At 41.4% G+C, this 72,089-nt stretch overlaps 2 protein-coding genes across 5 annotated transcripts in view; one reads left to right on the top strand and one right to left on the bottom strand.

The window, feature by feature from the left end:
• The window catches only part of LOC114658479 (signal-regulatory protein beta-1-like), a 239,528-nt gene extending 209,414 nt beyond the window's left edge, over window positions 1–30,114 (top strand). Inside the window, exons 6-10 of the mRNA XM_051932652.1 lie at window positions 16,648–16,686; window positions 21,133–21,231; window positions 24,689–24,713; window positions 29,037–29,067; window positions 29,156–30,114. Of these exons, the coding sequence (XP_051788612.1) occupies window positions 16,648–16,686; window positions 21,133–21,231; window positions 24,689–24,713; window positions 29,037–29,067; window positions 29,156–29,365 (404 nt within the window). The 3' untranslated portion in view covers window positions 29,366–30,114. The remainder of the gene's footprint in view (window positions 1–16,647; window positions 16,687–21,132; window positions 21,232–24,688; window positions 24,714–29,036; window positions 29,068–29,155) is intronic.
• Window positions 30,115–34,587: 4,473 nt separating this feature from the next.
• LOC114659713 (tyrosine-protein phosphatase non-receptor type substrate 1-like) lies at window positions 34,588–60,626 on the bottom strand. Of its 4 annotated transcripts, none has more exons than XM_028812335.2 (7): window positions 60,497–60,626; window positions 49,113–49,451; window positions 44,851–44,913; window positions 41,403–41,519; window positions 39,232–39,256; window positions 38,046–38,076; window positions 34,588–35,776 (listed from the first exon to the last, which is right to left on the bottom strand). In XM_028812335.2, the coding sequence occupies exons 1-7, from the start codon at window positions 60,552–60,554 to the stop codon at window positions 35,576–35,578; spliced, it is 834 nt and encodes a 277-aa protein (XP_028668168.2). In that variant the 5' UTR covers window positions 60,555–60,626; the 3' UTR covers window positions 34,588–35,575. The 4 variants fall into 4 exon arrangements, with proteins under 4 accessions (XP_028668168.2, XP_028668169.2, XP_028668170.2 ...); XM_028812336.2 differs by having other exon boundaries at window positions 41,403–41,495; XM_028812337.2 differs by lacking the exon at window positions 44,851–44,913.
• Between the last annotated feature and the right edge of the window lie 11,463 nt (window positions 60,627–72,089).

Here is a 72,089-nt window from a genome sequence, read left to right as displayed (position 1 = left end):
TGACAGAATTCTCCTCAGGGGCGCCGGAAGTGGACTGATTCTGGTAGACATTGACAAGGCAGGAATGACTGTGTTAAGGCGTGTTGTTCTCTAGCCTTAGAAATTCACTTTACGCCGAGGTTTTCAGGAATGGATGAGCTCCTTCTTAAAGCCTCTAAGCCTCTTCAATTAGCGCCTAGCCCACTGAACTAGGATGCCATCAATACATTAAGATGTCTGCTGGTGCCGAATATCACTGAGACACTGCAGTCACTTGACTCGGAATTTTAACACAAATCAGATGTAAAACGGAGGAGTTTGTGAGAACTAAATATAAAAAATGGATGGAGGTGGAAGCCTGACTCAGTAGTAGCACTGGCAAGGCCATCTTAACGTATAGGCACAATGGGCACTGGCTGGGGGCCACAGGAGCATAGGTGGTCTGTTTCTGATGCCTATGTTTTGATATCAAAACAGAGACCCTGGTGTCCTTTTTTGCCCAGGGGCCTATGATGCTGGTAAATTCAAAGTCAAGTCAAAGTCAAAGTGAACTTTATTGTCATCTCAACCATATACAAGTATACAGATAGACAAAATTGTGAAGATCAGGGTCCACAGTGTAACCACATGAAGTGCAAATAAAAAATTAAAAATAGAATTAAAATTAAAATTTAAAATTAAAACACAAACAAGACAAGACATTGTGCAAAGATAAGACAAAGAAGTAGCAGCAATATTGACGTGTACTAAGCAATATGAACATTGATGCAATGTACGGTATTTGCAATCTAGATACATAAATATAGTCAAGAGATATGTAATATAATAAATAAATAATAAATAATCTGTATTACTAACCGAGAATGGTAAACCGGATGGCATGGACGCAGGTACATGGCGATGGGACCATGAGACATATTGCGCAGGCGTGTACAGCGCACGTCTCATAGACCGGATCCACCGCGAACAAAGGAGTCACGGCCCAAAAACGAAAGAGCTCAACTGACGTGAATGAGAAATGAAGCAACAACACGCCCATAGCTAACAACTAACGACGCAGCCATACAAAAAAGAGGATTCTGCGCTGCAAACCAGAGTCAAACGGAAGAGGCTACGGCGGCCCCACAGGTCCACAATGATACTACGGAAGGCGCAGGCGTCACCGCCATATTGTGAGTGGCACTACTACGGAAGGCGCAGGCGTCACCGCCATATTGTGAGTGGCACTACTGCGGGGTGAAGTTAGGAGTAATGTGCTGCTTGGGATTGTACAAACTGCTGAACGCTTTACACTGAATTCAAACACAATACAGCTCAACGATACAAACACGAGCCCACCTAGATAGGATCAATGAACGCAGGCGCCTATAACACGTGTCTGAAGCAGGCACGGGTTCAAAACGAACGAGCTTGACTGACGGATATACAAACACGAGCCCGGCTGCATAAAATCAATGAACGCAGGCGCCTACAACGCGCGTCTGAAATGCCGCAAGCAGAGCGGGCACGGCTCCAAGACGAACGAGCTCGACTAATGTATTTCAGGATACCCAACGCTGGGGGTAGGCGAGCGAAGCGAGCAGGGGGCGGAGCCCCCCTTGTAGATATAGATAATACAGAAATGATCAGTGTATGATAATTGTTCTCAAACTGTGGGGTGCGTCCGAAGTAACAAAAAAGGGGGTGCGAATGTTGCCATATGTGGCGTAATTTCTCTATTCGTAGGACTAGGGTGTTGTACCGTGTTAGCCATTATGAATGTAGAGAAAAGCCAAGCAAAATGACACCTTTTATTGGCTAACTAAAAAGATTACAATATGCAAGCTTTCGAGGCAACTCAGGGCCCTTCTTCAGGCAAGATGTAATACAGAAACTGGAGTTTCTTATGTTTATATACACACTCTAGGACAAGAAACAACATTGGTAAATATTTAAATGAGAAATTTTAAATGTAAAAAATTAATAGATTCATTCAGGGTAGGGTTAGGGTTAGGGTTAGGGGTTTAAGTCACAGTGTTTATGGGCAACTTGAAAACACAGCAAGAGAGAAAAGAATGGGAAGTTAAACTCATGCTAAAATTTAATACTTTACAACATGGATTGAATAAAGACAAGAGTTTTATGGCCAGATATGAGGATTGTTTACATCTCTCAGAATGACAGACAACCTGTCTACAGACCTACATTGTTTTAAAAAACTCATTACAAACTTCAAAAGACTTTGTTGGACAGTTATCTTATCCAGAGAGCTTGACAATACATTGTTCTTTTCTCTTTTGTTAAATTAACCCTACCCTGAATGAATCTATTAATTTTTTACATTTAAAATTTCTCATTTAAACATTTACCAATGTTGTTTCTTGTCCTAGAGTGTGTATATAAACATAGGGAACTTCAGTTTCTGTATTACATCTTGCCTGAAGAAGGGGCCTGAGTTGCCTCGAAAGCTTGCATATTGTAATCTTTTTAGTTAGCCAATAAAAGGTGTCATTTTGCTTGGCTTTTCTCTCTATTCGTAGGAAAATTTTAAACTTGTAGCGGTGTATCGGCAGCAAAAAATATAGGAACAAATTTTATTAGGGTTTCAAAAAAAACATTAGGGTGGTGCAATTAAAACTGTTATGAAAACTTGGGTTGCAAATACTTAAAGGTTGAGAAACGCTGGTTTAAGACACGTGTAGACAATGACAGGTCAGAATGTTTCACAACTGAAGGATATCAAGAGTGTCAAAATCCTTAAAGGTCACAATGAGATTTTCAGTTCTTTTCTACCTGCACACTCGTCTTTACAGGACAGTGGCTCGCATGTATAAAAGTTCTGGTGGTTGAGGACGTGTGGAAGATCCCAGGGGGCATCATGGTGTTAAGGAGTCTGACAGCTTGGGGGTAAAAACTCTCCTGCAGCCTGGCAGATCTGGCTTTGATGCTGCAGTATCTTCTCTTGGATGGCAGAAGTGTGAAAAATCCATGTGAGGGGTGTAAGGGGGGTCCGGCACAATGCTGCAGGCCTTGCGGACACTGCGTTTGTGAAATATGTCCTGCAGTGAAGGGAGAGGCACCCCAATAATGTTCTCTGCTGTCTTCACTATCCTTTGTAGGCGCTTGCGGTCGGATATGTTGCAGTTGCCATACCAGACAGTGATGCAGCTGGTCAGAACACTCTCAATGGTGTCTCTGTAGAACATGGTGAGGATGGAAGGGGGAAGACTTGCTCACTTCAGCCACCTCAGAAAGTGTAGTCTCTGATGGGCTTTCTTTATTAGTGATTCAAGTCCCAGGAGACTCAAAGTCCCAGGTGCTTCCTTTTCCTCCGAGTGCTCTGATTTCCCCCAAAAGTCCAAGGACAGGTGGATTAGGTAGACTGGTGATGCTAAACTGGCACCCATTGTGTGGACTTGCTCATCCAGCGATAGGCTGGCACCCTGCTCAGGGGTTATTACAGCCACGTGCTAATGCTTTTCTGGGACAGGCTCCAACTTCCCCATGACCCTGCTCCAGATAAGTAAGTTTCAAAAATAGATGGATGAATATAAAACGGGGAGAGATGCTTCTACTTACCAGTTTCTTCTACTTGATGGGTAAATTCCACTTTTTCTTGGGGAACTTTACAGAGAGGTGTCGCTGCTTTTACTCAAGTATGTCTGTTGAGTACTTTATACAACAGGTCAGGTCAGGTTAGGGAGCATGCGCTGGAAACAGTGCGTCACTGCACCCAACACATGACGAGACAGCTCAGGATCCTGGTTGACAACCTCCCATGCAGACACGCGATCCAGTCCCACCTTCTAGAAATGACCATCTATCTGGCACAGCCAGGTGTTAGGTGGACGTCCCCTTGGCCTGGTCCAGCTACTTGGGTCCTCAACAACGTGAATCACTCCCGGGGGACGTAGTGCCATTACTGATGCTCCCTCACAATGCAGGTAATGTGCCTCATTTCGGACTCCATGAGCAACCACTCATTCGACACAAAGTCAAACCAACGGTACCCAAGGATTCTCTGAAGAGACACAGTACTGAAGGAGTCCAGTCTTCATCTCAGGTCACTGCATAGCGTCCATGTTTCACAAACAGGGAGCACCAGGACTCTAAAGACTTGGACCTTTGCCGTTTTGCAGAGATATAGGGAGCATCACACACCCCTTTCCAGCGACCACATGACCCCCATGCTTTCCCAATCTGTCTGCTAACTTAATAATAATAATAATAATACATTTTATTTATATAGCGCCTTTCCCATGCTCAAGGCACTTACAGAATATAATAAGAACGGCAGCGTATACAGTATATAGCATTGTACAAACCAGATAAATAAATAAAGAAGATTAAGACAGTGAATTCTGAAAAAAAAAAGAAACAGACAACATCATTGATGGTCTGCACACACACACACACACAGGTTACATGAGCATCTTGACAGAGAAGTAAACTGAGAGAAAGGTAATAGAGTCAAATAGAGCTAAAAGCCGTCCTGAACAGATGAGTTTTGAGTTGTTTTTTAAAAGAATTCATGGAGTCAGCTGACCTGATTAATTTCGGTAGGTCATTCCAGAGTCTGGGCGCTATACAGCTGAAGGCCCTGCTGTCACCCATGGAGTGTAGATTAGTGAGGGGCACAACAAGGTTGCCAGAATCAGAGGACCTTAGTGGGCGGGCAGGCACATAGTGATGGAGAAGGTCACTGATGTAGTTTGGCGCGAGGTTATTTAAGGCTTTGTAGGTTATTAGTAGGATTTTATATTCGATTCTGTAGGACACAGGGAGCCAGTGAAGACGGAGCAGGATGGGTGTGATGTGCTCGCCGCTGCTGGTTCGAGTCAGGACTCTTGCAGCTGAGTTTTGAATAAGCTGGAGCTGTGATATAAGATTAGAAGGGGCACCTGCCAGTAGGGAATTACAATAATCGATGCAGGATGTGATAAAAGCATGGACAAGTTTCTCAGCATTAGAGAAGGAGAGGAAGGAGTGAACACGGGATATGTTACGGAGGTGAAAGTAAGAAAGTTTCTTAATGTGGTTTATGTGGGCGGAATAAGAGAGGGAGGAATCAAAAATGACACCAAGATTTTTTACAGTAGAGGCAGGTCTGATGAGATCACCGCCAAGATGGACTGGGAAGGAGCTCATTTTATTAAGTTGCATTTTAGTCCCAATTTGCAGGAGTTCAGTTTTATTGCAATTTAATTTTAAAGAGTTCTGCTCCATCCAGGTTTTAATTTCACTAAGGCAGGTTGTGAGCTGAGAAAGCTCTGATGAAGTTCCACTTTTAACATTGAAATAGAGTTGAGTATCATCTGCATAAAAATGATAACCCAGTCCATAACTACAGATAATATGGCCAAGGGGAAGCATGTCAATACAGAAAAGCAGAGGACCGAGGACAGAGCCCTGAGGGGCTCCTTGTGTGACTGGCACGGAGTTGGATCTGCTGTTGCCAAGACTAACAAACTCTTGCCTATCAGTCAGATAGGACTTGAACCACTGGAGTGCCAGAGATACCCAGCATGTTCTCCATTCTGGACAGTAGAATGTCAGAAAAGTCATGAATGTCGCTGCCGAGGTAAGTAAACCTCTCGATGAGGTCGACACTCTCTCTGCAGATAGACACACTGCTGATGGCCGTGCCCAAGAGTTCATATATAAATGTAATGAATTATTATTATTATTATTATTAAAGGCCTGGCTCTTGGTTTTTATCAGGACACCCGCAAGCCCAGACACTCAGATATACAACGCTGTCAGATTATTATAACTCCTCAGGGCTTTAACGACTCTTTTTAAGAATGAAAGCAAATATTGGGGAAAGTCTGATGATTTGCCTAGAGAATATAACAAGAACATCCTGGGGGAGAGCAGAGTTTGCTTCACACTCGAAGCAAGAAGTGAACTGAAGTGACCTCTCCTGTGTCTCCTATGTATGTGCTGACTGGAGTCATGAGGTCCGAGTTAGTCAGACAAGCTTGAGGTCAGAGTTGGTCAGACATACCTGTGAGGTTTGCTGTTAGCACTCATGTACATGGGATTTCTCAGTTTTTTTATTTTTAATAAATTTACAAAAACCTCAAGTAAACTTTTTTCATGCTGTCGTTATGGGGTGTTGTGTGTAGAATTGTGAGGAAAAAAATGAATTTAATCCATTTTGGAATAAGGCTGTAACATAACAAAATGTGGAAAAAGTGATGCGCTGTGAATACTTTCCGGATGCACTGTATATAAAAAAATCACACAAATTTCATTATTATATATGGAGAAACGGAAATTCTAAGAAGACTTTCTACACAATATGTGTGATAACAAATGGATCGAGAAGTTGGTCAGACAAACGTTACACCCAGTTAGTAGCTCGTCCATGTCCACGACTGACGACAACACTGAGGCAGTGTGTACCGCGATTCTGCCAAGCCGATGAAGGTTTCAGGCCCTGGCACACCTTCAGCCCCATAAAAGTGGACCACTGCTCTTCTTTGAAACAAGCAGATGGTGGAGCAGCCATGTTCACTCACTAGAAACCAACTGATGGAGGTCAACACTTGACCACCGTGACCACAGGCACAGCACGTTTCCACAATTTGACTGGGGAAAGCAGTGCAGCCAGTCCAAAGACGTTTATCACAAATGTGTGGATAATTATTGATGTCCTCTTGTATGTTATGCGTGAGACTCCCCGTCCTTTATCGCACCTTTGCTATATGAGGAAACATAAATCATGAAGGAAATGCTACCACCGTTTGAGCAACCTAATACGCCAGCTGGGTATCGGGTTAAGGAAATGGTTAAGAACCGCTAGTGTACAGTTAAAGGCTTTCAACTTCTACATTTACTGTAAGGCTCATGAGTTTCTCGCCTTAAAGAGACTAATTATTTATTTTTGATTGAGCGATGTTGGCATGAGAGAGCAAAGCCTGCCCCGGCCTCCACTACCCACCACCCGCAGAATTTAATAATCATAGAAAACAAGCGTTTTGAAAGGAAAGGACGTGTTTAGGGCTGAAACACCGAATGGAGGCCTCTCGTGAGTTGTGTGCGAAGAGTCAACCGATGTTAGTGCGGCGGTGGACTGTTTGATGGTTAGCAACACCAGGCTGACTCAGTGGCCTGATAAGAATCGCTGTGTGATTTGGGGACTTGCCGCTCTCCATTTCCCCTTTTCTTAAGCAGTGCAGTTGCACAAAAGCAGCTGGCATTTTGCTAAAACATCTCAACTCAGCCATCTGAACGTATTTTTCGAACCCATTTATTCAGCATTGCATCACTGAACAGGAGGCAAGAACTAGTGCTGGGTGTGACATCTCATAGCTGAGTCGCCCACAAACCACACATCTCGGCAAACAATCTCCTGTGTATTTGTGGAAGAGGAAGAGCTTAGAGCAGGGGTGTCAAACTCCGGTCCTAGTGGGCCGCGGTAGCTGCAGGTTTTCATTCTAACTCTTCTCCTAATTAGCTGGCAGTTTTCACTGCTCATTAACTCCTTTTACGTTCTTTATAATAGCCCTGCTTTTAAGGATGCAGTCTTCTGAATTGACTTGTTTCTTCATTAAATGGCAGCCAAAACAGAAATGAGATGTGAAACGAGCCGACAGATGACCAGTTAAACTGGGATTTCAAACTCCAACCAGTTTCACCACAACCAGTTTCTTAATGAGAAGTCGATTCCTGCTGGTTGTTAAACCCATTTTTTAAGGGAGCTGCTGCTCTCACTCTGCCACAGCAGACATTTCCAAAAACTGTTGATTTTCTGTTTATTTGAAAGAACGCCGTCAAAAAGTTTTGGTCACCTGAGAGATCAGCCTTACCGAGACCATCACCTTTCTTTATATTTTCAGATATTGTGTGATGGGCACTGGTGAGCTGGTCGTGTGTTTTGTGTCTCATTATTGTCAGTCAGTCAGTCAGTCAGTCAGTCAGTCAGTCAGTCAGTCAGTCATTATCCAACCTGCTGTATCCTAACACAGGGTCACGGATGGTCTGCTTGAGCCAATCCCAGCCAACACAGGCAGGAGCAAATCCTGGGCAGGGCGCCAGCCCATCACAGGGCACACACACACACCAAGCACACAATAGGGACAATTTAGGATCACCAATGCACCTAACCTACATGTCTTTGGATTGTGGGAGGAAATCCACGCAGACACGGGGAGAACATGCAAACTCCATGCTGGTCTCCTTACTGCGAGGCAGCAGCGCTACCCACTGCGCCACTATGCCATCTCTCATTATTGTTTGGCTGCTGATTAAGGAAAAAGAGACAACTAAGGGGGCCTGAATCAAGTTAATTAAAACTAAAGCAAAAGAAGTTAATTAGCAACAAAAACTGGCCACTAATGAAGAAGATAGTTAGAATGAAAGACCTAATTGTCTTAAGGGGGTTGATGGTAGGTTAGTTAAGGTGGGGTTTGGAAAGTGTTGGTCATAAAGTCTTCTTTATTATTTAGATGTTCTTCTTTTCAAGCCTGCCATATGCTGGGTTCAAGTCCAAGTGTCTGTTAATGGCGTTTTCATTAGACAGCCAGCTCTCTGGCACTCTTAGCGCTGGCCCTGAATTTTACTTTCACCCTGTCCCAGTGAAACGCGTGTCCGGTGGAACTTGTATGTGTGTATAAATCAGAGACCCTGTGACCTGAGAGATTAAAACTAAAACTAAGGCAAAAGAAGTTAATTAGTAGCAAAAAACTGGCCACTAATTGAGGAGATGGTTAGAATGAAAACCTGCAGCCACTGCGGCCCTCCAGGAGCAGAGTTTGACAAAACCAGGCTCAGAGTTTTCTCCAATGATTCTGTTTTAGAGATCTCTGTAGGTTTGAGGTGCTACCACACAATTTAAAGCTGCTCTGTTCTTTAAGTCCAGACAACACGATGTTGAAAAATTGGACCAGAAAGGTTCTAAAATGCACCAGATGGTCAGCGGCAGCTCTTCTTCATATGTAAGCTACGGGCTTTGAAGATTTGGCCCCCAAACCTGACTGCCCACACGTGCCGGCAAGGCAATGCATGGACGACTGACCGCCTGGCACCTGCTCCCACTCCCCAGCGTGAGCGAGCTCATTATTTATTTATTATTTAAACGGGCAGTTTTTCTGAGCTGCATATACCATTTTTTGTCATTCCAACAGATGGTGCATCACAAACACAAACAATCCTTTTATGACTCCAGAACCAAATGTCTTACAGCACAGACATATACATTGCCTTTGTCATTCCAACAGATGACACATTGCAAACATTAACATTCCTTTAATAAATGCAATGCCAAATGGCTTATAACAGAGACATATGCATTGCTTTTGTCATTTCCAACAGATGGTGCATCACAAACATTTGTAGTAATGCATTTTATTACTGCAAATGTTTGTAATATGTCATCTGTTGGAATGACAAATGCAATTCATTTGATTACTACATGCATTACAAAAGATGGTGCATTACATATGTTAAGGCTGAGGTCTACATTGATTATTGAGATTTCAAGTCATCTTAGACGCGTCACAGCCCAGCTAGTACTTTTTAATTGGGTTGTCTGTATTTCATATAACCTGGAACAACTTATGTTATATGTTAGTGTGTGCAAGGTTTATATGTGATAGTTTTGATTATTCAAGATGTATTGTACTAAGAAAAAAGAGTACCTGATAAAAACCTACGCTAACATAAGGAGATGCAGGACTCAGAAGTTGAAGAATCCATTTTGGATGGTAAACGGCGCAGGAGAGCTATTTTCGAAATAAATGCCAAGATCAATTTTATAAAGCTGAATATCAAATTTATTGTTATGTACCTTTACTCCAATACATGTCCTCTAGTCCTCTAGTCTCCTATAAACTACATAACAGAAATGTCTGACAAAGGAAAATCAGATTAAGAGGAATTTGAGTAAAAGAGGAACAGACTGTGAAGTGGAAGGCAGCAGAGGTGCTGGCCGAGTCCTCATCTACAGTAAGTGTTAAGTGTGAATTCATGAAGAAGGCTCGGCCCCAAACCAAATCAATAAAGTGAAATCACAAACTGGAATCAAGGCCAAAATAAACACGGCAAACAAGATGTGACAGGCACTTTATAACCCAATTATGGGGCCATAAATTGTGCACAATTTTGTTGGATGCATAAATAAATCACCCATCACAAAACAATCCATTATTTTATGGCAGGAAAAATTCTCTTCTCTGCAGAAACTTACCATGCAAAGTATAAAAATTAAAACTGTGTGAGTTGTGTATTGGAAAAATAACTGTACTATTTTTGTTTGACATAAAAGGTGCTCTATAAATAAAAGATATTGCCATGCTGTTCCATTAACCTTGGGTAAAAAACTAGTCTACAACAAAGATTTTGCAAGTACATATACATTGACATTAGCAAAATAGATTCTTGTTATATATTATAAATAAATATTTACTGAGACGAATATCTCTAAATAAAAATAAGGCTCGTTAATTTTCAGTACTGCAACGTATACAACCAAAATAACGACGGAGAAAAAACAGCCTGCAGAAATTAAACATCAAGAGAAAAACAGCACCATCTAGTGGCATGAACTAATGCTGGGCAATACTTTACAAAGCTGCTTAATTGGTCGTTGCTCTATGGGAGGTATTCTATGAGGTTCTTGTGCGTAGACTTTGAAAATGAAATTGCGAAAAAGAGATTGCATTTTCATTTTATAATGTGAACGCTCATTTCCTTTCTTGCAGAAAATACTTCCAATAGGAAGACCGGCGCCACCATTAAGGCGAATTAGGCATAAGTGGAGGGAAAACCCAGTAGCACGGGTTAGCTACCTAACAGTCGGTTGGCGCACTAATAACCTTGGACTAGGGTGTAAAATGACCTGGCACTGGCACTGTCCATAGATGGCTCTGTTTCAGAGTACGGAGCGCCTTTAACGCGCTTTCACGTAGCAAGCCTGTGCGCGTTCAACTGAGCCGCGCTTCTACTGCGCATGACAACTACAGTAGCCGAGCCACGAGGAAAAGTCACTCTGAATATCAGAGGAGTACAACACCAAACTCTGAACTTTACTGGTCACTACAGTATCATCAGTTGCGAATAAAATTAGCATACGGTACAAGAATAAATAAATAAATGGGCGGATTATGGCAACAATCGCTCTATAACTGTTTAAAGGAATGAACAAGCGAATACAAGCGGCTGAAATGAGTTTCCTCCGCAGGGTGTCTGGGCTCTTCCTTAATGATAGGGTGAGAAGCTCAATCATCCGGGAGGGGCTCCTCCGCATCGAGAGGAGTCAGATGAGGTGGCTCGGGCATCTGATCAGGATGCCTCCTGGACGCCTCCCTGGTGAGGTGTTCCGGGCACGTCCAACCGGGAGGAGGCCCCGGGGAAGACCCAGGACACGCTGGAGGGACTATGTCTCCCGGCTGGCCTGGGAACGCCTCGGGATTCTCCCGGAAGAGCTAGTAGAAGTGGCCAGGGAGAGGGAAGTCTGGGCATCTCTGCTCAAGCTGCTGCCCCCGCGACCCGACCTCGGATAAGCGGGAGAGGATGGATGGATGGAATGAACATCAATTGAATGAGTTAATGCGACTCTCGAGAAATGAAAGTGAACCTCATTAGAAAAATCTACGTAAAGGCTGTAAATGTTATCACTTTTGAATTAAATAATAGAAAATGATTATAAGAAAAAAAAAAACAACCTTAATTTCCTTAGTGCGTCCCAGTCATCCTGTGCTGGCGATGGGTGAATAAACCTCACCACAGCTGCATAGCGGGGAGCGCTGACTGCCGGCGTGCCACCTGTGAATGAAGGTGTCACACTGGCCTTCATGTATGAGATCCGAAAAATAATAATAATAATAATAATAATAATAATAATAATAATAATAATAATGTAATTTGTTTATATAGCGCTCGAGGCGCTTCAAGAAGGAAGTCATCTAACTGAATCCTTTATCCAGGCTTCCGCCCGTCTGTGACCACAGTGTAGAAAAGGCGAGTTTAATAACCGAAAAGGAACGATGAAAGGCCGCTTGAATTATTTTTATTTTTATTTTATTTGAAATTAAAATTAGATCGCCCTTAGTGTTAGATCCAAGTGTCATCTTATAGCATGTCATTTTCTAACCCTCCTAAACCAGATTAGGGTCTAGGGGGAGTGGTTTTGGGGGGTTGGAGCCTATCCCAGTGTATATTCAAACGTTTTTGCTAAACACTATCGAAAGGATTAGGTGGCATGTGAACATTCCCACAACCCAAACAATATTGCATAATGTCGGGCAGCACGTAGCACCCATTTAGGTTTTTGATAATACTGTATTTCGATTCTTAAGAGCTTTTAAATTAAATTTACGGCTTTAAGAGCAGCCCTCTTCACGTCAGCTGTTTCTGGCTACTTTACAAGTATGCAGAGTCCGCGCAAGCGCACAAAAGTCATTCAGTCGCGCTCCAGTCATTTCTGCTTCCAGATGCCCCCTGCTGGTGAAAGCGTTTGCGGCACCTTACAACAAAACGGTTGAGTTATTTCTTGGTTGCCCGAAATTAAGCGTTAAGTGTGTTAACGTGTATTTTAAAATAAAGTGCAGTTTCGTTTTTAGGGGCTTTTTTTCATTTTGAAAAAGGTCCCAGAGACATCAGAATAATTGATTGTAGTTGCTACGAATCCTTGAGAAGAACCTACCAATTTTTTCCCGATCCCACTCTGGAACACACGGTAGCTGGCCGTATGAACAGCGCGGTTCTTTGAGGTAAACTTCGGTAACTTTAAGTGATCGTACTTGCGTTTTATTTATGGACATCGCAAATGCAAGGAAATTGAAGTCGTTTGAATTCGAAAGGGAAATCAGAGGTACGCGTGGAATGAAAACGTCCTCCTCCTTTCTGATTCCAGTTAGGACAGCAGATGTGTCGATGACGAGACAGTGTTGCCGTATTTATCACAACCTTGATATATGATTTTTGTCCGAATTAAATTTACTGCTTAATGTTTCGGATCATGTTCACGCATTTAGATTATTTATTTATTTATTTTATCAATCACCGAAACTGTAGCTTTTGGATATTTACTCTTCATCTCACTTTCTGGTTGCGTTGTGGCAAACATCGGGACAGACAAACTTTCTTGCTTATTTATTAGATTATTATCATCATTATTGTTGTTACTGTTTTAATTTTTTTTGCAGTAAATGTTCGTTCTAATTTAAGTTCTTTTGTATTCTCTGTCTTGTTATTAGCAGCTTATGATTATTGGTATGTTTGGTTTGAATTGAAGCAGATATAGAGGAGTGTGAACGCTTCTACATAGTTATTCCCTTACAATAAATTAATGAAAGGAGAGGATTCATTTAGATTCGGTTTAAATCAGCTACATGCAGGAGAAGACACTCGGGGCATTCTCTCAGATTACCATCAGGCGTCAATCACAAGATGCTTAGGAGGGAAGAGTGCGTTACATTAATTGTATGTTGTTGACTGGATCAACGTGGGCCGCTTGTGAACAATAAAAGTAAACTAAAAGAATGGAAACACTTTTGAAAGTGTGGAAACCTCTGTTGTATTTTATACAAATGTCCCTTGTTTTACTTTTATTTCTTTCCCATTGTACAGGAGTCAATGTCTCTCAGCCACAGGGTTCCGTGGAAGCCAGAGAGGGGAATAATGTCACTTTAATCTGCATTGTGTCCAGTGAGACTCCACCGGGACCAATGAGGTGGTACAAAGGTGCTGGCAGCGAGCGCACACACTTATACTCAGCAGCCCCCAAAGGAGGAGATAAGAATGACCCTCGAGTGACTTGGACAATGGAGAACACGACTGTCAACTACAGCATCACAATAAGAGACGTCAGAGTCAGCGACACGGGAAAGTATTACTGTGAGAAATACACAAAGGTAGATGAGAACAACCCGTACGCCTCAGGACCGGGGGTCAACCTGACGGTGACAGGTAAGACTGTTCTTTATGTGCATTACGTTTATTTGCCTTGAAGTCATTCTTTTTTCAGTGCTTTATCATCTACTGATGTTGAAGCGAGACTTTACTGTTCTCCACTTCTTTCTGTGTCTTCATGTATGTCTCCTCAGTTCTGGGTGCCTGATTTTGTTTTTCTGATTTCTTTCCACATTCTATAATCCTCATTACAAAAAATGGGGGAAAAAATAGAAGAAAATAATGCCAGCAGCTTAACTTCATGAATTAGCTCAATAGTTATTGTATTTTAATAGTAGGTGTAAGTCTGATTTATATAATAACAGATGTGTACAAATGTTTATTCATTACACTAAAACTTAAAATGTTTATTTCAAATGGCCATCTTCTGTAGCCTCCGAGCTAAACAATCTGGATTCACTAGTTTTGGTGTGGACATCACACAGTGAGTTCTTATGTGATATTAGGTATGGGATTCATAAAAGCAGTGTTAATGTCTGTGATGCACCATCTATCTATCTATCTATCTATCTATCTATCTATCTATCTATCTATCTATCTATCTATCTATCTATCTATCTATCTATCTATCTATCTATCTATCTATCTATCTATCTATCTATCTGTTGGAATGACAAATGCAATGCATTCTCTTATAACAAATATTTGTGATGCACCATCTGTTGGAATGACAGAGACATAGCAACCAAAATGACAGAGAGTTTGGAGCGAGCACCGATACAGCACATTGCTGCACCAACCACACGATGAACCACCTCAGGATCCCAAATTATGACCTGACTACAGCCGTGCAATGGGTTACACTTCAGCACCACACTAGTTTGAATGGATGGAACAGTGTGTGTTTTTTTTTTTTCTTTACGGTGACTGGAGTGCCAATTCTGCCACTATCCTCCAAGTTCTACCTTGCAAATTGGAGGACTTGCTTGCAGGGCTGGATTCAGGTTAACATCAAACCCAGGATGGAGCAATTGCAGGTTAAGGGTGTGGCAGGTGGCCGGGTCCCATGCCTGGCCGGGACGCCCCTTCTATATATGTTCCAGGGGAGCAACCATGGGCTCCTCAGTACCTCCCCCGGGACGCTTAGTGGCAGCCTCCCTGGCTGACGATGGTGCCTCAGTTTCCATGGGTGATGAGTTCTCCACAGCCCTGTTGGGATATGGGGTGGCCACCAGGGGGTGCTGCATGCATCCCTGAGCCGGCTCAGACAACTATACAGCCCGCCTGGAAGTGCAATTAGAAACAGGTGATCAAGCACTTCCAGGTGGGCTATAAAAAGGGGCAGCAACCACCACTCAGGAGCCATAATCGGGAGGAAGAGGACGAGGTTGCCAAGGAGGAGTGGTGGTGCCAAAGAGGGAGTCTTTTGTTGTTTGAATTAAGTGCTTTTTGGGACTGTGTTATGCTTGTGGGATTCACAGGGAAGACGTACCTCACAGGTGAAGAAAAATAAAAGTCTCTGTGTTTTTCCATGTGCCTCTGTGTCAGTCTGTGCAGGGTCGGGCGCTATACAGCGTCCAATTCACAAGGGCCTTACCCAAGGGACCAACGGAGCAGAATTAATTCTGGCATTTATGGGATTTGAACCGGTAACTGTCCGATTGCTGACGCAGATCCCTAGCGTCAGAGCCACCACTCTGCCCACACACAGACACGTATCCTTTAAATAAGATGGATATAAACAGAAGGGTCATCTTTAATAATTAAGTTTACTGTAAATTGTTATTTGGTCTGCAGAGTTTTAATGTGTTGTGCAGCATATGGGTGTCTGCTGAATATATTTATTATGTATTTTATTGTGGTAAGTGTCCACATTATGTAGGGTAAAGTGGGTAAAATGGAAAAAAAAATGAGAGTGAGAAGAATAATACAGTAATAGTTTGGTTGATTAACTAGATGCATTCTGGGATTTTAGTTCACTGTAATCTACTTCATTATCGGCAGTAGATTTAACATGGGAGAGGTATGGGTACATATTACAATGCCTACAGGAGATTTTGGGTGGGTTTGCTGCCGGGCTCATTCCGTCTGCTATTACCATCCTTGGCTCTCCTATAGTGCCACCCCGTGTGGCTCCACGAGGTCTCATTCACTGCCAAGGCATTCACACCACCAGCTCCACGTCCCACCTCAAATGTGCTCAGTGGTAACATAATCCGCCTCGACACTTTGAGCTGATCCAAGCCTGGATCTTTAAGGAGATTCGGACTCACACCCAAACCAATAGAGGAGAGACATCTCTGAAGTACTTGAAGGTAAGCGCTCTCCATTCGTGACCTCTCTTTCATGATCGGGACCGGTTAGCTATTGCTCTCTGCTTTAGGAACATACTGCACAAATTTTATTATCTTATACTAATACGAATGTAACGACAGTATATGTGAAATAGCTAAGTACTCGTGTATAATAAGTTTGTGTTCTGCAGCGCACACACGCTATCGACAGCCTGAAAGGTCTCCTCTTCTTTGTTTAACGTCTCACGAGTGTTTAAGGGTGTCATTGAGAATGTGCTGATCGGGGGGCTTTTAAAATTAATTCTCCTTCATCATTTTACTATTAATGTTGCTTTTTCCATAAAGGCCCTCAGGAAATGAAGACATTCTCACTGTACAGCCTCTAAACCTAAATAAAAATGTTACAATATGTTGTTGTAGGTTTTTGAAGAACATGTGAGTTGACAATGTTCTACCTGAAAACAATGGAAGAAACAACTAAAAAAAAATCCAAACCTTTCAATTAAACAAACAATAAAGTAATTGTTGTTTGTTGCAGGTACAGGCCCTTCTAACTCTACAAACCAGAACACTGATGGTAAGTAGAAGAACATGCCGAGTACCTGCAAGTACAATTGGAGCAAACAAGATAGGCATGGCGGCATTCCAGTTTTGGTGAATATCTAAGAAAAGCAACAAACTGGCATACATTGATTACACTATGTAACAAATTTTTATTTTTATTTTGTTCCTGGGTACAAAGTGTGTTTTCCTAACCCATTATGCCTAAAAAAAATAGAAAATAGCTGATGTTCCACAAAAACTTTGCTTTTGAGATCAGGACAATGATATTTTGAAATTTGTCTGTTTTTGAGAAAACTCTCGATTCACATTCAATACTGAGTAGTCTTCTAGAATATTCTTGAACTGTTAGAATTGTCCAGATGTTTCTAGAATTTTCCAGAATCATCTAGAACTTTCAAGAAACTTTTAGAACTTTCTAGAACGTTCTCGGACTGTCCAATAGCAGTCATACAAGTATAGAAGCACAGGTGACTCGAACCAACAATTCAGTTTATGATATGTTCTTGATTTGATTTAGATGGCATCAAGAGGTTGCTTGCACCCAGCAGATGCATTTTGCTATGTCTGTGGACAATTTATAAAGACAAGAGTGAGAAAGTATTCCGTGAAAGCATGTCGTAAGATGTGCGAGGCCTACAAGGCATACTTCGGCATGCCTGTCGGGGATCAAGACAAGCCCTGGCCACCTCATTTCACATGCGAATATTGCAAGAAAACTCTTGAAGGTTGGTACAGGGGAGAAAAGAGAGCCATGAAGTTTGCTATCACGCGAATTTGGCGGCAACCGACTGACCACTCAAGCAACTGCTACTTCTGCATGGTGGATCCTACCAAATGTCGCAATGGCAAGAATGCACCTCAGATCGTTTATCCAGACATTCCTTCTTCCATTGCCCCAGCACCACACTGCCACGAGCTGCCCGTTCCCACTCCTCCGAAGAGGGATCAGCCATCTTCAGGAGACAGCAGCAAGTCAGACAGCAAGGAAGATATTGCAGATATCCTGGACACTCATCTTGACAAATTCAAGGATAACATGGGAGCTTACTCAGAGGTTCAAGGCGAGCGCTTTCATCAGGATATACTGGACTTTGAACGTCGTTACCAAGGACAGTATAACGAAAACATGATGGGGGACTACATTTGGAGGCTTCTTCGAGAAAGCAATTTGCAGTACAGTCGCAAATCTAGAACACCTACTCATTTCTGAACCTTTTTGAGTGGTTTTGACTGTCTTTGTCTATTTACTATGCAAGTGTTGTTCTTTATCAGACCGCATGAACGAAAAGATAAAAATTCTCTTGTTTTGTCACTATAAATACGAAATTTTCTGGGCTGTGGTCATAAAATCAAAGTTTGTGCTGAATGTAGTCGTTTCTCCATAGGCTTTAGACATAAGCAGTTGAAATATGCCAGGAACAAAAATTGTGTTACATAGTGTTATCTGTACTTAACACTGGCTTCTGTTGTATCCTCAAAACGCTGGACTAGGAGCAGCATAGCATCTGGAAGATATTCCAAGTCCCCTGCCGATACTCATGAATCTTCTTATTGAATTTTTGATCGTCATATTTTCCAAGTGTTTCTTTGTAAGTGCTCCGGTGGTCTGCACAGGTCTGTACACACATAGGCAGTGGGGTCTGATGCAGCAACCCTAACCCACACCCTCACCCTAGGACGCCATCATCTGAGCGGAACCATTTATGATATTCGAATGGTCCGTGTTCCGGACACTGAGGATGACGGGTCATAGAAAATATGATAGTAATGTCTGTGGTATGTACACAGAGGGGCTCCGTTTGGTAAATTGAGCACATTTGTCACATTAGTTCCCCCTTTGTGAGTGAAACAAGATCACCAGAGTTGGGGTGGGGGGGGAAGATTTGGGGGTTGGTTATCCCCCTTAGTAGGGTGGGCTTCCATCTTGGTAAAATTGAGCATAATCATCAGAGCAAGTCCCCCTTTGTGAGTTAAGCGTGATCATCTGAGCTTGGCGTCCCTTGGTAAATTGAACACAACTGTCAGAGCAGTTTCCCTTTCATAAGCCAATTGTGATTAGAGTGGGGGAAGGTGGTTGTCCCACTTGCAAAGGTGGGGGCACCCCCCTTGGTAAATTGAGCATAATCATTGGATCAGTTCCCCCTTCAAGAGTTAAGTGCAATCATCTGAGTGTAGGGTCCCCTGGTAAATTGAACACCATCATCAGAGCAGTTCTCCCTTCATGAGTCAAGCGCAGTCACCAGTGTGGGAGATAGGCACCCCCCACCCCCCCACTTCACCAACATTGGTAAACTGAGCATGTTCATCAGAGCAGTTCTGCCTTCATGAGTTAAGCGGGATCATCTGAGCTTGGGGTCCTTTGATGAATTGAACATGACTGTCAAAGCAGTTCCCCTTTCATAAGTCAATTGCCATTATCAGAGTCGGGGAGGTGGTTGTCCCGCTTGATAGGGTGGACACCCCCCTTGGTAAATAGAGCATGTTCATCAGAGCAGTTCTGTTTTCGTGTAATAAGTGCGATCACCAGTGTAGGGAAATGGAGTCCCGCTTGGTGAATACCGGGGCTAATGAAACGTAACCATTGGAGTGGCAACCCTCTGTGAGCCACCAAAGACTTGGTGCCATTCTAAACATTAGCAACTCATAAGCCACCGGGGGGCAGCCTGTGAGCCAGTAGCAATGAAACACTGCTCTAGAGAATGGATGCCTGCCTGGCCCGTACACAGTTGTGCCATGTCAGTCTCTGCCTCCCCTCTGACCCTATAACTGGATTTGGAATAAGCAGCTTCAGTGGATGGACCACTATTCTCATAGAGTAGACACCCAAAATTGTTAAGTGACGTCGACTGAAGTCGCTTCTGGGGCCCCTCAGGGATTAGGATCCTTGAAGGTTAAGCTTCATTAGTGTCATAGTAGATCCACCCCTGCTCTGATGATGCAAAACTTGAACTCTTTGGGCACTGATCATCTCCTGCTTAATACAATCCCTATGATGGTGATGGCAGCATCATGCTGTTGGGGGAATTAACAGTTAGATTGGTCTGAATTGAGGGAAGGATGAATGCGGCCAAATAAGGAGTTCCTTGAAGAGAACCTGGGTCAAGAGTGTACACCACCTCAGACTGGGATGACAGTTCATCTTTCAGCATGATAATGACCCAAAGCGTACAGCCAGGACAAGACTGGAGTGGTTTCAAGACAAGTCTATGATTGTTCAAGGTCTGGACTTAAACCCCAAACAACATCTGTGGAGAGACCTGAAGATAGCAGTTGCAAAGCTGATTCCCATCCAATCTAACAGAGGATCTGCCAGGAAGAATGGGATAAACTGCTCAAGGTGTGCAAAGCGTGTAGAGCTTCACCCAAGAAGACTTACAGCTGTGATTGCTGCCAAAGGATCCGAATACTTTTAGGAATGAGAGATTTCTGTTTTTAATTGTTAATAAATTGGCAAACTTTTAATAATAATAATTCATTACATTTATATAGCGCTTTTCTCAGTACTCAAAGCGCTATCCACACAGGGAGGAACCGGGAAGCGAACCCACAGGCTTCCACAGTCTCCTTACTGCAAAGCAGCAGCACTACCACTGTGCAAACTGTGAGGACAGACTTTTCTGAAAATATGTTGTCAGTTTGTCATTTTGGGTTGTCGAGTGTAGATTGAGAAGGAAAAATGGCAAATGTAACAATTTAAATTTACAACACAATAAAGTTTGCAGAAAGCAAAGGAGTCTGAAAACTTTATGAAGGCACTGGCAAAAAAACAAAAAAAAAAACAAATCCTGTCTGAGACTTTGCTATGTGAGCTCCATTTAGTATCTCCATTAGGAGTAATCTCAAAATGATAAATCAATCAAATTGTCTTTCACTGAATGCATCTCTGGCTAACATTATTTGCAATTCTTTAGTGCTGACATCATTTATCTATTTCTGGGCTGTAGAGAGCAAAAACCTTTTGCCACTTTTTTGGCCGATCAAATGAGCCAAATTCATATTAAAATGCACACGCTGGATTTCGGGACATGTGACATTGCACATATTTGATTGGCTGTCTTGTCCTGAAGATGCATTGCTCAAAGTGTTTTAAGTATCTCCGCACACTTCTTCCTTCCTCAGGCTGTGAACTAATTCTGTAATCCCTAGTCCTAAGGCAGCCATCCGTTCTCAGGTAATAAATTAATTCAAATAGTTTCTGCAGTATGTGCTTATTTCCCATTCCCAAGTCATAAACTTAATTAAAGAAGAAACCAACTCGAACAAAGTCATAAATTACTGACACACTACAAAAGAATGCTTGCAATATCTGTAATTAAAGTCCTGTAAATGCAGTCCATCTTGGTTCATTTGAGCAAAACAATTCAAATTTAATATAATGATGAGTCTGCAGTTCTGCTCCGGGACGATCATGAACTTTACAATTGATTTGTTGTTATTTCTTTTGCTTTTTACCTCCCAGGTCACAGTGGCAAAATCGCGGCAGGAGTGTTGAGCGCGATCATCATCATCGTCTGCATCGTCGGAGTCACCATATGGTATTTCCGCAAGAAAGCTAAGGGTGAGCCAAGCATTCATTTTTAATAGTACTGAATCTTTACAATGAAGTCTTCCTCCTTACACAATATCGAATGTGGCCATAGGTAACTATTTAATAAACATTGCAGCATCGGGTACTTACATTTACAACAGTCTCTGCTATCTAGAGCATAATTTGTGAAACATTCAACAACATGTCAGACACATATAGTTGTCGAGGATGTTGTCATCTCCATGCTCCGCAGAGTCTTCTCCCACTTGGATATGATCAGGGTCTTTGATGTTTCCAGTGCCTTTAACAACATTCTGCCTCATTGACTGAGGAAAAAGCTCAAGGCCATGAATCTTGATGCCCCCATGACCTTCTGGATGACAGACTACCTGACCAACAGACAGCAGTTTGTGAGTCTGAGGGACTGTGTGTCAGAAATGGTGGTGTGTAATACTGGAAACGACTCAGGGAGCTGTCCTGTCTGCCTTCCTGTTGACCCCTCCAAATAACGGACTTCCAGCACAATACCAGCGCTTACTGTCTACAGAAAATTTCAGATGACTCCTCCATCATAGGCTGCAATAATAATGGAGACGAGTCAGAGTACAGGAAGGCTGTTTGTCTCGTGGTGAAGGAACAACGACCTGCGACTCAACATCAGGAAGACAAAAGAGCGGGTGGTGGACTTCCAATATGCCAAGAAGACTCTGAGACCACCAGTCACCTTTCAGGGGGAGGACGTGGAAGTGGTGCAGGGCTACAAGTACCAGCAAAGTGAACTGGTCTGACAGCACAAGAAGGGCTGGAGCAGACTGGACTTCCTAAGGAGACTCTCAGGTCTTTTGATGCATTCAGTAAGCTGTTCTACCAGTCCATAGTAGCCTGTGTGGTGCTCTATGCTGTGGTCTCCTGGGGAAGCAACCTGAGCTCAAAAGAAGCCCAGTGCCTGAACAGACATATCTGGAGACCAATGAACCCTGGACACACCGGAGGCTGTTATGGAAAAGAGGATGATGGCAACATTAGACTCCATAATGAAAATTTCCCCCCATCTCCTCCAGGAGGCTCTCTCTCTCTTGAAGCACTTTTAGCCAAAAGCTCATTCCACCACAGTGTGCTAAGAATCTATCTATCGATTTTCTGCCTGGTGTTATCAGGTAATTCAGTGCTTCCACCTGATGTTCTTGTTCAGTTTAATTTATTTATTTACTTATCGATTGATTGATTGATTGATTAATTGGCTGTATCATTTGTCCTGTGAGTCTGTATCCTTGAATTTCCCCATGGGAGTCTCTAATCTAATAACAATATCTCATTGCCTGACTTTACAGTGAAGACATCTGAATGTTAGTCTACACCAGAAGAATGTGATTCTTCAAGTGACTGCCACCTTCCTGTCTGCATTTTGCGGTGTTTCATATCACAATGAATTCACATTGCATTGGCTCCGTGGTTCTGAATCAGGATGTAAAAAAATGGATGAAGGAGTAAATGCCCTTTGACCTTTGACTAGACAGGATAAGTAACCCAAGGAAGAGGCCTATCATATTGGGACACAAACAATCATTAAAGGAGGTGGTGTAGCTACAGAAGCATGGGGACAACCCACAAATTGTTGACTTCAGGTGTTTTGCTGTTGTCAAACCAAGCACATAGCCATGCAATCTCCATTGACCAGCATTAGGTCATGCTGAAAAGCTCACTGACTTTAAATGTGACACCATCATAGGATGCCACCTTTTGTTACACGTCCGTTTGTGAAATTTCTTCTCTGCTAGATCTGCCAACCATGAAGTGAAAGTGTCGAGGAGCATCAGCAGCTCAACCATGAAGTGATGGACCGTACAAACTCACAGAAGTTTGTTAAAAACGCCCATCTTCTGTGGCATCACTTACAACAGAGTTCCCAGCTGCCTGTGGAAGCAACATCTACACCAGAACTGTGCGTTGGGAACTTCATGAATGAGTTTCCATGGCCAAGTAGCTGCACGCAAGCCTAAGATCAGAATGCACACAATGCCAAGGGTTTATCTGGAGTGGTGTAAATCACACCACCTTGGGACTCTGGAGGAGGTGAAGAGTGTTCTCTGGAGTGATGAATCACGCTTCACTATCTGACCTGGGTTTGGCCGATGACGAGATAAATGCTACCTTCCGGACTGCTAGTGTCTACTGTATAAAGTTTTGATGCAGAAGGATATTATAACAAGGTCCTGTGGTGGTTCCTGTGAGGGGTCCTCTCAGTTCTACAGCATACAAAGATATACAAGTGGCCCTTTTCTGTTCTAGCTTGACTGTGGTCCTCTGGTCCATAAAGACATGTAGGATGTTAGGGGGACCCTGGTCATCAACCCTACTAAACACTTTTGGGAAACACAATTCACTTGGAGTCGGGTCTTCTCGTCCAACATCAGTACTTGATGTCATCAATGCTGTTCTGGTTGAAGATGTCTCTCTAAGCCTTGTGGAAAGAAGAGTGCAGGGCATTATGGATGAAAAGCGGGGCCAACTTCACCCTATAGTTTTGGAATGGGACATCCAACCAGCTCATATAGGTGCGATGGTCAGGAGTTCACAAACCTTTGGCCTTTTAGTGTATGAGGAAAGAGTTAGCAAATAGAGGTTAAGAGGAGACCTGATAGAATTCTTCAAAATTATGAGGGGAATTAGCGTGATGGTCTCCAACTGTTACTTTAAAACAGGGGTGTCCAACTCCTGTCCTGGTGGGCCGCAGTGGCTGCAAGTTTTCATTCTAACTCTTTTTCCTAATCAGCAAACAGTTTTCACTGCTAATTAACTCCTTTTCCATTCTTTTTAATAGCCCTGTTTTTAAGGATTTTGGCCTCTGAATTGACTCATTTCTTCATTAAATGGCAGCCAAACAGAAATGAGATGTGAAACGAGCCGACAGATGATCAGTTAAACTGGGATTTCAAACTCCAGCCAATTTCACTCAATTTCTTAATGAGAAGCCAGTTCTTACAGTTAATTAAAGCCGTTATTGAATATCATGACTTGTTGCTGCTCTCATTCTACCACAGCAGAGTGTTGATTTTCTGTTTTTCCTAAGACCACCATCAAGATGTTTTGCTGACCTGAGCAGACCACCATGACTGAGGCCATCACCTTTCTTTATTTTCTGGTTAGCTGGTTATGCTTGTTTTGTTGTCTCATTATTGTTTGGCTGTTCATTAAGGGGAAAGGAACAACTAAGGGGTCCGAGTCACGTCAATTAAAACTAAGGCAAAACAAGTTAATCCTAGTTAAACCTGCAGCCACTGCGGACCACCAGGACCAGAGTTGGAAACCCCTGCTTTAAAATGAGTTCCCTAGTAACAACATGGGGACACACTGGTTTTTTGAGTTTGAGACCCACTGCCATAAAGGTGGAGTAGATGTGTTTGTTTTCTGTAATTCTCTACGTCTCCTCTAGAGTAGCAAGAATAGATTTCCACTAACAATTTTTTCCACTTTTCTGTTTTTTTAGGAAACAGCACCATCTCCAAAAGCAGGTAAACGTTGACTTTGATTTGTTTTCCAAGCTTGTCACTTCACCGTGTCTGTGATGTTTATACATTTGCTTGGCTGTCCATGTTGGATTGTCCAATTTACACCTACATGTTATGATTTTTCCCTTTTCTATGGAGTAAATTTGCTTCTATTTTTGTGCATCTCCATTTGTAATTTCCCTGGATGCTTGCTATTCTGTCGATCAAGGGATTACAGTTTATTTGGTCTTTCTTAAGCACGAGTCTTGTGTGCAGTTGTGTGAAAACGTAAGTACAACCCATGGAAAGTGTTGACTTTCTCAACATATTTGAACAGGCAAATGGTAGATCTTCATGGAGACAGTGCCTACATATATCTGAACAAATAATACATCAAACTGACATGGTGAAACCATTCTCCTTATCCAAATTAACAACAATTTAGATTTGTCACATGGAAAAGTAAGCCAACCCTACATTTATGTCCACATCAGATCCATCATATTAGAAGCAGATGTTCCAGATGAGGTTCTCAATGATGAGAACCTCCTTATGGAGTATGCTGGTCTTACTTAAACTGTAGATATTGAGGGTCTGGTGTTCTCTTTGCTAATGACGTGTGTGGTGAAATCAAGCCAAGATCAAAAGAGGTCTCTTAAGGGCCTCAGAAAAAAAGGTTGTGGATGCCAAGGTGTCTATCAAGGGGTTATCAAAGATCCCCAATCATTCCACTGTAACGAAAGTCTTCTACAAGTGGCATAGATTTCAAAAGACTGCTAATTTGTCCAGGACTGGCCAGTCCAGCAAATTCAGCCCAAGAGCTGAATACCTTCATACTAAGAGAAGTCCAAGAACCCCAAACTTTAATTGTGGGATTAGCAGGTAATGTTGGTTTCAAAGTGCAGGCATCTCTAACCAGAAGGAGATTCTACAAATATGACCAGCATGTGAGGTGTACCAGGAGAAAGTCTCTGCTGTCCAAAAAAAGAAAGGTTAAAGTTTGCTGTTGAACATCTAGAACAAAGACCAGACCTTCTGGACCAATGTGTTCTGGACAGAGGAATCAAAGATAGAGTTGTTTGGCCACAGCAACAGTAGAAATGTTTGGTGCAAACTGAAGACAGCATTCCAGCTATGAAGCACAGTGGTGGACATGTTCTGGTTTGGGTTTGCTTTGCTGCCCTGAGGGCCTGGGCTTAAGAAGAATGAAAGGCCAACTGTCTGAAACCTGAATCTGAACCAGAAATGGACCTTTCAACATGATAATGATTGAACGCACAACAGCAAATCCAACGAGGAATGGCTCAAAAAGAAGAAAAGGAGGGTTGCGGACCCGTCTAGTCAATGCCGTGTTTTAAATCCACCCCACTAAACTGTGGTAGGAGGACTTGAAACAGGCAGGACGTGCAAGAAAACCCACAAACATCTTGCAACTGAAGACATTTTGCATGGAGAAGTGGTCAAGAATGTCAGTGTCAAGAGTCTGGTGGGCATTTATGCAAAACACTTACAAGAAGTTATTTCTGCTAAAGGCGGAAATACCAGCTTCTGAGGCCAAAGGTGGACTTACTGCTTCCCCCTGCAGACCTTTATATCGATTGATATTTTTGTTGCATAAAATTTCCTTGTGTTTTTATTAAAGTATATCACCTTTATCTGTAGGCACTGTTTACTGTTTGAATTTTGAAATATGTTGATAAAGTCAACAAGTTCCATGGGATGTACTTACTTTTTCTCCATGACTGTGAGTGTTGTCTTATGTTGGGACGCCGCTGGTGTAAATTATGGCAGCTGGCATCCAAGTGTTTGGGTAGTTTCCATTATTCCCCTTGTGATTTATGTGCTTTCTGCCTTTTTGCTAAGGTCTATTGTGATTACTCACAAGAAATGGCCAGTGTTGTGAGGCCTCCAGAACTAAGCTAGGAAGCAGGCTGGAACGTCTACTAGCCTGGCCAGAAAAGGTGCACACAGAGGCAGCCAAAGCTACAACTATAGTAGCTGGTTTCGGCCTACAACTGTGCAAAATGTGCTTTAGCTTCAAAAACTCAGAATTATGCTTCAAAATCTCAATAATGTAAATTTTATCAAGCGGGGAAAAGGGTAAAAACCATGAAAAAAAAACTTGTAGCTTGCACTTGAAACAGTCCACAGGAATCTTTATAAATAAAAATACTTATAAAACAAGAAAAAAGAATTCCAAAGCTCAAGAAGGGGAGGCAAAAGGAGTTACTAACAAGTCCAAAATCACAATCCTGAAATGAGTAGGAAAATAGATGGAATCTCACCAAAAATACAAATAAGAAAGCAATACTCACACTAGAAATGGACCTTTCAACATGATAATGATTGGACGCATACCAGCAAATCCAACAAGGAATGGCTCAAAAAGAAGAAAAAGAGGGTTACGGACCGGTCTAGTCAATGCCGTGATTTAAATCCACCCCATTAAACTGTGGTAGGAGGACAGGCAGGACGTGCAAGAAAACCCACAAACATCTTGCAACTGAAGACATTTTGCATGGAGAAGTGGTCAAGAATGTCTGTGTCAAGAGTCTGGTGGGCATTTATGCAAAACACTTACAAGAAGTAAGTGTAAGTAAGTAAGTGTAAGTAAGTAAGTGTAAGTAAGGGCGAGCACATTCAAATGAAATGCCAAGGGACATCACTTCCCAGCCAGCCTTTATAGAGCTGGGGGGCGGTGCCTTAACAGTGATGAAAACATGGCTCCGCCCTTTGGGGATCCACCCACAAATATATGTGGAACATCAGAGAACAGGATAGAAACTACACAATAACTAGCGTATATACTCACATTTAAGTTCTCCGGCGGAAAAGTCAGGACTTGATTTTACCGTATAATTTCTGACATTTTATAATGTTGGTCGTATAAATTGAATGCAGAAAACGCACGCTAGTGGTCCAAGAGATTACGATATGCTAATGCCCACCTGAGAGAGTAACCACGGAGCACACGCCCTTTTTTTTCTATGTATTATGCCAAAGTGACCACACGGTAATACCCAAACTATTCCGAAGTGACGTTTGCACTGATTTGTGTTTTTTTGTATCTCACACCCTCATACACCTTTATCATAAGAGCATCCCTTATCTACGATAGAGCGTTCAATCAGCAACCTCAAAATAGCAAAAACAACACTCCACATTCCTATATTTCCGATTCCTATGTTTTTAGAAGTTTTGTGAAAAGAAGTAACTTTGACCCCTCGTGTCCCATTAGGAGGTGAACTTCAGAGGTCGGTTGATGTGGCCTACACAACTTGAAGTCCTTCCGATCATATTTGCTACAGACACCTATTGGTTTACTCTTAATCACAAGGGAACAATTTCCTTCAGAAGATATGGTCCAAAATTGTCTACAAAATTGTATCTAGAGGGGCAAAAAGAGGGAGGAAAAGGTGCACTGATGGGCACAATTCATATTGAGACACGGGTTTGGGTTGGAGGTTCCCCTTGGAAGTGAAAATGGACTTATTGGTGTTATGAATAGAAGTCCTCAAATGTGATCCAAATGGACGATATGCAAATATAAGCTACCAGTATTCATATGGCAAGAATGGGTCCCGGCCCGCTTCAAGTATTAACTTTACCCCAAATGTTAGCATAAAACCAATCCTGTCCAAACAGAGCTTACAAATTACTGAGGTCCTTTGGTAATAATTACTTTACATCACCTCCTGGTGTAAACTAATCCCGTTCAAAAATTGTGAAAACGTGCAATAGTCCATCTTGTTCTTGGTCACTTCTTATTACAAGGTCCTTCTCCGTATTTGCTTAGTTTGGCTGGTCAGGCACTTCCAAATAATAAATAATTATGGAGGCACCTGGGCTTTTGGGAACCTTCAATGCTGTAGGATGTTTGTGCAGCCCACCCCAGATCTGAGTCTTGACACCTTCCTGCCTCTAAGCTCAAAAACTATCATCTTCATGGCTTGGTTTTTGCTCAGCTATGGGGCCTTCTATAGACTGGGGAGCTGCCTTTTCAACTGATGGTCTCCACAGGTGGTCTCCAAACAAGGTGTAGAAACATCTCTATGATGATCAGTAGGATAGGATCCACCTGCGTCAAGTGTCTTAGCAAAGGGTCTGAATACTTGTATCAATGGGGTGTTTCAGCTTTTTATTTTTAATAAAATTACATAAGGCTGCAGCATAAAAAAGTGAAGGGGTCGGGATACTTTCTAAAAGCATCGTCTTTTAGTCAACAGTCTTTGTCTCTAAAATTGTCCCATTTCATGTGGCAACACAACAGATAAAGATACGAGCTGTGCTATGTAAGAGATGCTCACTTTGATGTCTGCGGTGACTTGTTTTCCTTCTTTCTTACAGCTCTTCTAATGATGGCTCAACATCCCCAGTTGTAAGTCATCTCCCTCTTATGGTACCATTGCCAGTTTGCCATTTTTTTTTCTTAGCACTTGGTAACATTTCCATGAATTCATTTTTAGGATTCCAAAGAGGTGGAGGTCACTTATGCAGAACTGGATTCTAAGAATTTCCAAAGCAGACAGAAAAAACCCAAAGAAAATGAAGAAGACCAATCATCAACTCCTGAAATGCCAGAGTCAGTCGTCTATGCCAGCCTGCAACAAAATAAAGGCACATCAAAATCATCACAGAAAACCAAAAGAGCACAGGAGGCGATGCTATATTATTGAACAGCGTCCTCAAGGTACCCATAACTGCCCCTCAAGAGTTTCCCAAAGTGTCCCCAAGTCAGCCATTCACTTCATGACATTCCAGATTTAATCATTAGGGAGCACATGTAGACCTAGATGATTATGAGAAGAGGCTTTAGATCAAAGTATAAAATAAACCCAAAAATGAAAATAATGAGAGCTGCTGGCAGTGATTCACCCTGCAAAGTATAGATAATATATAGTGCCTTTCATCTATCTATCTATCTATCTATCTATCTATCTATCTATCTATCTATCTATCTATCTATCTATCTATCTATCTATCTATCTATCTATCTATCTATCTATCTATCTATCTATCTATCTATCTATCTATCTATTTCACTTTGCATAACCCAGTTTCAGTCCAGTCTTTTTTCTTTTGAAAAACACTACATATAATACAAATAAATAATGAATATTATGTTAATATGATGTCTTTCTCTATCAGCTTTTTCCATAAATCACTGCCATTTATTTCACCAAGACTCACACCTTCAGCTCTGTTTTGAAGCCTGAATACCACTAAGCATTGCCACCATGTGTATATTGTAGTTAACGTTTCATGTGCAGTTAATACAATATACAAAGTCAAATAATACTTTTGTGATCAATTAATGTTATGTATAGAATGTTTATAAAGTTATTCAAGTATTTTTCTGATTTTGATTGAAATATACGGTTACTCTAAGTGTTAATTACTGCATATTAAAGCGGCTCTGCCTGTTTGTCTGTTGTGATTACTTCATGGCCCTCACCAAATGAAATGTGAGGCTCCCTCCCTGCCACCTGTGACGAGGTGTGTGGCGTTTGCTTCTGGTGTGATGACAGGTCAGCGCTGTGGATGGCCTCTGAAGGTGGACTGCTCTGCTCTTGAGTGCCATCTTTGTAATAAAGAAGCACCACTGTGACCTCTGTGACAGATCCATTACTCAGATGTTAGTATTCTGACTGAAAATTGCTTCCTTTTTTCTGTGTCTACACTCCTTCTTGATTTCCAGAAGAGGGTGCACAAAGTGTTGCTGCTACAAAGCTAAATGACATGACTTCAGTGTAAACCAAAACCCAGATGGATTGCCGTTCAGTCGCCTTCATCCAAGGTGACATGTAACATTGCTGATACAATTGCTTTTGTTTTTCCTGTTGGAACACCAGCAGATGAAGATGACTTGATCACAGTCATGTGGTGTCAGCAGTGGGATCTGAACACACACCTTGAAGGGTTAAAGAGTAAGCCTTAATTACTACACCACATTATGTATTGCACATCCGTAAAATGTCTTACATCACAAGAAAAGAAAAATGAAAGAGTTGTTTCCATATTTCCAAAAGTAGTTTCACCTCATCTTGTAGTGCACAGTGTGGCAATACCTTCAAAACCTAAGTTCTAGATAGATAGATAGATAGATAGATAGATAGATAGATAGATAGATAGATAGATAGATAGATAGATAGATAGATAGATAGATAGATAGATAGATACTTTATTAATCCCAATGGGAAATTCACATTCTTCAGCAGCAGCATACTGATACAATAAATAATATTAAATTAAAGAATAATAATAATACAGGTGAAAAAACAGACAATAACTATGTATGTTAAATATTATCTTTTACCCCAAAGTGTGGAATTGAAGAGTCGCATAGTTTGGGGGAGGAACAATCTCTTCAATCGGTGGAGCAGGATGGTGACAGCAGTCTGTCGCTGAAGCTGCTCTTCTGTCTGGAGATGATACTATTTAGTGAATGCAGTGGATTCTCCATAATTGATAGGAGCTATGATTGATAGGATATATATATATATATATATATATATATATATATATATATATATATATATATATATATATATATATATTTATTGATAGGAGTTATGACACATAACAACTTTGATTATTCAAATCCTTTAACTTGACCACATTTGATTATAGATACATGTCTAGTGGAGCCCCCAATGGAGCCATTTCTCACTTTCCTCCATGGCAAGTGGCAGAGTAGTTTAGACAACCTGGTGCTTGGTATCCCAGGCCGCCACTGCTAACTCATTTCCTAGCTTTATTTTTTTAAGTTTGTGTATCGGCCGAAGACCTTGTAAGTAAGCGGGTGACCCAAAAAGTGATCCGAGGTTACTCTGAATGACGAGAAATGACAATGTAAATGTCCAATCCTTGCCAGTGCATTATGAGCATTAAAGTTGAAAGTCAAGAGAGGGCATGCGGTAAAACAATCCAACAATGTCTTTGTCTGACTTTACTTTGAAAGAAAGTGAAGGCCCTCATTAGCACTTACAGTACCTTAAGTCTTTGGATTCATATTTGCTCTTACAGAACATAATTTGTAGAAGACCCATGAATACAAGATGACAAAGACATTGTTCTCCACATGGAGAGAAGAGAGGAGGTGCATCCAGAAACATTCTGCAAACAGAATGATGATAAGGCGTCAGTAGGCGTCAACCCGGAAATAAGAGCAACATGCATGTAAAACTAGCAACCTACGTTGAGGTGAGGAGCTCACAGGGGGCTGGAATGGGGACACGACAGCCAAATACAAATTTGGGCACCAGAGAGTAGCACTGGTTATGTTGAATTACAGTTGATATATTAGCAAACTATAATTTTGGCATATTGTTTAAGACGTCTACTTTGTGCAGAGCAAAATCTTCTTCTTCTTCTTCTAAAGCTTTTTCCATGTTAATATGGGACGGCTATACTGGACCAGCCTCCTCCATTCTTGTTTGCTGTACACATCCTCATCTGATATCCCCTAGATCCCATAGACCCCTCTTCTCACAGTCCATCTTCTTTCTCTTGGAGAAATGGAGGAGTCTGGCCCAGTGTAGTGGCCCCATATTAAAATAGAAGAAGAAGAAGAAGAAGAACTCTGGTTTCTTGAGCAGTTGCTGCTGGCTGCTTTTATAAGGCACCCGGAAAAGCTCCAGGTGCTTGTTGGTCTACTTTGGGAGCACTTCCGGGTGTGGTGGAAGTGCTGCACTCCGGGGCTCAGCAGCAGCCGTGGTACCCCCTGGTGGTGCCCACGAAAACCAATAGGGCTACATCAGACTACAGCTCCCATGGACCCCTGTGAGAGTCAGAGGCACCGCTGCAACCCAGGGGGGCTGCCACCTAGCTCTCCGGTGGAGATAATGCTCTGGTTTTTCTCCCTCCACCAGTTCTTCCAGCGTAGAGACATCTCGGCCAGGCAAGGGCCCCAGCCATACACCACAGCAGACACAGGGAGAACAAGCAAACTCCACACAGGACGAGAACCCCAATTATATTCAACATCACACAAAGCATGCATAGCTGCCATATTTTACATTTTCAATAATGGATCAGCATTCTTGAAACAACACTTTAAAAAGACCATCTAATGAAATAACATCCATCAGCGGTAAAATAACTCACTTATTGAGATACTGGCTATGACAAAAACCTGCAGCCACAGGATGGAGACTGGAATCCACAGCTGTAGCCCTAAAACCTTCTGAGTGCACATGACAAGCACCAGTGAAGAATAACCTCACTGATTTAAATAATAAGTGGACCAGTAGATGGTGCTGTGGTTCCACCTACACATTTACTTAAGCAATGACAAACTCAGGAAGTTCACTTACTTTCCAAATGACTGAGCTGAACTGACTGTTCTCAGAAATGAGTGCCTAATGACCCGTCTCCAGACTCACACCGAGTTCCTTATTTTATTTGATGTTCAAGGAATCAAAAAAGAACTGCTGCTCTCCAACAAATGGTGGTCTCTTCTATATAAATGATGCCAAAAGAACATCGAGTGTCCAAATTCTGTATCCATCCATTATCCAACCTGCTATATCCTAATACAGGGTCACGGGGGTCCACAGAAGTCAATCCCAGCCAACACAGGGCACAAGGGAATAACAAACCCGGGGCAGGGTACGAGCCCACCACAGCATCCATTATCCAACTCACTATATCCCAACACAGGGTCACGGGGGTCCACAGGAGCCAATCCCAGCCAACACAGGGTGCAAGACATGAACAAACTCCGGGTAGGGCGCCAGCCCACCGGAGGGCACACACTAGAGACAATTTAGGATCACCAATGCACCTAACCTACATGTCTTTGTGTGGGAGGAAACCCACGCAGACACGGGGAGAACATACAAACTCCATGCAGGGAGGACCCGGGAAGCAAACCCAGGTCTCCTAACTGCGAGGCAAAGCGCTCAATTTACCAGTCGATCTATGTTCCTACCCTCACCTATGGTCATGAGCTATGGGTAGTGCCCGAAAGAACGAGATCGCAAATACAAGCGGCTGAAATGAGTTTCCTCCGCAGGGTGTCTGGGCTTTCCCTTAATGATAGGGTGAGAAGCTCAGTCATCCGGAAGGGGCTCAGAGTAGAGCCGCTGCTCCTCCGCATCGAGAGGAGTCAGATGAGGTGGCTCGGGCATCTGATCAGGATGCCTGCTGGACGCCTCCCTGGTGAGGTGTTCCGGGCACGTCTAACTGGGAGGAGGCCCCGGAGAAGACCCAGGACACGCTGGAGGGACTGTGTCTCTCGGCTGACCTGGGAACGCCTCGGGATTCCCCCGGAAGAGCTAGAAGAAGTGGCCGGGGAGAGGGAAGTCTGGGCATCTCTGCTCAAGCTGCTGCCCCCGCGACCCGACCTCGGATAAGCGGAAGAGGATGGATGGATGGATGGATGGATGGAACATGAGATGTTTAATATCATCATCATCAAATATCTATCTATCTATCTATCATATAGTGCCTTACATTTATCTGTCTATTATATAGTGCCTTTCATCTATCCATCCATCTATTATATAGTGCCTTTCATATCTATCTATCTATCTATCTATCTATCTATCTATCTATCTATCTATCTATCTATCTATCTATCTATCTATCTATCTATCTATCTATCATATAGTTCCTTACATTTATATGTCTATTATATAGTGCCTTTCATCTATCCATCCATCTATTATATAGTGCCTTTCATATCTATCTATCTGTCTATCTATCTATCTATTATATAGTGCCTTACATCTATCTATCTATCTATCTATCTATCTATCTATCTATCTATCTATCTATCTATCTATCTATCTATCTAGTTTTACATAAGATGGGCAATTTCAATTCAAATGACTTTTTATCAATTCATAATTTATAATAAAAGTAACCTTTACATAATAGTAATAATACATTGGAGTAAGGTTAAGAGATCTGTATCTTTATTCCATTGTTGGTCAAGAGAGTGTGACAACTGTGCCTTAAAAGCTAGTGAAGCAAACAATTAAGAAATACCCATAAACACATAATTAATAAAAGCATAAATAAATAGCCAGCTAAAAAGGCCTACACAGCAATCCACTCACAAAATTCAAACAAGAGAAGAGAACAGGAAGACACCCATATAGTAAATACTAATCAATCACCAAATAGAATATAACTTGCAAATAAGAAATGAACAGAATGTTATAAAAACAATTGAAAACAATGAACAATAATGACAAGTGAACAGAATATAAAAAAAGAAGGCCACACATAGATAGAGTAGGCCAGAGGAGCAGCTCTGGCATATCCAGTGGCCCACTAACTGCTGCCGTGCCACCAGGGTGCAGACACCTAAGGTCTGCCATTTCAATGCATCACAATGAAGGATTTCATTTTTAGACGGGGCTGTCAATGTCTCACTTGTCTATGCACAGCTTTAATACTCCAGTGTTTCTTTTTTATTCTTCGGATGAAAGTCTCATATTTGCTGCATCACGTTGATTTATAAGATGTTTTATTTCTCAAACTGCAGAACATTATATAATTTAATACAAATCCCAGCCAACATGGCTGACTCGCCTACAGTAGGTCCATGTACATTTCACAGTGGAGACAGGACGGAAGTGATTGAACTGTAACAACTGATGAATTAAACCTGGGAACACCTCCATGATGTCAAATGGACTTCCAGTTTTTTATTTACCTGGAATAAACTGTGTATTTGAGAGAATCCATAGTGAGCTAAAGAGATGATTTATTGGTCAAATGCATGACAAGGTCAGTGGGGTCACCATTCTTGATACACCAACAAGTGTAGGAGTTACGGATGTGTCCATTACTGGAGGTCCAGCGTTTCATTTGAAAGTACAGCCTTGCCTTGATATCCAGAGAATGACCAGCATGCTGGAGTGGACAGTTTTTTCTCACTCCTGAACTGTATTTGCATATATATTGTCTAAAGATGACAAAGAATCGGTTTCCTTTTTTAATGTACGAAATTCCAGACTGTCAAAAATGGGCTCTTCATATTCTTCCTCACGTTCAGGTTCGTTTTGAACACCCCTGAGGTTATAGTGCACGTATTGCATTGAAGGGTACGCATTGTCATCTGCGGTTTTGGATTCCTGTGTTTCCGGGGTTGAAAAAGACAAAAGGAAAAAAGTTAAGCAATGGTTTATTAGTTTTAGGCGCATCCACTTAGGTGGACGTAGCCATTGACTGCCTGCTCACAGTTGCAAAAAACCACACAAACACGTAGGACATGACGAAAAGACGGAGTCCTGATAGTTACCACAGAGAAGATAAGCAACACAAGAACATCAATGTGTGCCTCGCTCCTTAGCAAAAAATAATAAGACTTGGTGTGAAAAGGAACCACCAGCCCACACAAACATCTCTGCCGCCATCTTGGGTACACCTCTGGTGTTATCCTGGGACTTAATCTACAGACGGGGGTACATCTGGCCTGGTCCCATTAGAGTGATTTGCAATTAGACGTCAGAGATGTGTTGAGATGAAGAAAATGGGGCAAAGGGTAATGAAATGTTCAGAAGGGAAAGTAGACAATTTACCACGCTAGCCGATTTAGGAAGACATTTTGTCAACCTGCTTAATTTCATTTTATGGTCATGGGATGATGGGAAGGAATAACACCAGTCCACCACTGGGCACACTCACTTGCAGCACTTAAACTAATGTTTGCAATTATTTATGTTTTACGCTGCTTTCCTTGTCTGTTTTCAGCTGTAAAAGTTGGCAATTTTACTTTAATCACTCTACCTAATGACTCTGTGTGACGTTATGGTGGGTTGCGAGGACTTAAACATTAATTCAGTGGATACTAATATGTGAGCACTAGGGGGCTCACTTCGCTCGCCCACCCCCACCCAGGGCATGCTACGCACCTGCCACTTCACATCTCTGCCACTCGCGTTGTGAAGAGGGGGGCTGAACGCACGCTAAGGAGATGTGGTCGGATCAGTTGATGGCTTGCTGCTGCTGCTGCTGCTGACGAGCTACGTGTTCTGCTTGTTGCCCAGCACGTCGGTCATTTAAAAGCCAGTACAGCAGCTTGTCTCACTGCCTTGTCTCACGGGACGTTAAAGTGTCTCTGAGAAAATCACGTATCGTCTCCTTCCAAGCCTTCCAAGATTTTATTTTTATAATAGACAGCTGTAAAGAGAAATATGGATACTCGCCATGAATGAATAATAAATAAATGAATAAATACAGGGAGGTGTCGGGCTGCAGTGGGTTTGCAGCCATTTCACAGATATGAACAAACGGGATTCAGATTCAGCTGGTTTCCAATTAATTTAAATTAAGTCATTTATGCTTTTTAGTTACAAATAGGGCAATTTTTCTTTGATTTAAAGTACTTGCTACATGTTGTTGAATGTCCACAACTGCAGCCATGCAGTAAGTAAGTCATGATGTCTTCACATGTGAGCAAGTGGATCACCTTTCAGCAGTAACAGGGACTACTAAGGAAGTACTGAGTGATCTGGAAATTGCAGAGAGAGAAGAGCTGCTCTGATTAAATAGGCCGATATCAGACAAATCTCCAGGACCAGATCATATTTATCATAGAGTTCTCAAGGAAGGTAGTGAGTACAAATATAATATTTTAATCAAGTCAAATTCTGAAGGGTTGAAAAATGGCAAATATAATCCTGTTGTATGAAAAGGTTGACCAGGAAGATCCAAGCAACTATAGGGCACTAAGCTTAATGTGTGTCACAGGAAAATTAATGGAAGGAATTATTAAGGAGAACATTGAGCAGCACATGGCAAGAACAGGAGTTTTACTGAACAGTCAGCATGGGTTCAGACGTGAGAGGATTGTGTTTTACCAAAATGCTGGAATTCTATGAGGAAGCAACAAATGGATACAAATAGAGTGGAGCGATGAGATTATTTATCTGGACATTCAGAAAGCCTTTGATAAGGCACCACATGAGAGGTTGGGCATCAAACATAAAGAAGTGGCAGTTCAGGATGATGTTTTTAGATGGGGGCAAAATTGGCTAAAACACAGGAAGCAGAGGGTGATGGTGTGAGGAACCTCATCAGTATTGGCCGATATTAATAGTGGTGACCAGCAGGGGTCAGTGCTAGAGCCGCTGCTATTTTTAATATATAGAAATGATTTGGAAAGGAATATAAGTAACAAGCTGGTTAAGTTTGTAGATGATACCAAGATAGGTGGAGTTGAAATTTATAGAGATGCGTTACAAAGACACGTGAGAAAAACAAGACAAGTTTGGGTGAGAAAGAGGAAAAGTGTTAACAAGATTAAAAACGTTATGCTAGAATGAGAAAAGATGACACCAAGAAGCAGTCTTGTGAATTTCAAGATGGAAAGAGCTTTGTGAGATTAATTATGCAACTTACATGTGTTGTGGGGTGGGCGGAGCGGACATTCCTAAAAAAAATGAAAACACAGAACACAATATTAACTGAAACAAAGAAACCAAATGTCTCATGAGAATGCTGCAGGGCTGTGAGACAAATTCTGCAGGTCATAGACACAAACGAACAATATACTTTAAGAAACACGTAAATAAGTAAATAGAAACCCACACACACACATACACGTGCAATCACACCTCTGCTCTAACCGCTACTGCTAAAGGCGGCTCTCCATTCTACTCGTGAATTGTCATTTATGCCTCTTTCTTTCACAAAGTCAGTAATTGTGGTTGTTTTGCTGCCTTATTTGTCGCATTTGATAATATGCCTTCGAGAGATAAAGTACGTGTGAAACACTTCCTTTTCAAACCCCCTGAAGAAAAATGGCTTCTGTGCTTTGAAAAGGCAAGTTCTCTACTTTCTCAGAATTCTTTAATCTGCTCTAAGGTGCCTCTCTATTTCAGTCTCGGTAATCGGCGACAAGAAAGTGCCTTTGGTTAAGTGGTCCATTAATAAAGTGATGTATATAATGAGAGAGAGGATCAGCAGTACAGAGGAACAGGGATTGTGGAAGAGAGGTGAAGAAGAGAGTGCAGGCAGGGTGGAATGGGTGGAGAAGAGTGTCAGGAATGATTTGTGACAGACGGGTACCAGCAAGAGTGAAAGGGAAGGTCTACAGGACGGTAGTGAAACCAGCTGTGTTATATGGGTTGGAGACGGTGGCACAGGAGACAGAGCTGGAGGTGGCAGAGTTAAAGATGTTAAGATTTGCATTGGGTGTGATGAGGAAGGACAGGATTAGAAATGAGGACGTTAGAGGGTCAGCTCAGGTTGGACGGTTGGGAAACAAAAAGTCAGAGAGGCGAGATTACATTGGTTTCGGACATGTGCAGAGGAGAGATGCTGGGGATAATGAGAGAAGGGTGCTAAGGATAGAGCTGCCAGGCAAGAGGAGAAGAGGAAGGACTAAGAGAAGGTTTATGGATGTGGTGAGAGAGGACATGCAGGTGATGGGTGTGACCGAACAAGATGACGAGGACAGGAAGAGATGGAAACAGATGATCCACTGTGGTGACCCTAATGGGAGCAGCCGAAAGAAGAAAAAGAAGATAATGAGAGGGGTGCCCCCAGCAGCACACCACCCGCACCCCGTGTCTATGCCAGGTACCTTTTCATTGCCAACAGGTTCCTTCCTATTGAGAAACAGACAGAGAAAAGAGTTTTAATACAGCGTATCATCAGTAACAAAAATTAAAAACAATGTGAGCATTACTGACACAAAAGTAAATTTGAAACCCCCCCAACAACAGCCTTAATAGAAATAATGATGTGAAGTGGCTGGACATTTATTTTTGAACATGTTTTGTTAGCAGTCAGAAATATGAGAAAAATTGAGCAGAGGGTGGCACAGTGGTTAGCATTACCTCGCAAGCTCCAAGTCTGGCACTGCTTAGGTCAGTGGTTCTCAAACTGTGGGGCACGACCCCCTAGGGGGGCGCTAAGTAACAAAAAAGTGGGCACGAATGTTGCCATATGTGGCATAATTTCAGTATTCGTAGGGAAATTTTAAACTTGTAGCAGTGTATTGGCAGCAAAAAATATAGGAATACATTTTATTAGTGTTTATTAGGGGGGGCGCGATTAAAACTGAAAACTCGGGTCGCAAATACTTAAAGGTTGAGAAACGCTGGCTTAGGTGGAGTTTGCATGTTCACCTGGTCACGGATTGGGTGCGCCTGCTTTCATCCTAACGACTTTAGTCAAATCCCTCCATAAGCGAGTGAGCCCCGTGATGGGTGGCCACCTTGTCCCATTTATCGTGCCTGGTGCCCAGTGCTGCTGAGATGGACTAGATTGGGTTTTGACTCAAGACCTCATTGGAACGGTAAGAGATCAACTCTAAACACTGTACCACCTTGCTGCCCACAAGTTAAAGTGTCCTGCTTTAAATTGACATAAAGGAATCAATGCTAGAGAAAATCTAACTGCTTCACTCATATGCTTACACTGAAAATGACCATCAGTTCAGTTTAATCACATTAAGGATTTAGGAGTCGTAGTGGAGGCATCATGATCAATTGCCAGACAGCATTCAGAAGCTTTTAAGGAGGCTAAGAGAATGTTAGGTTATATAGCGCCTTGATGTGTGGAGTACAAGTCACAGAAGGTTCTGCTGAAGCTTTATAACACACTGGTGAGGCCTCATCTGGAGTACTGGGTGCAGTTTTGGTCTCCAGGCTACAAAAAAGACATAGCAGCACTAGAAAAAGTCCAGAGAAGAGCGATAGGCTGATTCCAGGGCTACAGGGGATGAATTATGATTATAAGATTTAAAGAACTGAGCCTTTACAGTTTATGCAAAAGAAGATTAAGAGGTGACACGATTGAAGTGTTTGAAATTATAAAGGGAATCAGTCCAGTGGATCGAGATGGTGACTTCAAAATGAGTTCATCAAGAACACGGGAGCAACGTTGGGAACTTGTTAAGGGTAAATTTCGTACAAACATTAGGAAGTTTTTCTTCACACAGAGAACCACAGACACAAGAAATAAGTGACCAAGTAGTGTGACGGACAGGAGGACTTTAGAGACTTTCAAAACTCGACTTGATGTTATTTTGGACGAATTTGGTAGAAAGGACTGGTGAGCTTTGTTGGGCTGAATGGTCAGCTCTCATCCAGAATGTTCTAATGTTCTAAAGTCCTAAAGAAACAATTGAGGGTGTCTGCATCATTCAGAGCAAGTCAATAACATCCCTGCGGGTGTTTAGATAGTAAAAGTGTGAAGTAACCACTGACATTGCCTGCTGTTGAGCAGATCTCTCTACTAACTAGAACTCCCAAAGATGATTTCCTAGTTATTCAGCTGACCACATTGATGGTATTACGCGCTAGTCATCAAATAGGGACGTGTGATTAACAACTAAAAAGAAAGAAAACAAACATAGAGGGCCTGCAGCAGATAGAGCATTTCTAAATGAGATAGATAGATAGATAGATAGATAGATAGATAGATAGATAGATAGATAGATAGATAGATAGATAGATAGATAGATAGATAGATAGATAGATAGATAGATAGATAGATAGATAGATAGATAGATAGATGTGAAAGACACTATATAATAGATAGATAGATAGATAGATAGATAGATAGATAGATAGATAGATAGATAGATAGATAGATAGATAGATAGATAGATAGATAGATAGATAGATAGATAGATAGATAGATAGATAGATAGATAGATAGATAGATAGATAGATAGATAGATAGATAGATAGATAGATAGATAGATACTTTATTAATCCCCAAGGGGAAATTCACAAAGCACCTCACCCTTTGTTTTTCTGTACAGAAAAAACCCAAGCCCGGAAAGTAAGATGACAAGTGCCACTCCGCACGTTAAGCCCACCGCCAGAGAAGTGGAGCCTGTTGGGAGAGAGACATCAGGATCTGAAAATAAATAAAGTAATTAGAAGGGTGTGTATGTGGGGGGGGGGGGGGGGTGCATGTACAAAGCAGAGCAATAAAATATATGCAGACTCGGCTGAGAAGAGTTAAAACAATCGGGAGTGCTCTCCCCTCAACTTTCTAGTATACTCAGATATGGGGATGGATATTTGAGGAGTAAACCGCAAAACATTGATTATATTTCTAAAATATTGTACATTAAAGAACAATCAACAACAAATCAAATCAAATTAATAATATACTGAACAATTCTTATAAAAGTAAAGTTGAATAAATCAGACTGTGCAGTTGCATGAATAAAAGGTAAAGTACCACTGCCAGTTAGCAGAAATAGCCCAAAAGTTGATAGAAATCTACGTTTTGTACCTAATACTTGTGAAAGCGTACTGAATTTATCATGTTTACATACACAAACACAGACATAATTTAAAAAATGGTATTTTCTGACCCATGGAGGTCTAAAACATTAAAATCTCGAGGTCAAATTTTTGGATGATTACAGTATTTTCCCTACGAGAAAGTAAATCGGACACAGGGACATCTAATCCATTGAAATTCATCAAAAATCTTGTGGTCGGTATTTTTGGATGATTACAATACTTTCCCTATACTTCGTATACAAGAAAATAAAAATATAACGTCTGGAGCAGTTGTATACGAAACTATGTTATATGTGAAGACACACCAGATCTCACCAGATCTCACTCCCTGGGACTTTTGTTTTTTATTCCTGAAATTAAAATTGAGACTGAGGGGAAGACGATTTGCTGTCATGGAAGAAATCCAGCAAACACACACACACACACAGATACAGACAGACATAATTCCAAAGATGGTATTTCCGTACTCAGGGAGATCTAAAACGTCGAGATTCATCAAAATCTCGACATCAAATTTTTGGAACGATTACAATACTTTCCCTATACCTCGCATATGAGGAAGTAAAAAGCCTTCAACTCGATAATCATTTGTTATTTTTAAGGTCCTCACAAACATGAAGCTATGCAAATACAAAGAGTTTCTAGAACTTGGATTTACCAAGCTCCACTCTGCCAAGCCACTTGAACGTGACATGGACTCAAAAGCATGACAGCATCACTTCTCCAGTTTGCCCCTCAGATCTTCCTTTTATCCGCTAGGCCTCTGTCCACTTTGCTTTGATTATATTCTGTTTAATTTGATGTCTCTTTGTATGCATTTTTGTCACCATGTGATTCTGTAGGTGTTTCTGCACTTGCCAGGTATCCCAGATTGTTCATATTCTCTAATTCATTCTCGTGTGGGTTTGTAATTTACCGTTTATACTCACGTTACCGTATAATTTCCAGTATTTTAGAATGTCGGTCGTATAAGTCGAATGTGGAAAACTCACGCTATTGGTCAGAGAGATTATGCTATGCTAACGCCCTCCTGAGAGAGTAATATGGAAAATAAAAAGTCATTCATTCATGTATTAGCATAAGTAGATATAAAACTTATAAGTATTAGACTTCTGCGGTGGGCTGGCACCCTGCCCAGGATTGGTTCCTGCCCTTTGCCCTGTGTTGGCTGGGATTGGCTCCGGCAGACCCCCGTGACCCTGTGTTCAGATTCAGCGGGTTGGAAAATGGATGGATGGATGGATGGATGGATGAAGTATTAGACTTAGTGTGACCTTTAACACAAATTAAGTATGCTAAGCAAATAGTTAAATAAAAGCATCTGCCATATTTCTTTTTAAATTGAGCTCAGAAGTGAAACCACCAATGTCTGATAAACCGAGGAGGACGGAGAAGGGGGAGAATGATGGAATGGAGGCAGCCCGAGGTCGGAGAAGGAGGAACACCTGCAAGCTGAAGGCCGGCTAGAATATAAGGGGAGCAAGAAGTGGGGGTGAATCTCAGAACACGGTGGTTTCTATAAAAAGATTTTAAAAAGCCAGCTGCAGAAGGGAGTCAGAATGAGCAGCGAATGAAAGGTCTTGAGCGAGCGAGGTCGGGATGATAAGAAATGATTATATAAACTGTAACCTTTGGCCTGTTCAGGGCTCAGCTCAGTTTGGCCTAATTGGGTTGAGTCCGCATTATCGTTTTATTGCAATAAAGCTAATTACTCTGTTTGCCTATCCTTCGACTCCTAGAGCCTTCTTTCAAGGTGAGAATCTTCGGGGTATTTTACGCTTCCACAGTAACCACAGAGCAATGTGCCCATGTGACCACATGGTACTAACTGAACTATTCCGATGCGACGTTTGCACTGTATCTCACACCCTCATACACCTTTATCATAAGAGCATCCCTTGTCTGCAATGAAACGTTCGATCAGAAGAAAATATGAAGCTGGTTTTAAATGAAAAGTCGTTGAAGTGGCAAAAGAAATTGGTAACTGCACTGCTGCAACAAAATTCGATGTGTCTAAGAAAATGATGCGAGATTGGAGCGGGGCAAGAAGATGTAAAAAAAAATAAAAATTAAGTGTCGCGTTTTTGAACGGGCGTATAAGGCGGGGTCTGATTTTATTATCGATTTTTCGGGTTTCAAGACCCGACTTATACGTGAGTATATATGGTAGTTGAATGGTTTGATTAGTGGTTTTGATTTTGTCATAGAAGATTATGTGTCCTAATCCTTGGCTCTCATGTCTATGAGAGTTACTGGTCAATGAGATGTTCACAATGCCCAACAACGGTGAAGAACAAAGGCGGCTGAAAGGAAAGAAGGAATGATTTGGACTGTGCATATGGAGGAGACACACTTATCAAACTCTGTCGCCATCATGGGTGTCTCTTCAATGTTTCATTTTTGTCTCACTTTGACTATTTGATTGGTTGCCAAAATGAGGTCCTCACGCAGCACAATACGGGATTTAGAGCCATGATAAGTTGGGCTATCGGCACAAAAAGACAGAAATGCACAGTGACAATCGAGAAGATCATCAAATACTCAGAAGCTTTGCTTTCACATCCTTCCATCGCTAACTATTTACAAAATATAACAAGTATGAACCACCGTTTTTCTTTAACTTGATTTGTATCTGCTTCTTATTTTAGGACTGTAGGTCCGCGTATTTCACTTGTTTCCTGTATTTTTCTTTGAAGGGTTTGGAACAGAAGCTACCCTACTATGCTTGATTTCTTTTGAAGTTCCTATATGTCGTTTTGAATGACCACATTGCAGAGCTCTTCACTCTGCTTTCTGTCTGCTTATTGCTACTAGAACTCATTTTCAAAATGCACAATGAAGTAGAGCTTTCTTTGATGCTCATAGTTATTGAACTGAAACGTTTCTTGACAAAAAGAGGTTTGATTTTCAGGCTTATTGAGGAAGAAACTCACCATTAAGCATTTGCAAATTTTCTCTTGTGTCTTCTTCCATTGCGTTCTTGGCGTGCTGTAATGCTAGAAGATATTCAGAGATAAAGAATACCGCCGTCGTGTACACACTGAATTCATTATTACTTTCTATTAATTATATTTCAGATCATTTGTAAATATTAGAATCTTCTTCTTAAGGAGAGCGTGGAGTACACGGCTATCAAGGACAATACAGGAAATACTCAACTGAATTATCCAGAATTCTTCAGGGCTCCAATATATAATTTATGTATACACTGAGATATGAGGGGGGACCCAAAAATTGACAGAATCGGTCAACAGTGCGGGAGTAGAGTGTAGTTATCGACTATGCCAGCGGTTCTCAAACTGTGGGGCGCGCCCGATGTAACAAAAAAGGGGGTGGGAATGTTGCCATATATGGCATAATTTCGCTATTCGTAGGGAAATTTTAAACTATAGCGGTGTATCGGCAGCAAAAAATATAGGAATAAATTTTATTAGTGTTTCAAAAAAATGTTAGGGGGGCGCGATTAAACCTGTTATGAAAACTCGGGTCGCAAATACTTAAAGGTTGAGAAACGCTGGACTATGCTGTTACGAATATAAAATGCGTCATTGTGCTGCGCTGAATGAGATGAATATTTCTGACATTTATTCTACGATCGTGCGTGTGACTTCGGCGATTTTTTTCCCCACAAGCCGAAAAAAGCATGTTAGGTTGTTTTGACCATCTTGACAACGAGGATCAGGTTTTTTGAGATTGATGGGCTTGATGATAAAGTATTTATTTCCCCATGAAGAGCACTGTGGATCTGAAACATTGCACTGAACTGCTGAGGCATCTGTGGGAAAGCAATAGAAAAAAAATCGTGAGTGGTCTCCCCTCGACTTTCTCGTATACTCAGATATGGGGATGAATATTTGAGGAGTAAACTGCAAGACAATGATTATATTTTTATATTATATGCATTAAAGAACCATCAACAACAAATCAAATCAAATTATTAATATATTTAACAATTATTATAAAAGTAAAGTGGAATAAATCGGACTCTGTAGCTGCATGAATAAAAAGTACCACTTCCGGTTAGTGGAAATAGGCCAAAAGTCGAAATCTACGTTTTGTACCTAATACTTGTGTGCAAAATTTTGGTTGACCTAAGTGAAAGCGTACTCAAGTTATTATGTTTACATACACACACACAGACATAATTCCAAAAATGGTATTTTTATACTCAGGGAGGTCTAAAATATCGAGATTTATTAAAATCTTGAGGTCAAATATTACAATATTTTCCCTATGAGAAAGTAAATTGGACTCAGGGAGGTTCTAAAATGTTGAGATCCATCAAAAATCCCAAGGTTGGTATTTTTGGACATTTACAATACTTTCAGGAGACGGAAGTGGAGGTGACAGAGTTAAAGATGTTAAGATTGGCTTTGGGTGTGATGAGGATGGACAGGATTAGAAATGAGGACATTAGAGGGTCAGCTCAGGTTGGAAGGTTGGGAGACAAAGTCAGAAAGGTGAGATTGGGTGGGTTTGGACATGTGCAATGGAGAGATGATGAGTATAATGAGAGAAGGGTGCTAAGGATAGAGCTGCCAGGGAAGAGGAAATGGGGAAGGCCTAAGAGAAGGTTTATGAATGTGAAGAGAAAGGACTTGCAGGTGATGGGTGTGACAGAGCAAGATGGAGAAGACAGGATGATATGGAAGAAGATCGTCCGCTGTGGCGACCCCTAACGGAAGCAGCCGAAAGAAGAAGAAGAAGACAATACTTTCCCTATACTTTGTATATGAGAAAGTAAAAATATAACGTCCAGAGCAGTTGTGCATACGAAACTGCACATTACACCACAATGGTGCACTGGCACACACCACGCTATCCATCAAAGAAGTTTTGAGCAAAAACAATGTGATTGTTGCTTTACCAGATCTCACTCCCTGGGACTTTTGTTTTTTGTTCCTGAAATTAAAATTGAGACTGAAGGGAAGACGATTTGCTGTCCTGGAAGAAATCCAGCAAAAAATAATTGCAGGACACGATAACAAAAGGTGAGTGCAGGAAACGTTAACAGGAATAGAAGACATGCTGGGACAAGTGCATTGCATCTATTATTATTATTTTGACTCTGATGAAAAGGGAATTGCTGTAAGTTATATCATAAAGATTTTTTTTTTAACAATTCCAGAATTTTTTGGGTCCTTCCTCATATTGGTGTTCTTTGTAGAACCGTGAACAGCTTAAGTGAACTTCACTATCTTGTGATCATAAAAGGCAATTGTGCAAACAAATAAACATTACGTGTTGAAATTTCAATTAAAATAAAATTACTCTGAAGAAGACTAACGGTTTACTGTGTCACGCATGTGTGTCGGAGGATCTCCTCACGGGGCCACAGGGGGTGCCATCGCTAACATTGTCTTCTCCTTCTCTCCCCACAGCATCGAGAAACTGCCCAATGAGGGCATTTAGCCCCGCCCCTTCTGGTTCCCCAACCATAAGAATCCCAGCTGCCCAGAAGGAGGTGTCTTTTCAGCCAGAGTGACCCGCCAGATGGACAGACCCTAAAACTTACAGCTAAAGCCAAACCTTTTCTTTTGTTTTTATTTAACCTCAAAAATTTAGAATGCTTCAAAGTGTTATTTGGTTGTCAAATTAAAGTGGGATGACCAGGTTGGCCTCCCAAATCTTTATTTTTTACCATCCAGTCATTCCTGCTGTCAGCCACAACTGAAACACCCTGTCTATTAACTGAGGCACCTACTCTGCTACCACATACACACAAGGAACCACCTAGGCCAGTGTCACACTACAGGACTCAACAGGACTTGGAGTTGGTCAACATCTAAAGTTACTGCAGTTGCTTAACCTCACATTTCAACCAAGAATAGCGGAGGGTAGCAGATTGCACAGTTCCCTTAGAACTTTCAATTGTGAATCCAGATCTTTTGTTGAACCTCAAACCTACCACAATATCACCTTATTGTAACAGCAATTCAAAGCATCAGAATGCATGATTATGTCTCTTGGCCCATCACTTGTCTTGGTCCACTCTGTAGTGGTACGACAAACACAAAAATTCAAACAGACTCCTGCACTGGTTCTAAAGTTCAAGGAGCCTGTACTCTGTCTGCACAGTCCAGAACACTCACTTTTCTTCTTTCCTTGCCAATGTTCCATACTAAACGTGGGCATGGCTGGACTACTGGCTAGAGGTTGCTGCAAAACTAATGAATATGTATAAAAATATTTGGTCTTTATTTCTCAAATGAATATTCATGACACCTGACTAGCTGATCCAAACCTCTTTAACGCCCTTCCCATACTCCTTGAGGGAACTCGTCGTCTGCTAGCTGCCTGAGGAGTGTGGCTGTTGGAATCGTTATAACCACGGGCTGTCAGAACGTAAACTGCGAGAAGTTCTTCAGCAGAGACTAGCGGCAGAATTGTGGATTCAAGGTCTAGTGAGAGCGAAACATAAGGAGGGGATGATTTTGCACAAACGCTACACTATGATATCACTTCCGGATATGCATGCAATAACAAGAGCTTTGGGCAACTTTCTATGCTGCTGTTCACTGAACATATGAATTAGCAAATAAATACAGCATGGAAGAAGAAGCAGCAGCAGCAGCAGCAACTGAAGAAGAACAAGAAGAAGAAGCAGATGAAGAAGAAAAAGAAGAAGAAGGAGCAGCAAAGGAAGAAGAAAGAGGTCTAAGAAGAAGAAGTAGACAACAAAGAAGAAGAAGCTGCAGCAGATAAAGAAGAAGAAGGAGCAGCAGATAAAGAAGAAGAAGGAGCAGCAAAGGAAGAAGAAGAAGGAGCAGCAAAGGAAGAAGAAAAAGGAGCAGCAAAGGAAGAAGAAGAAGAAGAAGAAGAAAGAGGTCAAAGAAGAAGAAGAAGACAACGAAGAAGAAGAAGCTGCAGCAGATAAAGAAGAAGAAGAAAGAGGTCTAAAATGAAGATGTATAAGATGAAGTCAAAGAAGAAAGAACAAGAAGCAGCAAAGGAAGAAAAAGAAGAAGCAGCAGAAGAAGAAGAAGAAGCAGATGAAGAAAAAAGAAGAAGGAGCAGCAGAGGAAGAGGAAGGAGAAAGAAGTCTAAAATGAAGATGTCTAAGATGAAGTCAAAGAAGAACAAGAATCAGCAGAAGAAGAAGAAGAACAACAACAACAACAACAACAACAAGATCTCATAGAAACCTGGAAATGAAATGCAATGCAGTTAAGTCAACATCTTCCAGCCCACACACCTGCCACCGTTAGAGAGACTCCCAGTCCTGATGCTACAGGGTGATCCTCGAGTCCTTTTCTGTATTTCACGCAGTAATATGTGCCGGTATCGCTGACTTGGACATCCTTCATCAGGATGCTGAAGTTGACAGTCGTTGACTCGTACACCCAGGTCACTCTCGGGTCATTCGTCTCACCTCTCGTGGGGACTGCGGAGTAGAGGTGAGTCCGTGTGCTGCCAGCCTCCTTGTACCATCTCACCGGCCCCAGTGGCTGGTCACCAGACAGGACACAAACTAACGTGACTGTCTTTAATTCTTCTGTTTTCAGTGACTTCTGAGGCTGAAGGATCTGTAGACCTGCAAAATTTTATCATATCATGAATAAAAGATAAAGGGAATGAAAATCTGTCCTAATACTGCTAAGAATATTTTCAATACCCTGTTAATTTGATGGTGCATTTCAAAGGACCACAGGAGGCACAAATCAGCCTCTTTCATGATCGTTGATGAATCTAAAATGAAAAGATCATCGAAAGAACAAAACCCAGTCTGCTGTCGGTGTGTGATCTGCAGCCAAGGCGACCTTCCTTTATCCTGGATGTTAATAGACAGGAACTGAGGATGGAGCAGGTCAATTGAGAAGACTAGACAGAGTTACTTTAAAGCAATAGCAGAATGTATTAAACAAATCAGTAAACAAATCTTCTTTAAAATCGGTGCCATTGAAATCAAACAGCGTCTTGGATGCCAATAACTAAATCCAAATAACTACGCTTGAAACCATTGAGTTCACGTCACACCATTGTGTTCTTTTTATTTCTCATTGTGTTCTCATCAGAACTCAAAACCTCAGCCCACTGCATTCCACTCTGCCACCCCCTCTGGTACCCGCAGATCTGGAGCTGTCACCTCACCGCCACTCTGCCAGCCCTCACTAGGATGCCACCGTGTTTTGGCCACCCTACCTTCTCCTGGTTCCTGTGTTCTCTCCGTCTGTGTCTACTCAATCATCACACGGCCGACACGGACTTCACCACACACAGGATCCTCTTCACGGCCCCCGGTTTGGCTCCTCTTTAAAAATGGCTCCTCCTGGTCGATGCGCCCCTTTCACTTCTCTCGTTCTTTTACCTCCCCATCATACTCCAATAGATTTCTCTCACACACTAATTTTCTTTTCCTTCTGCACTAATCCTGCTTCTTTAAATTCCCCTCCTCTCGCAGCTGGAGCTTGCTAGTCACTGCGCCTCTCGGTAAACTTAATCTCACACACGCCTGTGCTGAAAAAACTTTTAAGAATATTTCAAAATTAAAAGACCCCCCAGCCATCGACTCACAACAACATGTAGCCCGGTGATTCTCAACATGGGGCACACGCCCCACTGGGGGGAAATTTGATTTTCTAGGGGAGCAATTCGAGAATTTAGGTACGTTAAACAATTTATAGAATGAAAAAACAGAAATTCATTGTTAAAAATGAAAAAAAAAATGTATATATTTATATAAACATAGAAGGGATGGTGAAGAACCCTTTAATTTATGATTTTACAACTGGCTTGGGTTTTTATACTTAGAAATCGTTTTTACCATTAAAATAATATGAATTGTAAAAATGATTATAAAATTTTGCAATATAACAAAAATATAAAATGATTAAAATATTACAGAAAAGGCTGTTGTTAAAGTTATTTTATATTTATGAATATCACATCTCTTATATGTTTTCAAAACTGTATTTGCTGTATTTTCATATTACTTCATATTATATATATATATATATTAACAATTTCTTAGTGATTTCTTTGTCCGTACTTCAGCTGTCCTTTCCCTCTTTTGTTTTCATGTTCTTTGGAGCTTGTTTAGACCAAATTAATGACATTATGGGCTTCCTCCACGTGAGCAGAAGTTCACTTTGTGAATAGGTAATAATAAAAAATGAGGTACATGTTACAGTGGGGGACATCATGATTTTAGAGAGGACAGGAGGAGCCCGGCCAAAAAAAGGATGGGAACCACTGGTGTAGCCGCAACCAGTTCTCATGGTAGAGCTGATTAAAACAGTAACCTAAATTATTATTTGTGCCATTGTGAAAATAACAATGAAATAATGCTAAACAAAATTCACTTTAACAAACTTCCACCTCTGCATGTTCTTGATAGATAGATAGATAGATAGATAGATAGATAGATAGATAGATAGATAGATAGATAGATAGATAGATAGATAGATAGATAGATAGATAGATAGATAGATAATGAAAGGTGCTATATAATAGATAGATAGATAGATAGATAGATAGATAGATAGATAGATAGATAGATAGATAGATAGATAGATAGATAGATAGATAGATAGATAGATAGATAGATAGATATGAAAGGTGCTATACAATAGATAGATAGATAGATAGATAGATAGATAGATAGATAGATAGATAGATAGATAGATAGATAGATAGATAGATAGATAGATAGATAGATAGATAATGAAAGGTGCTATATACTAGATAGATAGATAGATAGATAGATAGATAGATAGATAGATAGATAGATAGATAGATAGATAGATAGATAGATAGATAGATAGATAGATAGATAGATAGATAGATAGATAGATAGATAGATAGATAGATGCCCAGGAGGCTCTCCCTGCTGGACTGTTGACTGTCATGACTGATGATATCAAATGCAGCACTGAGGTTTAGCAGAATTAATTTGCAGATTTGCCCCAAGTCTTCTTTTGTTAGTAAAGTGTTTGTTACTCAAAGCTGAGAAGTTTCATATCGATAGTAAGCACCTTCTACTTTTTTTCACTTGCTAATGTGTATATTTACGTAGATATCTGATCTCCATCACTCACTTGAAGCCAGTCATCTGATTGTGATCGTCTGAGCGCTTCTTGAGGTTGCAGTAGGCGCTCGAGATAAGTTGGCTTTATAAACAATGGTTGTGGTTGTTCTTATTTTAAGACGCCCGCAGTGACGCCTCATGTAAGTCTTCGTCCACCTTTTGTGATTTTTTCCCATAATCCTCTGTCCTTTTCTTTAGAGCAATGCTGTACTCTCTTTTTCACATTTTCTTATATTAGAAATGTTGACTTTTTAAGCTTTAATTCTGGCATTAGGACTTGCTAATTGGTAAATCATCTTAGGCTTTGTAGTTCCTTTATTTGCTTAATAGTTTATTGTCAAAGATGAAAGCAAAAGAAGAAATTTGGCATATCTAAGTTTTATTTTTCTCATTTGAATTCAGAAAGTCGGAGAAGAACAGAAGCCCATTCAGGGTTAGAAAAGTCACACCTTTTTCAAGACAGTTTTAACTTCAGTTTCATTTTCTTAGTTAAGGTTGTGCTCATCAGATTTTCAGTTAGTTCGAGGTCAGTTGCTAAAAACAGAACCATAAACTGTGCTAATGAAACAGGAACAGATGCTTGCTGATGACAGCTAAACTGATCTGCAGATATGCGTCGCCATCATCAGGGATGTCTGTGGTCAGTGCACTTCAAACGGCCAGCATTTCCATAATAGGTGCTAACGTTTCAAAAAACTTTTCGTGACGCACGGTTCAAAATCGGGCAATCTATACCCCTACCTAAATCCTAAATGTAACGTCATCCTAATATTAAAATGAGTCTCCAAAATTCTAAATCTGCAGGCACATGGCTCCTTAATTTGTGTCACGATAATAGAAAAGTACCAGAACTTCTCCTTTTTCATTGTGCCTAAATGCCGAGTCCTAACAGGAGCCCCGCAAATGAAGCTTCGAGTTACGATAATTAAACTCACTAATTATGGCTGTGGAGAATGGAGGTGTGTGCCAGTTGCTTGGCATATACAACGGAGAACTTCTCTGTCCTCTCTATGTGTGTGTTATGAGACGGAGTCACCGGGAATCATCGCGATAGGAGTGAAATCACACGTGAGCTCAGAAATGGGGCAAACCATAAATCAAAGTTTACATCCATGAGGGAACGAAAAACACAAAATGAAGCCTAACGCTTGGCCTGATTGAGCTGCAGACTAACTAACCACCTCTTATGTCAGAAATGCGGCGATTGCGGCTACATGACATGTGTGGAGTCGCATGAAGGAAACATTTGGATGATCTGGACGAGAACAAGCCACTCAGCCCAACAAAGCTCACTAGTCGTATCCACCTAATTCTTCTGGAACGAAACAAAATGCGAACAATAAATTTTGTGAAAACAAACAAAAATGGTTAGCAAATCCCACAAAATGAATAAAAACACACATACAGAAATACGCAATTACTACAGCAGCGATCCTATAAACATGTAAATCAGAGGTTCTCACGGCCAGACTTGGTGCCCCCCTACACCTGCAGATTTTCACTCCAAACAGTTTCAAAAATCAGCGCGACACCACTTGTTTCTAACTGATCTCTTTGCTTAATTTGTATCCTTTTTAGATGTGCGAGGAACAACCAAACATTCAAATGAATTCTTTAAAAAACGCTATTGACCAACTTATGGCAATTCTATTTTAGTCACCATCAAAATACTCTCCTTGAGATTCAATACGCCTGTCGCGGCGCTTCTTCCGTTCCTGAAAACTAGTTTTTGTTTCCATGTCTAGAGTTCCAAACCCACCCATCCCAATCCCCAACAAATTGTTTGATTATTTTCTTCCACGATATGGCATCATCGTCCGATCAGCCACAGTTTTCATTTTGGACATAAAAATGAAGTCACAGATAACGAGGTCTGCTGAATTCAGGGAGAGCAATGCAAGAACGTCATTGTCTTTGGTCAAAAGCTCTTTGACGGACAACACGGTTTATGGCGGTAAGCTGTCAAGGTGCGAACTTTATCGTTACGTGCGCCACTGCTCCGGAGATTTTTTTCCCCCCACAAATGCTTCAGCAGTTCAGTGCAATGCCACGGATTAATTGTCTGCTCACGGGGAACAAACACTTTATTAACAATTTCAAGGAAGGAGTCGACAATAGTCGACACTTAAAGAACTGAAGGTTAACGGCCAAAAATATTTTATAGTTGTATCCACTAGATGGCAGCAAAGACCATGAGCTAAAGATGAATCGGCATTCGTTTTCATTACAGCAAAGCATCCAATGCCGGCAGTCGTTCTCGTTAAAAGAAATCCTGTGCCAGAGATGTGTTGTGTATTGTCGATGACTCGGATTCTGTACTCCCAGATGAGGAATTTGAGCTGTCAGAGGAGAGCGCTGCTGTGTTTTGTTACTTTTTCACAATCTGGGTAATAAAACGGAGTTTGTTGAAACAAAAAATACGATACCTCCAAATAGTTAAATGTCAAAACCCACAACCCTGTTGTCGTATCCAGGTGTTTGATTTGACAGGACGTGCTGCTGTTTGGCTTGGAAAAATAACGTCACACGCACGAAATGTCAGAAATACGCACTCGATCAACTCAGCACTACGCCGCTCGGAGGACTGATTAACAAGACTGTTGGCGCACGACACCTAGTGGCACAGTCGACATCTACCGTCTACTCCCGGGCTTCTGACCGATTCTGGGAATTTGGTACCCCGTTTTATTTGCATAACACGAGATCCATCATTTATTATCACAGTGTCTGCCTGTCTGCTTGAAACAACTGTGTCCAATGGACTACTGACGTCATTGATATTTCCTGCTCGTCTTCTTCAAGACGGTGAGTCAGGAATGTTTGATTTTTATTTCGGTGTCTCAAATAGAGTAGGCCTACGTTGTACAAATATTTAAATTATTTAAAAACGTGCCTTTTAAATGCAGCAGTGTTTTTTTCTCAAAATATAAAAAATATTCTGTGCAATCTCAATAATGCAAAAAATTAATCTTTGAAATTTATCTTGAGTTTATTTTATGATTGTAGACATGGGCACTGATTTTTTCATGAATATTAGGAAGGGCAAAAATTGATGGTCTTCAACATACATAATAATCCAACAGCAACAACAGCCATAATAATAATAATAATCTATTATATTAAAAGGTTTTCTGCCGTGTCTGTGTTAAGCCTTGACCACGCCCCTCCACATCGCTCGGCCAATCATGACCCCTGCTGCGCACATCCTCTCTCCGTCCCACCCCGTGACACACTCAGTCCTAACTCGGCCTTCAACGCAGTCGATAATAATATCAAGGCAGAAAAGCAAATCATCCATTCAACGTCGAATTCTATTTATTTATGTATTTATTTACGTCTTATTGATTTTATTAAAATCAAATAACATTCCATACAGGCAAGTCAAGTTTAGCAAAACTAGGTTTGAAATTTAGATTGCGATAGAAAAACAGCAGCAGGAGCTGGTAATGAACATTGAAAAAAAGAAAATGAACAAAAAAGAGCTGCTGTGTAATAAAAGTCAAGAACAAAGAGAATAGTCCAAAAAACGAGAAAGAGAAAAATATCCCAAACAATATGCGAGCAGAAATGCAAAAAAGCAACGTTTATAGAATGTAGGTTAGAAGAAAGTAATTTGTAATATCATTTTTGACAAGGCGTTTAATGTAATTTCATTTTTATTTACTTTTTATTATAGTTACATTTTACTTTTTTTAGTTCTTCTTTTACTTTTTACTATGTTTTATTATTAATTGGTATTTAAAATAGACAGTTGTAGTGAAATACTCAAGTAAGTTCATTTTGAAATATATACACTATTTATTTATTGGTCGATTGACTGATTGATTGGCTGTATTGTCAGCCCTGTGAGTCTCTATTCTTGTTTTTTTTATATTTCTGCTGCTGTATTTATCTGAATTTTCCAATGGGATTAATAAAGAGGATCTAATTTAATATAATTGTGACTCTTCCTTGGTATTGCTTTGGGATTTTGTCGAGGGATCGTCAAGACCAGCTTTAGCATTTGTAGGGGATGCTGCCTCTTTGCCCCCTTGCAGATGCCCCCTATCTGCATATTTATATGTGTCTCTTTGATGAAACAAACAAATAAGAAATACAAATAATTCAGGTATAAAAACTGTTAACCAAGTCCCTAAATGCCCCCAAATGGTATGCTGATAGGTTTCCTGTTTTCAAAGAGTGCATCAGCTCACTGTTCAGTTTATTTCTGTATCGCGCTCTCCACCGACTTTATACACGTTTAACACGTTTATATATAATGATCTCTTCACAGATTACTAGCCGTATAGCGACTTCAAGCAAAGAAACATTAGCTTACAAAGCAGCTCGGAACTGACATACGTGAAGCCACACACTGTCTGTCTATCAGCATTACTATTTTATGAATATTTACATTTAGAAGAAACTCAGAAGTTTGCATTTATCCATCCATCCATTTTCCAACCCGCTGGATCCGAACACAGGGTCACGGTGGTCTGCTGGAACCAATCCCAGCCAACACAGGGCACAAGGCACCAACCCACCGCAGGACACACACAAACACACACTAGGGCCAGTTTAGAATCGCCAGTCCACCTAACTTGCATGTCTTTGGACTGTGGGAGGAAACCCACGCGGGGAGAACATGCAAACTCCACGTAGAGAGGACCCGGGAAGCGAACCCAGGTCCCCAGGTCTCCCAACTGCGAGGCAGCAGCGCTACCCACTGCGCCCGTTTGCATTTATTTATTTATTTATTTAATAGCTTTTAACGAGTCAACTTTCCTGTTCCTCTTTTCGTTTCAATTTACTTTTTTTATCTATTGAGTTTGCTCTCTTCATTGTATCCAATGAGCGGTGCAGTCACAGACGCTAAATGCACAAGTTCATGTGAGTGTTAATCAGTAAGAACATTGAAAACAAGAAAAATAAAACTTTGAAAACAAGAAAAATAAAAACTTTGAAAGCAAGAAAACAAAACACACACACACACAATTCATCCCTTGAAGCACACAGAAATGTGTCGGGCCCTTATCATATAAAACTGGCAGAGCGCAGGTCCTTGATAGAGGGACCGAGGCCAGTGGGACAGTAAGACAGGCAGACACAATTTGACAAAAAGGTGCAATTTATTGTGCAATAAATGGCAAGAATAGCCCCAAAAAGTGCAAGTAGTAAAAAGGTGAAAAAAAAAAAACTCAGTAACTTTTAAAATGTAGTAAAATGTACAATAAATATCTCAGGCAACAAAACAAAATGTTATGAAAATTATTGTTATTATTGTTCCATCTGGGTACTTCAGTCCCAGCACATTCAACCTTTACTAGACTCATGGCCCCAAACAAACCTGGACGTCATACCCTCCACCCAGGCCACGTTCTGTCCCGTCCCGTCCTCGCCTTTTACTGTACCGAGAGGCTCCAGCAATCCGCTGAAAAGGGACCTGGACACCCATTCCCCAGTCACGCGCCCCGTGCCCCTTTAAACCAGGGAGTTACCTACGCACGCGCGCGCGCGCGCACGCACATCTGATCACCAGACCGCGCTAGTTGACGCTCGCTCACGTACACCTGCCGACGTCTACACGTCGCTTCTTATGCCCGATCAACTGCACCTCCTCAGCCGGGAGGAAAAGCAGCAAAAAGATTTAAAAAATGCACTTTTTAAAACTTTTATTGCACTTTCCTATCCTGCCGACTCAAAACCCGCGGTAGCACGCAAGCTAAACTCCCCGAGGGCCGTTCGAGGGGAGACGCCAGCAGCGCCTCTGAAATCCTCCCAAGACGCGTCACCCGGTAGCCGTTGACCTTGTGCATCTGAAAGCACGCAGGCTCGTGCCATTTCTCAAACTTGTATGTAGTGCTGGAATGTTGTACCGTGTCAGCCGTGGAGCGCCAACACCAAGGAGACTGTATTTTCTGAGAATCCTCAGAAAGAACCATCTCCCCAAAAATCTGCTTCTTGCTGTTTATTACTGTTCCATCGAGAGTGCGCTCACGTACGGACTGTGTGTGTGGTACGGCAGCTGCACTTCCTCAGAAAGGAAAACACTCCACAGGGTCGTTAGGGCAGCGGAGAGAACAATTGGCTGTACCCTCCCCACTCTGGAAGAAATCTACACCTCCCGATGCCGCAAAAAAGCAATAGACATTTCACAGGATTCATCACATCCCGGTCACTGCCTCTGCCAGCTTTTGCCATCGGACAAGATAAACAGAGGAATAGCTAATAGCATAAAAACAGGTTACGACCAATAAACCACTTCAAATTGTAACAACTTAAAAAATAGATTTACTTTAGTTTAAAACAAGTGAATTACACCCAATGACTCAAAATAATTTGCCTCAACTTATAAATTGTGGGTTCAATAAGGTAAAAAGAATTATATTGGTTCAGATTGATAATATTAAGTGTGAATCATTACTTTAATTATTTTAAGTTGAATGGAGGTTATAGTTTTTTCAGTGGGACTCTGCTCTGTTGGGCCCTTTAGCAAGGCCCTTAACCTGCAATTGCTGAGTGCTTTGAGTAGTGAGAAAAGCACTATATAAATGCAAAGAATTATTATTATTAAGATGTCTCACTTAAAGGTTTTCTAATATTGCTTCTGTCCTAGTGTGTATATAAACACAGGGAATTCCAGTTTCTGATGTCACATCTTGCCTGAAGAAGGGGCCTGAGTTGCCTCGAAAGCTTGCATATTGTAATCTTTTTAGTTAGCCAATAAAAGGGGTCATTTTGCTTGACTTCAAACTTGTATTAATATCACTGAGGACAGACGGGGCACAGTTAATTCAAATCATCGGGACGCCTCTGGGAGGAACCTGCCCTGCAGGAAGCTGGTGAGGGCAATGATACCCCTACATTGTTGTGGAGGGAGCTGCATCTTCACAAATTGCTTTGCTATATTTTGTAAAATATTAAGACACCCAGTTTGTAATTTCTGTATTAATACAAAAAATTAAAAAAAAACAGGGAAATAATAATGATGGAGTCCAGAAAAAAAAAAAAAAACAGAGGAGTTGGTTGGGATGAACAGAAGGCCACAGGACTGAAGGTGAGATTTAGGGCTTTCAAGATTTTGTTTTTCTTTTTACTGTCTGTATTAGGATTGTGTGTTTGTTGATATGTTTTGTTGTTTAAATAAACTGAAACAAAATATACAGGAAAATACAGAGGTAAATATTTATAAGAGTTTTATCTTGGTTTATTTTATGCAGCATGGTTTATAGTGAACACTGGAAAAGATAAAAAGCTGAGATTCTTCATATATTAATATTAGGAATAAGAATTTGAAATGAGATGATGGTTACTGCAGTGTCCTACATATCTGTGTAAACTCGAGAGTTTAAATAAAAGTTCTTTATTTGACTAAACACTGTAAGCACCGTTGATGGTAGGAAAACAATCTGCAGAAAATGAAAAGAATAAAATAAACTAAATTGTTCCTTCAAAGAATAATATGTCTCTCATTAGTAAATCATTTAGAAACATCCTAAATTATACGTTTGCTTATTTTCAAATACTTATAAATGTAATCGAATGATAAGGAGCACATTCAAATACATAATTTATACATTGCTAATTTTATGCTTTTTTTATTATTGTTTTATTTAAGAAGATGAACTTAATATCAAAAACACCACCCAACCAAGCTAATAAAAATAGATAGATAGATAGATAGATAGATAGATAGATAAAAAATGTAATAGTAAGCTCTGAAGATAATCTAGAAAACTCAACACTTAATAATAACTTTCATTAATTAGTTGCTATTAAGATTATAAAATGTATAACAGGTTATTAGGATAATGTTTATTTAAAAATATAGGTTTATAGGGCTGTATCATGCACAGAATCCAGCAAAATTATTATTTGTACACATCAATTTACAAGCAACACATCACCATACTCTGGCACCATGATTACTAATACTGTATATATATATATATATATATATATATATATATATATATAGATAGATAGAGAGAGAGAGAGATTTATATATATATATATATATATATATATATATATATATATATATATATATAATGTATGCATATACATATATATATATATATATATATAGAATCCACAAGAACTAAGCTTTGTAAAACTTAACTTAATAAAACTTAATGAAATCAATATAATCCAATATATATATAATATATATATGTGTGTTTGTGTGTGTACATATAGAAATGTACAGAGAGAGAGAGATTTATGTATGTATGTATATATATATATATAGTATATATAGAGAGAGAAATTAGATATACATGTCATTGAATGATAATTTGTAATTTGAATTGTAATAACTTTCTTAAATAAGTCACTAACAAACATAAAATGCTTCTTTACTTGACTACTTACTATACATTTTGCATTTATTAGTTGAAGGTCTTCCTGCAGTTCCTAATCTACAGTTCAAATTTTTCATTTATTAAGAAAGTTATTAATAAAAGCATTATCCAAAATGACAAGTGCCGCATTACGTTATAACAAGTATATCCAAAGAGAGGTAACAAAATGTGCCGGCGAACACAAAACGACATCTGTGAGAAGTGCAGTACCTCGACTGTAGCTGAGCAGCAGCAGGACAGAAGCGCCGAAGAGGATGTGAAGTCCCATCGCTCGTGAACTGGAGAAGTGCGGACTCAATCGACAGAACCACAGAGCTGAGGTGGACAGGAAGGACTTTCAATATGCGCCGTGTTAAAAAAGCCAAAGAGCTGAGAGGGAGAGGCTCTGTGGTTGGAGATGTGGAGAAGCAGGTTGTCGCTTTGCTTTCATAATGAGCCAAAAAACACAAACGGTTGTTTGGTGGGGAGCAGGAGCATCCACTGCTTACAGCACATCCACTTTCATTGCCATTTAATCACCTTCACATGTTACAGGGGGCAGAGCCAGTGACGATGTGCCAGCCAGACTTTTGGTCCATCAGTGAGACACCCACACGCAGGTCAGTTCAGATCCTCACCAAACCAGACATGTCTTCAAGGACATGGGAGGTAAACTGGAGTACCCAGAAGAAAACCCGGGTGACACAAGCAGAGGCTGCTATCACGGTACAGACCAAAATGAACAGAAACAGGATATTTGAACAACTGTGAGTAATGTCTCTGCCACCATGCCCTTATATTTTGTTTTATTGCTTCACTCCTGTCAGCAGTGTATATTTTGATTAATAATTTTAAAGAAGGCCAACATTGCTTTCCACCCCAACACCAGAATATTAACAAATCACACCAGAAAAATGTCAACATAATTTAAACATATTAAGCAACAAATATGACTGACTATTTACAAACACAGCAAAGAAAGGTAATGACAAACATACGAAACAAGCGCCATGAACAAAGACGATAAAATATACAGTCCCGAAAAAAGTCTCTCCTGTAAGTGGATCCTGAAGTGCAAAGAACAGTTAAAGAAAGGGAAGATGTGGTGGAATAATCCTCCTTTTGTAAACTGCTTCCAAGAAAAATGGACAATGAGCACAGTCCTACCACCAGAGTCCAGAAAGTGAACGATCATATGAGCTGCGCCTCTTCACAAAGGGCAACTACAGGCAGGAATGGGGAGAAAGAAAAGTACCCGCCGCCACCCCAACTTCCAAAGGCAGTGCAAAATCTTCCACTGCTGCAGAAATCAAAGTTCGTAAAGGGTTTTTTGGGTACTTCCATTGATGAAGTTGGTGGAAACTGCTGTCCAAAAGTGCCGCCACATCCTTCTCTTCTGGTTTTATATGCACAGTGCCTACATCTCCACACTACATTTCCCACAAGCCCCAGGGCATCCGTGCAAACCCAGTTAAAGACACAGATGCCATGTTTACAAACCAGGTATCTGAGCTGCCAGTGGTTTTAGTAACATTTAACAATCACCAAGCAGGACATGCTATACATCAAGGAAGATCCTCTAATGTGGTCAGTGAGCACCGGTGGCCTCAATTCTAATCCCAGTGTGAGGTGGAAACAGCAGTGTGAATGTGCAGACTGGCAGATGAGAGCGCATGGAGCTTCATGGAAGATGCCACTGAAGATCGGAGGGTGACATTTGGGTGAGGCCAAGGAGGGAGACCGCCCTTCCATTAGCAGAATGACCATTATGGAGCAATGTTTCTTGCTTTTCAACCCACAAAATATTTGAAACCCTTAAAGCCTCATTGTAATGAGTTTCACATTTCACAGTTATGAAATTGCATGCAAAATTAATTTTAGGGGCAATTTTGTGAAACGGCAGGCATGGAACTCAAACAGAACTCTGTTTCCGTGACGGAAAACAACTTCAGAGATTTTGTATTTCTTGTTTTCTGTAAGTGACTCTGGGTGGGAGAGGTCAGACTTTTGTAACTCACCTTGACCCCAATTCTTGTGTTTCAAAGCCAGTCATTTTGCTACCACTTAATTTACTGCAAGGGCAGGTTAAAGTGAAACATTAATAACATGAAAGGCAAGGATGGGTCAGGCTTCAAAGAGAACACTAAAGCTGTAAGTGAAAGAGAAAGTAAAAGACTGAGAGTCGCTTAGAAATAGTGAAAGACAAAGAGGAGCCTAAAAACAGAGCTGGAGGCGTACTAGAAGTGAAAACCAATGAGGAACTGAAATCATGCGAGGAAGTTGTCCAGGGGCAGAGTGTTACAACAACGTGAGGCGTTCAAGTGACAATTTTTAATGTTGTCTATTTTTAAAAATGATTCTGGTAGTCCTGTACATCATACCCTATACTTAAACACAGTGCTGCTTCGTAAGTGTACTATGGGGTAACAGAGGACCTTAGATCAAAGGGCAATGATCGAGTCGTATGATTTGTACTTAAGTCGTATGTTATGGTCACCCGTGTAAGACTGGCACTGACTTATCAACAAATCAGTAAAACTGCAGGGACTGAACTTGAACTGCACAGAAGTGGAAGACTCAGATAAGACGTTTGCAAGTACTGGGGGTGGTAGAAGAGTCCTCTGTTGACAATAAGTTCAGCTCGCACCTGAGATTGTAGCTTCTTCTTCAGCATAATGGGGCAAGTTAGTGACATGGAATCTGACTGGACCCAGTGCAAGGCCTCATAAATGGAGCCATCACCAATGAGCTATGGGTAAAATGTATTTGGTGTCAATCATTGCAGAAACACCTGTACTCATTGGTGGACCCCAGTTGTGAATATTTAGTAATGGAGGCTGATCAAAGGAGCTATGGCTTAAAGGTGGCTGGTGCCTATCACTGTATTAAGACTCAGACTTGTTGGAGGACACCAGTAGCAGGTAGTCAATAATGGAGGTATCTCCAAGGATCTATGGCTAAAAGTTGGCTGGGGCTTATCATAACTGGAACTCCTGTACTCATTGGTGGGCACTAGTAGTGAGATGTATCCATGTAGGGACTAGAAATGCTGAATATTCTCATGAGGATGTGATTAAGTCGCCTCCTCTTGGTAGTATCTCATGCAGGAAAATTTCTTTAAGACTGGTGGTTGTTTCATAGTGACACCAACGCAAGACGTCAGGTCCTATTATGCTCAACTCAATAAACTTGGATAGAGAGAAATACACTATTTGTGTGTCCTAGGAGGGGCTAGCAGATATCTCTGTTGAGAACTTCACTCTCATCTGTGACGGTAGCTTCTGCTATAGCATATTGGGGCAGGTTAGTGACATGGCTTCTGAGCGGGCCCAATGCAAGGCCTCAGAAATTGAGGCATCTCCAAGGAGCTATGGCTAAAAGGAGGCTGGTGCCAATCATTGCAGAAACGCCTTTACTCATTGGTGGGCACCAGTAGTGAGATGTACTCATGTAGGGACTAGAAATGCTGGATATTCTCATGAGGATGTGATTAAGTCGCCTCCTCTTCGTAGCATCTCATGCAGGAAAATTTCTTTAAGACTGGTGGTGTTTTGTAGTGACACCAACGCAAGACGTCAGGTCCTGTTATCCTCAACTCAATAAACTTGGATAGACTGAAATAAGCTATTTGTGTGTCCTGGGAGGGGACAGCAGATATCTCTGTTGAGTACTGGTTCGACTCTCACCTGTGACGGTAGCTTCTTCTATAGCATATTGGGTCAGGTTAGTGACGTGGTGTCTGAGTGGGCCCTATGCACCGGCCTCGTTAATGGAGGCAGCATCATGGAGCAATGGCTAAAAGCTAGCTGGGGCTTATAATTGCAGACAGGGCCGGATTTTCCTATAGGCTAACTAGGCTTCAGCCTAGGGCCTCAAGATCAAGAGGGGCCTACATTCAAATTGTTAGCAAAATTAAAATTACCCTATTCTAAAAACAGTGAACACTAAAACACTGAACCGAAAATAAGGAGAAATTCTACGCATATGACTAATAAACAAACATAAAAATGTATTGGTCAATCACAGTAATGATGTTTTTTATTATCTCTCATGTAATTTACAAACTTAAAAATGGAAGGTGAAAGGGCCTCATAAGTGGAATAGCCTAGGGCCTCTTTTCATATAAATCCGGCCCTGATTGCAGAAACACCTGTACGCATTGGTGGGCACCAGTAGTGAATAGTTAGTAATGGAGGCTGATCAAAGGAGCTATGGCTTAAAGTTGGGTGGTGCCTATCATTGCAGGAACACTTGGACTCATTGGTGGACACCAGTATTGAGGAGTCTTAATGGATGCTGCCCCAGGGAGCTAAAAGCTGTTTGGTGCCTAACGAACTCTTGTACTTGTTATTGGATACCAGTAGTGAGGAGTTAGAAATGGAGAATGCTTCACCTATCATTGCAGGATCACTTGTACTCGTTGATGGACACCAGTAGTGAGAAGTATCCATGTAGGGACAAAAAATGCTGGATATTCTCATGGGGATGAGACTAAGGTGAATGGCTTCTTGGTGGCATTTCACGCAGGAGAAATTCTTCAAGACTGGTTATGTTTTCCATTAGTGACACTGGCACAAGAAGTTGTGTCCCATTAAACTCAACTCAATAAACTTGGATAGACAGAAATGGAAGACTCAAATAAGCCTTTTGTATGTACTGGTAGGGCATAGCAGATGTCTCTGTTGAGAATAAGTTCAACCCTCACCTGTGATGGTAGCTTATTCTATAGCATATTGGGTCAGGTTAGTGACATAGCATCTGAGTGGGGCAAATGCAAGGCCTCAGAAATGAAGGCTGCTCCAAGGAGCTATGGCGAAAAGGTGGTTGTTGCAAATCATTGCAGAAACACCTGTACTCTGTGGTGGACACCAGTAGTAAATAGTTAGTAATGGAAGCAAGTCGAAGGAGCAGTGGCTTAAAGGTGGTTGGTGCCTATCATTGCAGAAACACCTGTACTCATTGGTGGGCACCAGTAGTGAATAGTTAGTAATGGAGACTGATCAAAGGAGCTATGGCTTAAAGTTTGGTGGTGCCTATCATTCAAAGAACACTTAGAATCATCGGTGGACACCAGTAGTAAGGAGTCAGTAAGTTTAAAGAAAGAAACCATCTGTCCAATTTTACCAGCATGGTTTCCTGGTTGGATTGAAAGATTCCATAAGACCATAAAGGTGGCAGGTACAGCAGCAGCTGAAAGAAAAACACCAATGTGTGAGGAGCTTGGTGAGTCTAGGAGGTTGAGTTTTGGTCAGCCATAAAAGAGAATCTGACAACCTACTTTATTTGACAACAAAGTTGTCAACTGCAAGTGGAGTCTCAGAGCCCCAAAACACAGAGACAACTTCACAGACACACATCTCAGGTTGAAGTATACACATTTATTTCATAAAATACCTTCAAAGTGGCATTTAACTTGATTTCTAATATTTCAAATATTTGATGCAATTCTTCTTGTTTATTATGTTTTCCTACCACATGAATGAAATCATCATCATGAATATCCCAAATTTGGGCAGGTTATGCTAATTTAGAATTTATTGTTTTTTGTAAATGCATGTGGGGTGGAGTAGCGCATGGCTAGTGACATCACTCACGTGTGAAGCAGACAGTAACAAAGAGTAAGCAAGTGTGAAAGTTCTGCACAGAACCCTCTGATGTCAGATTGACCTCGAAAAACACCATGGAGCTCCAGTAAAAAAAAAAACGTTTAAGATGGCAACACAGTGAATTTCCAGGAAAATATCAGATGAACTACGTCACCAGTGATCACAGAATATTCGCTGTGAAAAATGCTTTGGTGAATTTCAACGAGCAACACTAGTGATCACCTTATTTCTATCGGTATGTGAAGCCCAGCATCTGTGCTATTGCCAGGGCGTTATACCATCCAGCATCCACAAGAGGGATGAACAAAAGTGGCCAGCATAACGTGTGACGTGCTTCTGAGTGTCACATTGGCTGACGTTGGAATAGGGATGAAATGACTAATGAAGAAAAGCAACAAGAAGCACAAAGAATTAGGGATGTAAGGCATACCCGTTGATCAGAGGCTGGTAAATGCAAGACAGCAACAACAACATTTATTTCTAGAGCACATTTTCAACTCAAAGTGCTTTACAAGATGAGGCAGAAAAGTTAAGACAAGATTAGGCAATACTAGGTAACAAAGAATAAAATAAGGTCCAATGGCCAAGAGGGAAGAATAAACTCTAAAGGGCTGGAGAAAAAAACAAAATCTGCAGGGGTTCCAAGGCCACAAGATCACCCAGCACCCACTGGGCATTCTACCTGACATCAAGGATCTCAATCAGTCCTCGTGATTTTCAGGCTTCATGTGAAAGAAAGAATGACATGAGTGAAACAGACGTTCTTATCATCGTACCAATGAATGGGTGTTTTGCTATGCTATTTAAATGCGGTTAACTTGTCAGTGTTCCGCCTGTGAACAGTTGTACTTTGTCATAATCTTGTAAGTTGCCGTGGGTGCGGGCGTCAGTCAAACGTAACCTGAATATAATTTGAAATAACCAAGAACTTTCTATTCTTCACAAGTTTACATTGACTTTAACTCTTAACACTGAATGTGTCATAACACCCTATGAGACGTTCAAAAAAGGGACTTGTTTTTATTTTCAGTATGAATTAACCAAATTTATGGAAGTTTTGCTCTTAAATGGATCCGTATTTCACTTCTGCTTTCAACGCAAGGAGGCCCTTAATATATGACTTACAAGGCCTTCAAACCAAATGTTAAAAATGACTTTGTTAATTGAAATCAAATTTCATGCTCAGATATTTACTACATGGTATTGTATCTCAGGCAGGTTCTGGGTTCACGCAAGAAGTGACCCTACAAGTGATGTTAGAACAGATCATCACAGACCACAGTAATGGACTTTGAAGGTATGAGAGTGGAGGAAGCCATCTTGCACTGAAACTAACTGGTCACCTGGTTAAAAGGACACTGGGTGACACCGGGGGATTCAGCTGAGTATCTGAGTAGCATGGGGGAACTCTCGGGGCATGTTCATTTAAAAGAACAAGATGATACAGAATGACACAGAAGGCATCCTGAACAATAAACGTTACTTTCATGTTTAACGTTCCCATTTCAGGTCAGCTGGCTTGTGTGTAGCTTCTTTTGTGCTTGTGCATCTTCCCTGTCCAAGAATGGATATGTGACACTAGGGCACCTAAAGCAACCAGCCTGTCGTCCTTCCAGTTTACCTTCTACCCAACAGACTTCCACTATATTAAAAGCTCTTGCCATCTACAGACATTTCCAGACTCCGTCAAAGGTTTCCTCCGTCAAAGGTTGTATTGATAATGGAGCTGAGTGGGAGAACAGGTGGCTGGTGGAAGACTTAGTCGTGTAGTGCAGGAAATAACCACCTGAAGATCAGCAGCAACAAGAAAAAAGATTTGGTCAGGATGGTGTGTCCAAGAGCCCCTAAGACCAGTCACCATCCGGGGGTGGAACTGGAGGTGATGCAGAGCTACAAGCACCATCAACTAGCCAGAATGGATGCGTGTCACTCCTCTCTTCAGGTCGCTCCCTGTAGCAGCACACATTAAGTTCAGTCCGTGATGCTTGCCTTCAGAGTTGTCTAGGGGTCAGTACCTGTGTATATGGAGACAGTGGTGAGGTGCTATGCTCCTTCTCAAAACAACTCAGTCATCTTCCTTCCAACCCGCTATATCCTAACACAGGGTCAAGGGGGTCTGCTGGAGCCAATCCCAGGGCACAAGGCAAGAACAAATCCCCAGGCAGGGCGCCAGCCCACCGCAGGGCACACACACACACACATCAAGCACACACTAGGGACAATTTAGGATCGCCAATGCACCTAACCTGCATGTCTTTGGACTGTGGGAGGAAACCCACGCAGACACGGGGAGAACATGCAAACTCCACACAGAGAGGACCCGGGATGCAAACTCAGGTCTCCTTACTGTGAGGCAGCAGCGCTATCACTGTGCCACCATGCCACCCTCAAAACAACTCAAGTTAAACAATAATATTGTTGTGTTTTGTTTGCTTTGTTTCCTTCCATACAGCTTGTGGAAAATGTACATTTGGTCCTGTGTGGAAGCAGGCAAGTTAAGTGACCCACTGAAGGTCACATAGGGGGTCATGTGATGCCCCGTGTAATGGAAGTCCAGCGTGGCCTGTGCAGGGCATCTCGTAGTTCATAGCCCACCAAACCAGCTAGAGACACAGACACAAATTCTAATGTAAAACCAGTATGTCTGCTGTGAGAGATGTCTTTCAGGGACTGGCATCCTAGCTAGAGCTGTACCAGGATCCTTACCCAGCCAGGACAACGTTATGACAGAAGGACAGGGAAAGACAACTTATTCAGGTTATTGTCTTCCCCAACACGCTAGGTGGCAGCCCCCACCCTGGGTTATGGTACCTCTACAGATACCCACAGGGCATACTGGGAACTGGAGTACTTTGGATGAACCCTGTTGGGGTGCGGAGGGGATAAGTGAGCCCTACATTGTGGGGTTTCATACATACCCAGAAGTACTGCAGATCCTCACTCTCGGGACACTAGAAGTACTCCCAGTGTAAGTTCTGTGTCATGCAAATAATAAAGGAAAGCTCCAAAAACAATGACACAAGCAAAAATGCAAAACAAAATCAACAAAGTAAGCAAGTAAATAGGCTCACAAAAATCTGTGCAGTGAGGAAAATAAAATAAAAGTCTAACGGACCTCTTCCTCTGAAAAAGACCACAGTTCATGGCAGGCTGTTCCATACCGTAAAAGAAAAAAGAAAAACAAAAAGTGAAATCAAAATTGAAGACAGCTGCAAAAATAAAAAGGTTTATTCGCACAAATCTTTAACCAGAATGAAGCTCCATAAAGGACAAAAGGCAAAATGGAGTTGTGTAATATTTCCCTTTGGTATTAATAAAGTTTATCTAATCTAATCTAATCTAATCTAATCTAATCTAATCTAATCTAATCTAATAAAGCAATCCAATGTAAAGTCCCAAAAACAAGAATGCAAATTATGAAAGAAAAGAATGAAAAATGAGACTTAGGGCTCATAACATGTTTGGGTATGTTTTCCACATTAAAATATAGCATCTATAAAGGGTTAATATGTTTTCAGAAACCTGTTCAAGCATTTGAGGAAACCAGATAAAGGACAAGTGAGCAACAAAGACAAGAATGTACGTACTAGGAGATGGCCGATGTCATTGTTGGCAATGGTTCTAAGTGTGCCACTGTGATCTGAGAGGCTTATTACAAACACGTTATTTTATAAAAGAGTGGCCACACAAGCAGGCTGACAGGGAGATGAGATGAGTCAAGTCATGTCACAATGCCATAGTGCCACGTTTGGTTGGGGATGCCAGGGTCAACAGCCATTTCAAGGTTTCTCAAGCAAACGACCTCTGCAGTAACCGTCTGCTATTTCCTAATCACGCTTGTCAGTAAACATATTGGACCCATGTTTGAAGGAAGCCTGATGAAAGAGAAGGTATAAAAATCCAACAGCTGCATGGAATCCTAGACAGCTCACCTACAGATGGATTGGAAGACATCGCTCCTGCGAGTGTCTAGGACCAAAATAGTTTCCCACACTCTGTCTTGATGTTGGACAAGCGGCGATTGCTGGAAACTGTGACAGGGTCTGCTTTGGCCAAGTATAGCTCTCCTTCGAGTATTATATTCTTGTGAGTGCTAAGCCAATATTAAATAGAAGCCAGCATAATCTTCCTTTAGTGTTATTGATTCTTTCTACCTTTTAGAATCACCACTGTAATGCTAGGGAAAGATATAAGATATACAGTGGAACCTCTAGATACGAGTTTAATTCGTTCCAGCACTGAGCTTGTATAGCGAATTTCTCGTATCTAGAACAAACTTCCCCATTGAAAATAATGGAAATCCAGTTAATCCATTCCGCAACCCAAATATGTTAACATAAAAATCCATTTTCCTAACAAATAACACTGATAAATTATATATACTGTAGTCTACCTTTAATAAATAACACTGGTAAATAATATAACTGATTATTAAAAGAATCAAAACAGGTGTCCAAAGTGCAGTAGAGCATTCAATAAATCTTTAAATAAATAATCCTTAAAACAGTTGTGAAATGGAGGTTTAAAATACACAAGAATAACAATCCTTTAACATGAAGTTAAAACGTCAAAAGGATGCCGTCTTTAAAAAACAGATGACAATCCCCGGTGCTTCTTCTCTGTTAGCATCTCACCTGCTTCTCCCATGCGGGCTCTGCAACAGGCGAGACACTCTTAATGCAGCTGACCTTCTCTACACCGTCCTTCTTCAGCTGTTTGGCTCGCCTGTTCAGCTCGCTGTTCAGCTACACGCGAGCCTGCACTTGCTTGCTCTCCCGCACCGACTTCCTACTCCTGCCTGCCTGCCTGCGCTCTCCTCTCTTTTCTTTTACTTCTTCTCCCCCTTAACCGGCTCGCGCTTCTCTATATATGCGGGGAGGACATGGCAGCTGCAGCTCATCAGCCACAGGAACAATCATGGATGTGGGCAGTTTCCCACCTGTGCACTTAAGTGAGAAACGCAGACACCGCAGATCGCGGCTCGCAACTGCTACCACGCCCCCTCGCGAAGCCGTGAGCTATACCCACAGCCTGGCTCGTGGCTCATTACGTGAGCCAATGCTCGCATTTAGATCTGAATTTTTCGCTCATACTTTCCTCGTATTTTGAATTTCTCGTATACAGAGGTGATCGTATCTCGAGGTTCCACTGTATCTTTATGTATATTGTTGGTTTAGTAAAGGCTACAATGTCTAACAAATCTCTTCCCTGGGAGCATGCGCCCCCTACAGGATATTCTAGTAGGATTAAGAAATCAGCTGATGTCCTGCACACAGCAAGACTGGACCGTTGTCACATACACAGAAATATCAAGGGTAAGAGCTGAACCTGAGAGATATGAGAAGAACAAGAGTCTAGTAGAATGGGACTTTTATTTGGATAAGTTATTACCAATCAGAGTAAATGTCAGGTGATGTGTATGCATTAATTCAGCACAGGTCAGGTCAGGTCAGACTGGAGAGCATGCACTAGTGCAGCTTGTTGTTGCACCCACCACATGATGAAACATCTCGGGATTACGGTTGGCAAATCCCCCAAGCGGACATGCGGTCCAGTACCACCACTCCAGAAATGACCCTCTATCTGACGTACCCAGGTGTTATGTAGGCGTCCCCTTGGCCTGGTCCAGTCACTTGGGTCCTCAACAGTGAGGGTCCTGTGAGCCGGATCACCCTCTGGGAATCGCACCACATGGCTGTAGTGCCATAACTGACACTCCCTCACAATGCAGGTAACATGTCATTCAGGACTATGAGCAACCGCTCATTAGACTTAAAGTCAAACCAGGGAAACCCAAGGATTCTCTAATGAGACACAAATGAAGGAGTCCAGTCTTTGTCTCAGGTCACTAGATAGCATCCATGTGTTACAACCCTATTGCAAGACAGGAAGCACAAGGACTATAAAGACTTGGACGTTCGTCCTTTTGTAGATATCAGGAGCGCCACACACCCCCTTCCAGTGACCTCATGACCCCCCATGCTCTCCCAATCTGTCTACTGACTTCATAGGAAGAGTCACCAGAGACATGAATGTCGCTGCTGAGGTAAGTAGACCTCTCAACGAGGATGACATTCTCTCCGCAGACATCTTGAAATTCAGCACTGTTATATCAATTCAGTTGCTTATAAATGTAAAGCTCTGCTCTTATTCTTTGACCTCTTGCTGCCAGCCTCTGCCCAGGGCACTGCCCCTTAGTAGATTGTTATACAGGGTGC

The sequence above is a fragment of the Erpetoichthys calabaricus genome, chromosome 10 (genome assembly GCF_900747795.2).
Source record: "Erpetoichthys calabaricus chromosome 10, fErpCal1.3, whole genome shotgun sequence".
Lineage (NCBI taxonomy): Eukaryota > Metazoa > Chordata > Cladistia > Polypteriformes > Polypteridae > Erpetoichthys > Erpetoichthys calabaricus.
This window is presented reverse-complemented; position numbering and strand designations above follow the sequence as displayed.

Coding starts and splice junctions, on each gene's coding strand:
- LOC114659713 (XM_028812335.2), bottom strand. CDS start 60,554: ATGGGACTTCACATCCTCTTCGGCGCTTCTGTCCTGCTGCTGCTCAGC. Junction 49,452..60,496: donor GCTGCTCAGCTACAGTCGAG/GTACTGCACTTC, acceptor AAAATTTTGCAG/GTCTACAGATCCTTCAGCCT. Junction 38,077..39,231: donor AACCTGTTGGCAATGAAAAG/GTACCTGGCATA, acceptor CATTTTTTTTAG/GAATGTCCGCTCCGCCCACC.